At 34.4% G+C, this 64,834-nt stretch overlaps 1 protein-coding gene across 1 annotated transcript; it reads right to left on the bottom strand.

Annotated features, from left to right (window-relative positions):
* Positions 1-46,214: 46,214 nt before the first annotated feature.
* LOC123654328 (coiled-coil domain-containing protein 6) lies at positions 46,215-60,496 on the bottom strand. Its single transcript, XM_045590240.1, has 10 exons — positions 60,206-60,496; positions 60,007-60,136; positions 59,504-59,594; positions 58,001-58,150; positions 57,031-57,174; positions 48,652-48,791; positions 48,001-48,078; positions 47,815-47,929; positions 47,465-47,557; positions 46,215-46,769 (listed from the first exon to the last, which is right to left on the bottom strand). The coding sequence occupies exons 1-10, from the start codon at positions 60,228-60,230 to the stop codon at positions 46,605-46,607; spliced, it is 1,131 nt and encodes a 376-aa protein (XP_045446196.1). The 5' UTR covers positions 60,231-60,496; the 3' UTR covers positions 46,215-46,604.
* Between the last annotated feature and the right edge of the window lie 4,338 nt (positions 60,497-64,834).

Below are 64,834 nucleotides of genomic sequence, written 5' to 3'. Positions count from 1 at the left end.
AGATGATGGCCGATTCTCAGACCTACCCGATATGCCCACAAAATTTTATTAAAATCGGTCGAGCTGTTTCGGAGGAGTTCAATGTTTAACACCATGACACGAGAATTTTATATATTAGAGATACAATAAACATTATATGATTTAATATTTATCATGGATTTTTTCCATTGATTATTTTCTCTGTTGATTATCGCCTCTTTTCCCACGTAAGAGAAGGATCAGAGCTTAATCCACCATGCTCCAATGCGAGTTGGCGAATATATTCCCTACTATTTGTAACGACTGCCATCAGGTGTACCTACATGATAACAACCGGGACTGACGGCTTAACGTGCTCTTTGAGGCACGGTAAGAAGACTCACAAGGACTGTACAAGCACCCAGACCACTCCAAATATCTTTGTGGCCAAGGCAAACGTTTGTCATATGCACGGATCGAACCCGCAACCGCCAGCGTAACAGCCACAAACCGTGTGACCGTTGCGCCAACGTGTTGTCAATTAATATACAACCAGATTATTCTGAAGCTAAGATTAAAGGATATCTATGGTATCTGGAAAAAACATTTTAATGAAATATCTATTATTTAGAATTTAGTAATTGAGGCTTTTTTGTTCATTTTTTTTTTTTGTAGTTGCGATTATGTTGTATTAGCTCTTTTCTCTATTATTAGCACTTATTGTCTGACGTTGTGCTGTGTGGCTACGGCACTAAAGAATTTAGCCACCCCTTCTCTTCCCGTGGGTGTCGTAAGAGGCGACTAAGGGATAACAAGTAGTGTTGCCCAAATTCAGTCTTGGTCTTGCAGTCTTGGTCTTGTTCTTGCGTTTTTGCAAGACCAAGACCAAGAACAAGACCGCGTATTTTTAGCAAGACCAAGACCAAGACTGACCGTGCAAGACTTGAGCAAGAACAAGACATAGCCTGCAAGACTCTTGCGTCTTGCAGCTAGGACTTAGCGCTATTTCACTGAGTAGTTAGGTGTAACAGTTCGGTGTATAGGTAGGTACGCTTAGGAATTCTATGAGACGCAAAAAACTGTATCAAAGAATATGAAAAACTGGACCTATGCGCATTACGACTAATACCATAAACAGCGAATAAAAAAATATCTATTAAAATCAAACTGAGTGCATGCATAGTTATGTTTTAACCATCGGCACTTTGATAATGCGGCATCAAAGGTTTTGTACTTACTTATCAAAGAAATTTGCCGCTTTTCGGAAGTACATGGTTATGATACACGCGCCGGCGGCTTCTTTTGAAATCTAAAACAATCGTTGCCGCCACGCCGAAATCATAACATTTGACACTATTTGATTGCCGCCATAGGGCGTAGGTATACTCATGCAAAATAATTTCGAATTTTAAGAGTACCTACAGGTGTTCCAAAGAATAAATAAGTTTCAGAGTGCTTAGAATGAAAATGAATACATTATACTGATCACGCAAGTAGTATTATGATTAGGATAAAATGGTAAGGATAGGTAGTAGATGTCATATTAATTCATTCTAGTAAGTATATATTATAATATTGATTACTTATATGGTTTTAAACTAATTACTTAGGTACTATTATTGTACATTTAGTCATTATATTTCTTAAGTTTTTACAAGAAAAAATAGCAAAAAGTGTTCAAATATCACCCGTTTAATAAATATTGTAGCCACTTTAAAATATACTTGAAACGTGTAAAAAAATTCTACAAAACTAATAAAATAATATAAAAAGCGTAGGTACTTACCTACTAATAAAATAAAAAGCCTGCGATAAGAGTTTTGTATTACTTACCAGCCCGAATATCTCTGAGAGAGATGATGAGAGTAAGTATTTACTAGCTGTGCCCGCGACTTCGTCCACGAGGAATAGTAACTTTGGAGGTATAGTGACGTTCAGGACTTATTTATTTATTTTAAAGCTTCTGTCATCAAACATACAAACGAACTCTTCAGCTTTATAATATTAGTATAGATGTAAAGAATAGTGATTGGCACTAATTCTTTACATATATTTTATTCACGCGTCGCGTCTGTACAAGTAGGTAATATTTAGTGTGTGTTTGTACGCCGCACGCGGCATTGTTTGATTTGCGGCGGCATCCTTTTCATAGAGCCGGCACGTGGCGAGGCGGCGCGGTAGAAAGCAAGGAAACGTACTATAAATAAAGGAATTATTTTAATTCCAGTCATTTCCAATTGAGCTGTGCCTCGAGTCTAACTTAATAATTGTTTTTACTAATTCTCGTTGTTTTCTAAAAACGTATCACGTGTACAATTTAATATGAGTGACGAAGTTTCAAATTATTCTAGTCCGAGTAACGAGAGTTTGAGTCACAGATCTAAAAGACCCAAAAGCAAATTTGAGGAGTTTTTCGAAATAATTCATGCATCCCAAACTGCCTTCTGTAAATTGTGCCAACATAAAAAGATTGAAATAAAAATGAAAAACAGAAACACTTCAGGCTTAAGGAAACATCTAATATCTTTCCAAAAAAGGAATCAGAAATATTTCTTCCTGTTAAACCAAAATTAAGTGGAGATATCACAAGCTTTTTAGTAACCGCTGGAAGAAGTGGACAGGTAAGAATATTTTTTTAACAGTTAAAAGAATTTTAACTCTGCGTAGCTATTCATGCGATACTTTCAAAAACGCCATTAACTTACGTAAGTATTTTTGAGTTAGTGGTGTTTTCATCTAGGGGTGCGACATATTAAGTATGTAATTATCGTCTTAAATATTTTTTATAAACACCCATATTTTCATTTAATCGGCCAGTAACAACTAAGTACTTTATTTTGGTAAATTACAGTACAGTGCAACCTTAATATAACAAATATCAATTTAACGATTTTCTCGATTTAACAACAACAAACCTCCTCCTCTTATACGCTCAAACCTAGTATGTTTTAAATAATAACACAAGATTTATTGTTTTGTTTCAGTCGGAAAACAGCAGTGACAACATCACGACAGCTACAGTTGATTGGGTGGTGAAAAAATATCTTCCCTTCTCATTTTTCGATGACGAAGCTACACAAGTATATTTTCGATGTATTTGCCCTAATATGGTGTTTCCTAAAAGGTCTACACTTAGCAGGAAAGTCAAAGAGCGATTTGAAGAGCTCCAATTGAATCTCAAGGAACGACTTCAACAATTATCATCTAAAATATCTTTTACCATTGATGGGTGGACGTCAATTGCTGGTAGGAGTTACTACGGGGTTACTATTCATTATATAGACAACGAATGGAAGTATCAATCTGTAGTTCTTGATTTTATACCATCACGCGGTCGACATACTGGGGAAGATATTGCAACGATTTTCCATGAATGTTTATTGGAATATGGCATAATTGATAAAATACAAGGTATCACGGTCGACAACGCAACTGCAAATACCAAATTTATGTATGAACTGGGCAAACAGCTGCCGCCACACTTTGATTCAGACAATCAACATTTCCGGTGCTTTGCTCACATTTTAAACCTTGGTGTACAAGATTTATTAAAGACCTTAGCATTACACTGTGAGTCTGACACTAACGCGCAAGATCAGCAGTACGAAGACTATGCAGACGAAACTGAGGATGAGGAAGATGAAGAATCTGCACCAAATATTGCTGACTCGCGTACATCTGTAACAAAGTTACGCAGTATTTCCAGTAAAATAAAAAGAAGTGAGATAGTGAAGAAGAAGTTTCAGTCTGCTTGTGAAGCAGCTGGCGTGCCATCAAATCTAAATGCCATTCTTGACTGTCCAACGAGATGGAATTCCACACATGATATGATTGGATTTGGTTTAAAAGTGAGAGCGGGCATTGACATATTGTGCAGTTCTGTCACCGAATCAAATGATTTTCAAATCACAGCTAATGAATGGCAGGTACTCGAAAAATTACATAAATTTCTAATAAACTTTAAACTTTTAAGTACAAAACTTGGTGGAGACAAATATGTTACATTACCGCTAGTCATTGTATCATTCAATCTCTTGCTAGATAAAATTGAATCCATGGTAAAACAGTTAGATGAGAAACCTAATCGATCTGAAGTGGATGAAAGGCTCATTCTAGCTTTCCAAGCAGCTCGAGACAAAATGCTTAAACATTACAAGAAGAGCAACTGGATTTATTGTACTTCTTTAATTTTAGACCCAAGGCATAAGGCTCAGACTTTTGACCTGACAATGTGGGGGAAGCAACTTAAAACAGAAAGTCTGCGCAAGTTCAATGAACTTTATGAAGAATATAAAAGTCTACACTCACTGAACAAATCTCTGGAATTACCAGAAAAAGAAAATAAAGTATGTGATGAAGATGAAGACGTAATAGACTTTGATAAGCTCTATGAATGTCCCTCGACGTCATCTGGATCTTGTCTTCAAGGCTTAGTGATAGACGAGTTGGAGGAGTACCTGAGAAAACCAAGAACTGCCAGCTCGGAAGACATTTTAGATTGGTGGAGGACGCATGAGACAGAGTATCCGATTTTATCGAAAATGGCCCGTGATTTTCTCTCAATACCTGCAACTTCAGTACCTGCTGAGAGGTTATTTTCTAAAGCATCATTAGTAATTAGAAAACATAGAAATAGGTTAAGTGATGAGTCAGCCAGATGGTTACTTTGTATTAATTCTTGGTCAAAAAAATTGATATAAAGTATCATAACCTAATGATAAAGCTGTTGATTTGTGTTGTATTTTATTTTTTATTCAAATAAATGATAAATCGTAAAACTCTTTTATTAAATTTCTTATAAGTTGAGGGTTCAATCTCTTTCTAGACAGATAAGTATTGTTCTTTAAAATACAGTCAAGTTATTGTAATTAATTTGTTTTTTTACATGTTTTAGCAAATGTAAGCTTATAAATCATAAATGTTTATCAAGAAACAGTTACTTCCATGGAAAACGACATATAGGTCAGTTGATTTTTCGAATTTCTTATCAAATCTTCAGTTATTTATTAATCTGCTTGATCTTTACTATGGCTATGTTAATTCAAGCTCACAATGTTCCAATTCTAATACGTTTTTCTAAGATTTAAAGTAAACTTTAATAAATAGTAATAGACTAATAGGTAATTGCAAGACTTGCAAGACTCTTGCTGCAAGACCAAGACCAAGACCAAGACTGGGAGCGCAAGACCAAGACCAAGACCAAGACCAGGTGTATTGGCGCAAGACCAAGACCAAGATTGGCTAAGTCTCGTCTTGTTCTTGCATTTGGGCAACACTAATAACAAGGTTCCACAACCACCTTGGAACTTAAGAAGCCGACCGATGGCGGGATAACCATCCAACTGCTGGCTTTGAAATACACAGGCCAAAGACGGGCAGCAGCGTCTTCGGTGCGACAAAGCCAGTACTGCGGTCACCAACCCGCCTGCCTAGCGTGGTGACTATGGGCAAAACACATGAGTTCACGTTATTTTTGGCGTAAACTTGTGGAGGCCTATGTCCAGCAGTGGACTGTATAGGCTGTAATGATGATTGTCTGACGAGGGTAGGGAATTCAGCAGAACGGGAGCGAGAACAAGATTCAAGATCTCGCTCCCGATTCGTCGCGGAAGGCGCGGTCGACAACGCAAGGCCTACCTGGCGAATCTGCCGCCGTAACGCCGGACCATCGGGCGATAGATCAGGGGATGTATCGTCCTCATTGCACGGTCTTGAGAAGGGACCTTTGTGTTTGAGGAAGCCTCTCAGGAGTTACTAATCGCGTCGAATTTTTAAGGCAACCGCTAGCGGTATCGCATAAGTGCAACCGCGTCCCCGTGATTCCGCCTAGGCGTGTCGAAGTAACACCCCAGAGGTTTTAGTCCGTGCGAATCGGACATACCCTCCAGCTGCCCCGGGCTGGAGACATCCGTTACGGATTTCCTTTGGGTAAAAAAAGGGTAGGGAATTCGACCACGGCCCCTTTCAGGATTTCGGAATTGACGAAAAGCAATCCCGGGATCCCAAAATGATCCTAATATTTTAGAATTTCATGAAAAAGAGCTAAAATACATTAAAATCTGTTTTCATTCAGACTTTTCTAATTGTAATCAAATTTTTGAACTTAATAGACACTATAATGTCATTAAATACTAATAATTACTAATTATTTGACATAGTATTTTGACATATTATTTTATCATTATCATTATATATAATAAAACTAAGTTGATAAAATGTGCGTGCCAATAAAACTTAAAAAGGAGTCCCGACACGATAAAGGGACTTATATAGTGTGATAGCCCTTTATCCCCTCGAACAAGAAAGTCCCCGTTTTAACCTAAAATATGTTTCTAAAGATATAAGGGCTTTTGCAACCCTACAACTTGGAAATTAAGTGTAGTGACTCCATCTGTTGTCGAGTATTTGAACTTCATTCAGAACAACGATTATTTGGGTTGCATTTCGAAAGGAGCTGCGAGCGATTGCAATATGTGTAGTAATGGCGCGAAATTTAAAATTCCAATTTCAATAGAGTCAATTCAATATAATAATAAATTTCCATTATCAAAATTCTCCCTCCTACCTTCGGCCCCGTTTTAATCTTCTTCCTACCCCAACACGTTTAGGAGGTCTTGCATCGCATCGATGCTTGAAGTCTCTAGACATAACACCAACTTCTTACTCAATTCCTTCACTATACGTGCTGCAACGCTTTAGAATCGTTTACCAAAAGTGATCCAAGAAAGCACTTCAATTTATGCTTTTAAGGACACGCTAAGAAATCATCTTTTCTCCGAATTCAGGAACCTCTCATAAAGGATACTCTTAATGTATGTATTTATTTATGGATGTATGTTTTTATTTATGTATGTATGTATTTTATGTATGTATCTATTATATATATATATGTATATGTACATGTTCATGTAAGTGTGTATGTAGTTAAGTATACATGTATTTTATATTATTAACTCTGAATAAGTTTATAATGTGTGGGTAACACAAAAATAAAATCGTACATATTAAAAATAGCATGGTGTTGTCTCCTGTCAAAGATTTTCATTGTAATATGAAACTTTGAATAGTTACGGGTCTCTGTAAAGAACTCACTATAGACGGCGCCACGGTTCGCTTAAACCGAAAATAAAAATCATCATATCAAAAATTTCGCTCTAGCGGGTACATCGTTCCATAGCTTAATTGGCTAGAGCGCCGACAAGGTCAGTCGGAGACGCGGGTTCGAACCCCGCTGGAGCGGTCAATTTTTGATATGATATTCAAAAAAGTTTATAGATTTATAATCATTATTATTAATTAGTCTTGCACTTCTGTACCCCGCGATAACAGCAATTCTCACCACTATGGATAGACTGGTAGAGATCTATTCTAGAGATAAGTTCACCATTGTCAACTTTCTTTGTAAATATGATTTTTACTTGTTTCATTTTTTAAGTGCAATAATGAATATATATAAAGTCTTAAATTACATTTGTTACTATAATAAAGTTATTAAATTTTATGTATTTATACAGCAGTAGCTAACTTATATTTTGGAGTTAAAGCGAAATAATTTTAATCATTCAAATTAGTTCTGAAAACATTTTAAAATTTAAGTATTTAAATTTCGCGCCTTTACTACGTATGCTACAGCTGCAGAACCTATTGTTACGGCGGACGATAATGTCGAGAACATTCTAGAAGGTGTGAGAAAGAAAATATTCTCAAACTTTCTCGTATATCCTAGAGCCTAGCTCTCTGAATATATAAGAGCCCGGTGTCGCCCCCCAGAGTTAGTTCGATTTGAACAGCGAAACAAGCGATTTCGAAACGAAAAGGAAAGAAGTTATCTGTGAGCCTTTATTTTGAAGTATCACGTGTGAGTGTTTTTAATAGTGTGTTTAATTAATTCTAATGTTTTTTTTTTTTTCTTCCTTTTCTTTTAATTGTAATCTCCTTAACACTTAAGTAGTAGCGCGACGTTGAATCGATGCCTTCTATATACTTTTGGCCGTAAACAAAATATCGCGCGACCGCTTGAAGGTTAAATAATTTTTTTTCTTTGTCTTAACGTACCCCACGTTTACGTAACAATATGTTTGTCTATAAAATGTTTATTTAATTTATATTTTACAGAATACAATGCCTAGACATAAAAGAGAAGAAGATAACAAAGGACACAGTATTTATACCTAGAATACCACTGATCTCTCCTGAATTGCCATTTCAATTTAAAATATTGCAGTTTTCAATTAAATTAACCTTTAGTTTTACAATTAACAAAGCGCAAGGTCAAACTTTAAAATATTGTGGCATCAACCTCAAAGAATCCTGCTTCTCTCACGGTCAGCTGTCTCATATGTAGCTTGCTCAAGAGTAGGAAATTCGAAAAATTTACACACATTTATATATATATATATATATATATATATATATATATATATATATATATATGTGTGTGTGTGTGTGTGTATATATACCCCGGACAATAAAATGAAAAATGTTATTTATAAACAAGTAGTGTAAATAATGAGAAAATGTTTTCAATGATTTTTTTTATTTTTTACGTCATAGTTTATTTTTTTATTTCAACTACCCGAGTAGAAATTTTTTCGCCTTTAGAAGGACTGGACCAGGCATGCCTGATCAGGACTAGATAAGGCATGTAACGCAGATGATTGGTCTGATCAGGATGAGATGAGATTTCCTGGTCGTCGTAGTGGAACTGTGTTATCTCTTAGTCGCCTCTTACGACACCCACGGGAAAAGAGGGGGTGGCTATATTCTTTGCTGCCGTAACCACTTAGGAATATAAATTGACATTTTCCGACACAAAAAAGCCGACAAGAAACAATAAGTACCTAACTAAAACAGAAATGTATCGCGGGTACAACTACTGCGTAAGTCCAGGTATTTACGACAAAGCTTAAAGAGTGTAAAAAAAATTAAGTTAATTTTTTTTTTATTAGGCATGTCTTGAAGTCGAAAATTTTAGTTAAATTTTTCACATGCTGAGCAATGACTGATTAGGAAAAAAGTACGTATTTTATATAAAAACTCAAGGTAAGATTTTACAAAATTTATTTGCATCAATTGTAATATATATATACTAGCTGTGCCCGCGGCTTCGCCCGCGTTGAAATTAGTGTGTCACAAAGTTTTCCCAGCAAACTTCCAGTGAAACTCTCATCAAAAGTGGCTTTTCTTGGCGTTCCATAAACCTTCCTCTTGCCAATGGTGAAGCCCTCTCTGCAATGGTGAAACCGCATGAAAATCTGTTCAGTAAATTTTGAGCGAATCGATCACATACACTTTTGGAGACTTTGTTTATATACACTTACTGTTGCCCGCGACTACGTCCTCGTGGTTATGAAGATATGCATTACTATTAAGAAGTTTAACGCAAATTATTTTTTTATTTCAGTCACTTGAAATGCTTATCACACTGAGTAACTTTTTAAAAGGCACAATTTAGTATAATTTAATAGTTATTTTTATAAAATCTCTCTATACACCACATTTTTGGTTTTATTTTCAGGCTGTATATGTTTCATAAAAAATACCAACCCCAATTAAACCCCCTTAGCGATGGAATATCGTAAAATCCGTTCTTAGCGGACGTCTGCTAACTATAATCTACCTCCCTGCCAAACTTTATCTTTGTCCAACCTGGATGGATAGACCATCCAGCGGTTTTTGAATGCTCGTGATGAGTGAGTCAGTGACCTTTCTCTTTTATAGATTACGATGCATTATTTGGACACCTCCTCATCATCTATAGAGCATACATTTTAAATTTCAAGTCTCTTACTTCAAAAACATAGGTCTTTCATACAAACTTCCAACCCCCGTTTTACCCCCTTAGGGGTCGAATTTCGTAAAATCCGTTCTAAGTGGATATCTACGCTCTATAAGGAGCCTTCCTGCCAAATTTTAAGTTTGTAGGTGTTATAGTTTCGGAGATTTCGTGATGAGTGAGTCAACCTACCATCCCCCGTTTTAACCCCAAAAGGGAGTTGGTTTCTAAAGACACATTATTTAGACACCTTCTCATCATCTAAAAATCATACATTTTAAATTTCAAGTCTCTTAATTCAAAAACATAGGAATTTCATACAAACTTCCAACCCCCGTTTTACCCCCTTAGGGGTCGAATTTCGTAAAATCCGTTCTAAGCGGATATGTACGCTCTATAAGGAGCCTTCCTGCCAAATTTTAAGTTTGTAGGTGTTATAGTTTCGGAGATTTCGTGATGAGTGAGTCAACCTACCATCCCCCGTTTTAACCCCAAAAGGGAGTTGGTTTCTAAAGAAACATTATTTTGACACCTTCTCATCATCTATAAGTCATACATTTTAAATTTCAAGTCTCTTACTTCAAAAACATGGGACTTTCATACAAACTTTCAACCCCGTTTTACCCTCTTAGGGATCAAGTTTCGTAAATTTCATTCTTAGCGGATGTTGACGCCTTATAAGGAGCCTACCTGCCAAATTTCAAGCTTATAGATGTTATAGTTTCGGAAATTTCGTGATGAGTGAGTCAACCTACTATCCCCCGTTTTAATCCCAAAAGGGAGTTAATTTCTAAAGATACATCATTTGGACACCTTTGCACCATCTATAGAGCATACATTTTAAATTTCAAGTCTCTTACTTCAAAAACATAGGACTTTCATACAAAATTCCAACCCCCGTTTTACCCCCTTAGGGGTCGAATTTCGTAAAATCCGTTCTTAGCGGATGCCTACGTCTTATAAGGAGCCTACCTGCCAAATTTCAAGTTTGTAGGTGTTATAGTTTCGGAGATTTCGTGATGAGTGAGTGACCTTTCGCTTTTATATATATTATAGATATATATATATATATATATATATATATATATATCATCATCATCATCTTCCTGCCCTTATCCCACTTATGTAGGGTCGGCACAACATGGTTTCTCTTCCATTTCTCTCTATTATTCGTCACTTCAGCGCTTACTCCTTTCTTTCTCATATCCTCACTCACACCAATCCATCCATCGCTTTTTTGGTCTGCCGATAACTCTTCGTCCTTCGACATGTATATATCTATATATATACACCATTTTGTTCGATAACTAGCCACCATTTCGTAGGTAAGGACAGATTTCCTTTGCTGTGGAAATTTTGGGACTTCTCATTAAAAAACCGTGACATATAGTTTCGAGAGTCTCCTCTTGATCTACCCGAAGAATTCTCAAGAGACCGAAAAAGGTAAAAATCTGAATATGTAATATGGAGTGGATAGAGCTATATTGGGGATGCATTAAGACTTCCCAGCCGAACTCCCTCAATTTTTGTTGATTGGCTAAAGATGTATGCGGTCGGACGTTGACGTAATGAAAGACGATACCTTTTTTTTATCAACTCTGACCGCTTATTCAGTTTTGCGCGGCAGTAAAAGCTCATAATGAATGATGCCTTTCCAATCCCACAATACACTCAACATCACCTTATGCGCATCAACCCGGGTTTCGCGATAGTCTGTGCAGCTTGACTAACCACTGACCACGATGTCTTTCGTACATCCTTATCATTGGTGATTCACTTTTCGTCACTAGTGATCAATCATCAAAATATTTTATTGCAACTTTTTACTAGGAATAACGAAAATACTTTTTCTCTTTCTGTGAAATGTCTTGAATGAATGTATTTCATTTCATTTAATCATTACACTATTTTTATTATTCGTAAAGTTATGCTAAAGTAAAACAGTTAAGTGATAATTTCCATAGCTGTCTTCCTTTAAGTATGTACGTATTCAACATTTTGGCTAAGAGACTCGTAGTGTTAGGAAATTAAATAGAAGATAACTATTACATACTAGCTGTGCCTGCAACATCGTCCGCATCTTGGGTATTTACACGTTCTACGTGATTCTTTAAATTGGCATAACCTTTTTACTTGTGAACTGATTGACATGAAACAAACACTAAATTCTAAGTGAAACTTACCCCAATATAGTAAAAACAAAATCTAAATCGGATAAACCCTTTTTGAGATTAGGGTACACAAACGCACAAAAACAGACAAAAATTCTAACATTCATTGTTTTTGGTGCTATTTGCGTTGATAAGGATTCCAATACTATTTTTTCTTATATATCTTCAATGTATAGACAACGACCCGTTAAATTTTTATTATATGTATTGATTTACAAAGATAGCGCAAAAAGAGTGTTCTTTAATAATATAATGATAAAAAAATATTTACCTCAATCATAAGTACAGAGAAAATTTCTCTTCTCGTGTAACTGTATTAATTGTGATTAGACAGTCATTGGAAATTAATGCCAGTATAAAAAAACGAATGTGCTTTAGCCCACACGACTGAAGTAAGACTTCTTTAGCTCCATCTAACTTATATCTCCCTCTCAACTTCCGTTTTCCTCATCCGATCACACTTTTCGTAACACTCTCGTCACGCATTGACCAGCTTACGAACCCAATTTAAGCGTGCGCAAAGAAGTTTTACTTCAAAAAACAAATACAAAGATCTAACTTCATATTTAAAATGATATGTTTGGGGTTCAATTCTTCTGATCCTGCGGCCGATAGATAAACAGCGTAATAAAGTTATTGTTTCTGTACAAATTAATACTCCACAACACTTATGTACGTAAAGAAGATGAAAAGTAAACAATCACAGCTGAGAAAACTCCTTAAGTTAACTACAATGAAAATTTCACACGTCTTTTAAGTTTTATAAAATAATCATGTGACAGAATGAGTGCTAAAGCAGATTTATTTTTGTCACTTACATTGTTGAATTTTACTTATTTTCAAGAGGAATATTCTTATTCCTGTGTAAATTTATATTTAAGTGTTTAAATAATTGTATCTACATAATGTTACTTGTCGCACCAATTTAATTAGGTATATGATTTCAGTATTTACTGCTTATATGCATCAAATTCTAATTTCAATACTAAAAACATGACAATAAGTGGTGCTAGTCCGAAAAATACCCTTTTTGGATTGCTAAAACTATTGAAATGAGTATCTACATAATTTTAATAAATATCCTTATAATTTATTGATATTAAACTTTTATTAAACTAACACGTGGTTCAATAAGTCCCGAGACTAAGTACTAAAAAAAGGTCTTTTTTATAAAATTAATTTTTATTCATCAACATAGACTCCTCCAAGAGCGATACAGTCCCTCCAACGCTTTTCTAACTTTTCTATCCCATGTGTGTAGAACGATTTGTCTTTGACTTCAAAATAAGCCTCCGTTGCTGCGATAACTTCACTAACACCCTGAAGCATTTTTTTGAGGTCTGCAAACAGCCAGTAATCGCTGGGGGCCAAGTCTGGCGAATAAGGGAGATGAGGAAGCAATTCGAAGCCCAATTCGTTAATTTTGGCCATCGTTCTCACGGAATTGTGACAAGGCGCGTTGTCCTGGTGAAACACCACTTTCTTTTTGTTCATGTGAGGCCGTTTATCCGCAATTTCGTACTTCAATCGCTCCAATAAGCACATGTAATAGTCACTATTTATATTTTGCCCCTTTTCAAGGTAATCGATGAAAAGTATTCCATGCGCATCCCAAAATATAGACGCCATAACCTTACCGGCCGATTTCTGAGTCTTTGGACGCTTCGGGCGGCTTTCACCAGCTGCTCTCCACTCCTCTGCCTGCCGATTGGATTCCGGAGTGAAATGGTATATCCAGGTTTCATCCATTGTTACATACCGACGTAAAAAATCCTTTTTATTATGATTCATCAGCGCCAAACATCGCTCTGAATCATTGATACGTTGTTCCTTTTGATTAGTTGTAAGCAAACGCAGCACCCACTTAGAAAAAAGCTTTTTCATGGCCAAATTTTTATGTAAAATAGTGAAAACACTACCAGCTGAAAATTCACTATCTCGGCTATCTCTCGCACTTTTACCTTCCGATCTTCCAATACGATTTTGAGGACTTGGTAATATTTTGTTGAGTCACTGCTTCATTTGGACGACCTGAGCGTTCCCCATCATTGGTGTCCATGCGACCGCGTTTGAAGTCGGCATACCACCGACAAATGGTTGCTTTAGAGGGAGTTGATCCTGCATAACATTTTATAAGCCATTGCTGTGCTTCAACGGTATTTTTTCCCATTAAAAAACAATGTTTTATCAACACGCGAAACTCGTTTTTTTCCATTGTATCGAAATTACAACCGTAGCGTCACTTAAATGTTTCAAAATCAATAATTTTATTGTTCCATTTTTAAAAATTTGACACATATTCTTGTATTGATAGCCAGTACTTTTTAAAAATCAAAAGAGTTTTTAATATATGCGCCATTTCCAGGTTAGTCTCGGGACTTATTGAACGATCTAGTATATCGTTGTAATAGATTTACCATTTGTTTTCTAGTTGTCATTATTGCATCAGCAATCTGATAGTGAAAGTCCCATAAAAATCGGTCCAGCCGTTTCAGAGATTAGCCGGAACCGACAGACAGACAGACAGACAGACTAAAATTGTAAAAAAATGTTAATTTATTTGTATAGGTTAAAGATATAGATACAGATATGTAACCTTTATACTTACCTACGTATACATATATCTTACGTATATATACCCGTACCTATACGTAAATAACCATTTGTAATAAGACAAAATATGTATATACTAGTCATCGTAAAAATCTTTCATAGTTGAATAAACACTAGGAAGGAATCGAATGTTATGTATTTAAAATTTTATATGTTTCTATAACAGTAAAATTTGGAAAGTGTAGTAATTAATTATCTACAAACTACCATAGAAAGTTAACATACTGTGTATACTAATTATAAAATTTTATTAGCAAAATGAGCTTTCAGCTTTAGTAACGCATACTAATGTAATAGTCTATTTATTCTATTTATTATTTTTAAATTGGCTATTCGTTGTTTGAATTTAAAATTCAATGAATAACACTTAAAATCTAACCGCGATAAACCAAAAGATCTGCAAATAAAATTAGAATAGGGGACAAAAACAATGAGTAGTAAGTCCTAGACTGAAAAATCTGTACAAATTCCATTATTTTATGTACAATTTGTACGTTAGATCTTTCTTTTCAGTAACTTCAACTAAGATTAACCGCAGTAATTTAACGTTATAATATTGTAATATTATACCTTTGCGAATGGGCCTCAGATGATTAATAGTTTGAAAGTTACTCAGGCCTCCAGGATGATTAATAGTTTGAAAGTACCTCAGGCCCGGTATCTTTGGATACGCGGATGACAGCACTGTTACGGAGAGATACGTGTCCGGTCCCCGAGCTGGTGGGGCTGAAACTCATGAGCTCTGGTTGAACGCATGAATTTGGCTTTGAAAGAGGTATCCGATTGGGGTGACGCCAACCTAGTCAAATTTAATGCTTCCAAAACGCAAGCGTGTCTTTTCACCGCTAAACGGAGTCCATTCCCATTGGCTCCGACTTTCCGGGGTGTATCTGTACCGATCACCGATAGTATTGATCTTCTAGGCATAAATATTTCGTCTAATATGAACTTCGGACAATGCATAGAATCCAAGGCAAAAATTGCTGGTAAGAAACTTGGTATCCTCAATAAAGTCAGGCAGTACTTCACACCGGAACAGCTTCTTACTCTCTACCAAGCACAAGTTCGATCGTGTATGGAGTACTGCAGCCACTTATGGGATGGCTCTGCCAAGTACCAGCTCGCTGCTTTGGATTCTGTGGATCGACGCGCCAGAAGACTCATCGGTGACAAATCGCTGGTTCGCTCTAGACTTCAAAGTCTCGAACATCGGCGCAAGGTTGCCTGTTTGTCGGTTTTTTACAGGTTATATTTCGGAGAGTGTGCTCTAGAACTATACAATTTGGTTCCACCATCACCTTTCTACCACCGAACCGCAAGCATCGCATGAATCTGCACCGCTATGTGGTTGAAATCCCACGATCTCGCACTAAACGATTTGCTTCCTCGTTCCTAATACGCACCGCAAAAATTTGGAATGCCCTTCCGGCTTCCGTTTTTCCAACGAACTATAACTTGGGTATCTTTAAATCAAGAGTGAATAGGCATCTTCTAGGCAAGCGCGCACCACCTTAGGCTGCATCTTCACTTGACTTCAGGTGAGATCGCAGTCAAGCGCTAGTCTATATATTTAAAAAAAAAAAAAAAAAAAGTTACTCGTAAAATAACTACTCAACGAATAGCTACGATGGCAGTTCATCTATTTGATATATAATGTCCCATTCCGCGAAGAATCAGAGCTTAATCCACCACGCTGGTCCACTACGGTACGATACGGTACAGTAGGGAACGGTAGGTAATAACCGGGACCAACATCTTAACGTGCTCTTTGAAGCACAGTAAGAAGACACAAAGGAGATACATCCTAACTGGAAACAAATATTTGTAAAAATACATAACTATCCATCTCGAGTGGAAATCGAACCCGCAAACCGGTGTTTAGGCGCCTACACGGCACTAGCGCCACTACACCAGAGCGGTAGTTCCGATGGCAATCACGATGGCAGTATTATAAACTAAACCCATATGAAAAAGGAGTAAACTGAGTAAGTGCATACATTTAAGTGTGGTTTTTACTGTCCAATATTAAAAACTAGAAACTGGTGCTGGGTCTGCCCAGCCGAAGTGATTATTTGTCAGAGAATGCTTCATTATACTTATAACTATAAATAGAATTATGTGATCATCATCATCATCATCATCATCATTTCAGCCTATTGCAGTCCACTGCTGGACTCTCTGCCTCCACAAATTCGCACCAAAACTGGCGCGAACTCATGTGTGTTACCCATAGTCACCACGCTTAGTAGGGGCATTGGTGACCAGGGCGGTGGTGAGCAGGGCTGGCTTTGTCGCGCCGAAGACGCTGCTGCCCGCCTTCGGTCTATGTATTTCAAAACCAGCAGTTGGATGGTTATCCCGCCATCGGTCGGCTTTTTAAGTTCCAAAATGGTAGTGGAACTGTGTTAGGAAAAGAGGTGGTGGCTATATTCGTTAATGCCGTAGCCACACGGCAGAATTATGTGACAAAAAACAATAATATTGATGTCATGAGACTTTATAACTTTAAAATTCCTACATTTTTTATGAAAAGACCGTAACAAACCTAAAAAAAACACTACGACGGCCACAATTGACTCCTTCAGTTCAACACAGTCTTTATCGGACTATTTATTAAATATTACTATATTATTAATTAGAAGTGACAAAACAAGGTTTTTTTCTTGTTTATATCTTATTCTTGTTTGTACTACAAAGACATAAATAAATTAGCTATATATAAGTTTAATACCTACCTTTTAATTCCTCTCATATGTAGTTATTAATTTACATTGTTAACAAATCTTAAATAACATTTTGTAGTGAACCAAAATAGACAGCATGTGGTGTATATTAAATTTATTAGTAAATAAAATTATAACTGTGTCTAAGTAACACCACACGGCGTAAACCCGGAAGATGTGTTACGAAGGTAGTATAAACGATACAAAAGAGTTCCTTATATCAACGTAGGTAAACATTTATTTATCAGATCATTGTTTTTTGGTACTGAACAAGGTTTGTACAGAGAATCATTTTTTTTTTAATTTTTCTTAATAATTTATCGGAAATCGCATTTAGCAAACTTTCTTGCCCAAATTATTATTCATCATTAAAATTATCATTTTAATGTGTTCTTAAAATTATAAAGCAAAAAGATGAATATAGGGAGACTTTTTATTTACGTCTTTTGTTTTACAGTTATATTCAGAATTCTATAAAGCTGCATATCGTAACTTAACAATGTTTAAATTTTGCACAACAAGAGAGGCAACGCTCGGTACTTATGTATAAAAGCAAAGTAATTACAGCACTAGCCAACTTAACTCCAGCGTCATTATTCATCGTTTTACGACTCCATGAGGTATAAATATTAAAGTTGAGTCGTATAGATGAATTGCGAACATTTACTTTTTAATGGTAAGGTTAAATATGCTGTTCGACTAGCTGTTAGTCCCGACTGCGTATCTAGCGCTCTGTGATGGCCGCTACAAAATATCCATAGCGCACCGTACGTAAATATTTATCGTTTTTTTAATTAGGTACATGTAATTACATCGATTCGTTACCGGTGCCGACATGGCCCTAACTCCTACCCTAATATAAGCTCGTCTCGATGACCACGAGTGGAATGTCGCTTAATCGCTTTGCAGTGCCGTCGTTTTACTGATCCCTATAAAATATTAAAGATAACAACGAGTGGCTCTGAATGGTGCTTTGAAAGGTACGCGGAGCCTGTGATTGAAAGTTTATGGTGGCCACTTCGATAAATATGAGCGTTTTGTGTGGTGCTGACTGTCAAAGAGCAATTGTCAACGAACTTTAGGGATGTAGCTTAGGTTGCGTGGAATAAATTAGATATGCGTAGGTACCCATACCTATAAATGAATGTATGGACACTATTGAAACAATTGCAACACTAATGAATTATAAATCACAAACAATAAGGCGATATAATATTTATCTACGTGGCGGTATACTTTACTATCTTATCTGCGTTAGACCAGAGGTAGGATAGGTATATGTTACGTGGCGCGTTGAGAACTGAGAGGTGCTAATTATCAAATGCAAGACCGAACAGACCAAAAATTGAAACCATTGAAACAATATAGCTCGTGTTTTCTTTTCCAATTTCAAAGTTTGCAGAACGGCTGCGTAATGAAGGCCGTGAAGTCTATGCAAATGGAATGATGCCGAAAATTCAAGTATTTTAATGGTCTTGCGTCATCGACGTTTCAAACTTGAATTTTTATTATCACTTGGCATGTATACGAGCGTCAGCCTTGATATGTTAATCAAACAATAGGCTAAAATCAAATAACGCAATACATGATCAATAAATTTTGTTACAACAAATAAATTGAATTTCTCATTGTTGACACAATAAGGTAATTGGTAGGTATGTCTTAAATTTACTAAAAATCCTTCATTTTTCCTAGTAGCTTACTATAAAAACTTGCAAAATTATCATTTTCAAACAATAATTAACATTTAAGAAGTAAGTTTTAGTACCCATAATGGAATACATTAAACTTTATAAAACCTTTTAGGCTTGAACCCTAATTAGTTTTTGCAATTGATCAATTAAAACGCGTTGAACTCGTTTGTACTGAATTTTGGTAGCGCATTATTAACATATAAAATTTTCTTATTCCTCATTATAATTCTAAAAAAGAAAAATATTTTGAAGTAGGTACATACGTGCGTATTATTATTATTTACATGAAAGCACAAAAAAGAAACTACTATTTACTTATATTACAAACAATTCATACAAATTAATTTAATTTATAACTTCAACAGATTCTGAGGTATTTAAGTTTGTACACTATCTCACTTTTTATTTGATGCATTTATCAAAGTCACCGACTACCTAACCGTGTAATCCTACCGACACGACAGCTTTAAAGCAAACGATGCTCGCCTATTATGCTGACTGATCAACTTTATACCCCAAGAAATATTCAATGTAAATATTCAAATTCGGAAGCTGATAACTGCAATCAAACTTTTTTCGGGGATACATTTCAATTAAATTTTATTTCACAATTCTGAGGTTGTCATAAAACTTTAGAGTTCGACGAGTGAAGCCCATTGAGGAACTCCGAATTGATATTAATTCAAATAAGTCGGGTTAAAAAGTCAGGGTTTTATGTGTGTTATAAAAGTTTATTGGGGGGCTTTGTGGTAAGGCGGACGCGCCGATAGGCCTTCGTGCCCGATGACGGAACTTGCCGCCGCAGTGCGCGTCTTTGTGCTGATCCTGCCGCTTTGCGCCCATACTGCGCCCGTGCACTCTCTACTTTGTCATGCCTACCATAGTGTTTTATGTGAACAATTTAACCACTATAATTTTATATTGCTTTTTCATATGGACCTGTATTTCCTTTGATTAATTTACTAAAAATTTTAAATACTTTATATTATTTACTTTTATATTTATTATTATACTCGTAGGTAGGTACCTGTTACAATAAGTCTGATTTGCGATATAAGTATTTTTATGGGTTTAATAACGCCTATTGAGGATTTATACGAAACATTTTTTTTTTTCATTAGTAATTTAACAAAATAATGGCAAATGATTTAATCGGTAAAATGTGACTTTATAAGACGATAGGAATCAAATAATTTGAATACCTGTGAGTATGTAACTATTTGCAACAATGTGTCTCATACGTATGTTGCGTAAAACATAGGTTTTATGCACTTTTACCGAGGAAACGTTATATGTTAAGAAAACAGAGTGCATATTAAATAATGCAAATAGCTAAGTCAAAATCAAGCTAAAAATTACAAATAACAAACACCTACATCTTTATACCTACTGTTATTTTCATTTTTAAATATTTTGATTATGTAATTTAAAAATAACAAAATACTATCTCAGTGACTTTTTACACCGCTATGGCGTCCAAGAAACCTACGGTCCGACTGATGGTATGCGATTACTTGCTGTTGTCTAAAGACGCATGCAACACCAGGAGCGTCGGAACTCGGAAGTGCGTTACCGACCTTAAGATTTTGAATATCAAAAAAAATATTAATTATTCACCAAATAATAATTATACAAAACATTCGCTTTTATTCATTATAGGTACATAGATATGAAGTAACAAAAAAGGTTAAAAGATTAGTAATAATTTGGATAACTTGCTGTTAAATTTTCACATGAAAATTAAATGATTACCTACTTCAGTTGTTATATTACTTCCTGAGATAAGACAGATATTAATGGTCGTGTTTAAATTGCCTTTCTTAAGCAATGTTACATAGGTATGCGCAATTCATGACAAAGTAGGTAAGTACAATATTAAACCACCAATTAATAAAATTACTTCTTAGCCAAAACTTTAAATACCTACCCATTTCAGACACGGAATCAAATATTAATAAAATATAAAATAATGATTTTTATTTTCATTCAAAGGTTAATTACCTACCTAAAATATTGTTATTCGCCACTTGCTCAAATGTTTAAAATTTAAACTATTTATTTAGGTATTTACTTTAAAATTGGATAAAGTCGTCTATGCTTGCAATTGATATAATTTGTCGTTAGTTAGCACCTACTACTTAGAATTGTTTGCTTTATTTTTAACTCTTAAACGAAATTAATTTTATAAGTGCCTTTCAACTGACTAGTCGTAGTAAAGTCATTTTGCCGATTCCCTTACAAAAATTTAAATTGTGAACTAAAAAGAATTGAATAGGGGGAAGATATTCGTGTTAACTATAATAAGGTTACTAAAATAAAATGTTTCGTAATAACAAAATAAATCATAAACGTAAGGTAATATTGTGTAGCTGTATTAGGTACCTACGTAAGAAAAAAAAATTAAGTCTTTTTGTTCTTTTGAAAGCTCATTCATTTTGTGATAGTCTTTATAAAAGTAACATGTAACTTATATAATAATAATGTACTTTAACGATACTTATTTTTTTACATTTTTAGTCTAAAAAAATTAATATAACATACTAGATAGGACAGTATTTATATCTAGGTAGGTTACCTAATCAAGCCGCAAATCGACATCCTAAAGTTTGAAGATACTCTTAAAGAAAATTTTAATTGCGTCTGTAGAATAGATGCATTTTTAACGATTAATATGCGTACCTAAGTATATGTGTTTGTTATTAGTATCTACATAAAATCAAATATCAAGTTTACAAAACTAAATCATGAATATTCCCGAATATCTTGAGAACATAAAAGTTACCCAACATTAAAACGGCGTTTGTAGAGTTCCATTTATATAGACTGTGAGAATAGTAGGTTTTATCAACCTAGAGATTATTACCAAATTAATATTGTAACTAAAATTCTATATCTACTGGCTATTTCTGACATATACGTAGATAGGACGTCCTATAAACATAGGTAGATACTTAGGTGTTCATGTGTTCTAGCTTACCTACTGTCCTTATATCGAAAAGAGTGCGTAATTATGTATTGACGTAAGTAGATACCTACTGTGGTATCCTGATGTATGAGATTCGTTAATTTTGATACAAAAAAGTCTCTTTTAATTTTTCCGTTCAAAATAGAAACTTTTAGATAGATCAAATTGAATAAAATTAGCATTGCAATGAATTTTAGAAAGTATTTAATTTATCTTATATAAAAATTAAATTATGTTTAGAAGTGTCTGAGTGTTGAGATCTTTAATAATAAAGAACAAACAGTGCATGCGTAATTAAAATATTTTAATTTAAAATAAATAATACCTAAGTCATAAAAGGCAATTGTAACTTACTTTTATCAAGGAAAATTATATCCTTAATCTCCACACTTAAATAAACTTTGTAGGCATCTCAGTTCACTTCACTGTGAGCTCACTAAATTTTTATTGATATGAAAAAATTATGCTGTTCTTATTCCTCACAATTATTTATCAATTGACAGCAGTATTAAAACAAAGTAACTTGTCTATTTATCACAACACAAATCTGTGCTGACGTGCCAACTGCATGACCAACTACCACAAACTCGAACGCACTACACCTCATTAGCATGTATACAAAATAATATACCCACTGACTTTTCGAATTTATCACTCAACATTCGTCCATGTGTCATAAGCATAAATCATAAATTCCGTTAACAATACTTTAGGTTTCGCTTGAAGAAGCATACAGAATTAAATCTTATCTACTTAAGAATAAGACATGAATTTCGTAAGGGCCTTATAGGCAGTTAGGACCGATAAAAAGTTACTTTAACTCCGCCCCCAGCGCATTGACATAGAAAGTGATTGGTGGCGATCTACAACCGCTTTTGTGACAATCCTGCGCAACATCAATGTGTTTAGTCAGCTTGATAGACGTTCAATAGTTGTATAAAGTTTGACTCCGAATTGAATTCATATACTGTACCAGAAAAATGAGTAGCAGCTATATCTTAATTTTGAATCTATATTGTACCAACATATTTAATATCCCTTGAGAATTATTTACTATGTGAAAAACATAAATTACTACATTACACAAAATACTTATAATAATGATACAGTATATAAAATATAGATGCTTATTTTACAAAATAACTGTATGAATATACAACTAAAAATAAAAACAGACGTAAAAGAATAAGTCTTTACTAAGAAAATCATCAGAGACGTTTCTTAATTTAAGTTGTTGTTAATACGTGTTTTAGCGAGTGACTGGCTCTGCTCATGCTTATTGGCTTCAGCATAGTACAGCATAATCGTACAGATATGACGGGTTGCAGATCAAAAACTGTTAATAGTGACTCAATTCTTACCTATTCAAGCCACAATTAAGGCACTACAATATTGTGCTTCAGTGAATAAGCAAATGGACGTCATTTAAAGTCAAACCGTAATAAAATTGGTTATAGGTACTTATAACTATTAATATAAATTATATAATAATATGTATTTTATATTTTGTAAAGAAAAATTGTAAAAATTGATGTCATAAGCGTCACAATCTGTCCCGAGTAAATATCACTTTTAGCCAAAACCAAAACTAATATTTTAAAGTTGAGTAGGTTCCTACCTAGTAGATATAGGTAAACGCTTTAATTTAACTTTAGGTATTTAGGTATTATTTTACATTATTAATCATTGCAAAAGGAAGCATTAGGGCATAAAAATGACACCAGATCATTCCATGATTAGATAAATCTGGAAAACAGGTTGAAGACAACTATTACTAAAAATCGAAAATTTTACTTAGTGATTTTATTGGCGATACGTTGGTTCCCCGTTCACAAAAACGGCGCTTGGCCACTGGCTCTTGTACCATATGTGCTGTATAGGTAAGTAGATACAGTAGCTACCTAAAACTGCTTTTGATTATTAGTGGAAGATCAGGGAACACAATGTTTGTTTTATTTTGTATTTAAACACCCCCTTAGAGTGTCTCCCTACTTTACTGGAGATGAGTGAATCAATAAAGAAAATTTAAAGGAAGATAGATGTTATACTTCTATAATTCTAGTCGTTGTGATGCAAACCATCTGTAGCGTGTTGACTTCGGTAGAATGAAACCAGGATAGAATATAAGAAAGTAAGTAAACTGAATTGTAAGGTATGAAGAAATGAAATTGAGATAAAAAAAGGGTATAATTGAAGAGAGGAGTTAAAAGTAACTTAGGTTGAGCACGAAAAAAAAAGATGTTATTAGATATAGTATGCTCACGTAAAACATAAAATGCCTTGCCGCACATATCAACATAGTCGAGGAAGTCTAATATTATACGTACATCTATATATACCTAACGTAATATGGAAGCTATACAAATAAATTATAAGCTTACATAATATATGCACATGTAAGTACATAGTTGTATTATTAATATTTTAGCATAGCTCTGATAACACTTTGGGTGTAGTGGCCCGTGTAGTTAATGCCGGTGATCGTGAGTTCGATTCACCCATTCTAGGTAGAGAAATTATTCTGCAATTCTTAGTCGAGCAGAGTGGTGGATTAAACTCCAACCCTTCTCTTTAATGGAGAAAGAGGCATTTTACATTACAGTGAGATGTTAGAGAATGAATTTATTAATAATCAATCTGAGTCTCATTTCAGTTTATCTAGTGTGTTTTTAACGGAATTGTAAGCTAGTTTGGAATCCACCCTTAAGTACATACTTATGTTTGCCATCACATATGTGCGAGTTCATCCTCACATCTAAGATCCCTGGTGAATTGTCACATACAATACGATTTTAGAGTAACTACCACCGGCGATTACTTCAGTTGTGGCATGAGCCATTGTTGTGACTTCAATGGAGAAAACGTACATAACAGATAGGTATATAACTATATGTATGTACCCAACAATCGCTCTAGTGTAGTGGTGCGAATATCGTCATCCCGGTCAACCCGCAGTTGAGAAGCGTGATGCATTAAGCTTTAATCCTTCTCCTATATGAAGAAAAAGGCCTATGCCCAGCAGTGGGATATTATAGGTTGAATGCGTACCTAATTCCTCACTTAACAAGCTATAGCCATACTTACTAACAATACCTAATCAAAAACCTTCGAATAAAATACCAAGCTCAGTCTCTTTCGAGCTATACCTAGGTACACATTAAGTTGTTTTGATTAATAAAATTATAAATTGTTTGATTTGCTATGACTTTTTATTACACGGAATGTAGAATACTTATTCAATGACCTTAAAGATTAATAAAACGTGACATATAATAAACATTTCAATTATTTTAATATTAATTAGTATAGTTTTAGTAAGAAATAATATCACATATTAATAATGTTAAACCATTTCAATGATTAGTGGTTACGGCATTAAAGAATATAGCCACACCCTTTCTTCCCGTAGTAGTAGTAAGGGGCGACTAAAGGATAACACAGTTCCAATACCACCCTGGAACTTGAAAAGCCGACTGATTCCGGGATAACAATCCAATTGCTGGTTTTGACATACATAGACCGAAGATGGGCAGCAGCGTCTTCGATGCGACAAAGCCAGCCTGCGGTCACCAACCCGTCTGCCCAGCGCGAACTTACGGAGGCCTATGTTCAATAGTGGACTGCGATAGGCTGAAGTGATGAGTGATGAATTCAATGATAAATAATCTATTGTTAATAGTATTAAAAATATTATATAGAACCTCATTAATATTTAATATGTGCACATCATAAAGTAGAATATGTTTGGATTATACTAATGTTGACCTCGTACAACAACAATACCAAGTTCTTTCAAATAAACGATTATTATCATCTATATATTTATGTGTGAAGCAAAAACTTTGTCCCACTTTTTACGAAAATTGCGCGGACGGAGGAATATGAAATTTCGTACACTTATAGCTTATATAGAGGAGTGCAGAATGCTAATATATATTTAAAATTATAAAAAAAACAGACATTAAATCGCTAAAAAAACATTACACACACTACCATGTATTTGACGCACACAAGCATATATACATCTCTTTTTGCTTATTATTAGGTCTTTGGCAACATACCCTAATCATGTTCAAACTTATAGTTTAAATTACTCATGCTCGAATTTCGATCACTAGGCGACCACTAGTTATTATTATAAGGTATAATACTAAAGATATGTAAATATGGTAAGTGGTACCCACCTAGCTACGTATTATTTATTTGTATTTATTTTATTATTATATTATTGTATTTATTTGTATCTTATCAATAACTAAGTATAATTTTTTTTCAATAAACTGCGAACAAATCAAAGGATTTTTTCAAGTAAAAAAAATAGTTATCTTTCAAACCCTTTCTTATCGACATTTCTGTAATGAGCTTAAAAAGTAAGAAAAAATCTTATCACTTTTAACATAAATGTAGTTTTTATCAAAATAGTATATTTTCGTACAGATATTGAAAAATACACTTATAGTAAACTATAATTTTAATCATAATAACACTTTATTGTACACCGCGCCAAAAATAAAATAAATAAGCAACATTAACAATAATTAAGTAGGTAGTAGAAAACTGTACAAAAGGCGGCCTTGTTACTAAAAAGCAATCTCTCCCAGCCAACCTAAGGCCAAGGAAAGGATATATTGAAGGTGTACTAAACTATGATAAATAAACTTTTATAAAACTTACGCTGAAACTTTTAGGTATAAATAGATGCCTTTTTTACCTACTTACCTTAAATGAAGTGACTTACTACATTAACAATTTAAACAACAGCATTAATATAGGTACAAATAAACTTTCAAGATACTTACATAAAGATAAGACAAACGACGACGACGACAACGAGACGAAACAGAATTTTATAAACAAAAGAATTATACAAAGGAAGAATCCAAAAAAGATGTAAACGAAGAATATTTGTAAGAGCAATAGACTAATAAATATTTTTTGAATTTAAATGTGGCTGTCCGTATTTTTTGCCCGCATTACGAAAAACGAAAGGGTAGGTAGATGACGTTAAATAAACTCAAGCGGTTGTGCAATATCTATGCCAAACTTAAAACTACATATAAATATAATATTTATCTGTATAATAATATAACTCCTATATGCATGAATAGTGCGTTTATATGTATATATAGATATATATTCTGTACATACATTATTCTATTTTTAAACAATAAAATTGTTATTAAATTTTCTATTAGATATATATAGACCAGTGTTTTTAGCCTTTGAAAATGATAGAAAGTGAAAAAGTTATGGTAGAATTAAACCCATTGTAAAAGAAAGAGAATACACCGAAAATGAAAGGAAAAATAAATTACGGGTGATATGAGGTCGGGAAGTGGTAGGGAGGGTGGCCTAGGGGTAAAAAACGGCTTATCTCGATTTATAATAAGTACCTATTTATAAATATTCTCTCTGTCGCAAGTTTAAATTAACTGTAAGCGGACTCAACAATATGTACATATTCAGTTTTTTTCTACAACAAGGTCGGCAAATATGCGTACGGCTCAACTGATGGTAAGCGATTACCATACTTAAAAGACGCCTGCAACACCAGAAGCATCACAAGCAATCCCTCCCAAGAGCTATGGTCACCATACTTACCACAGGAACACAAGTTACTAAACAATGATGCTTGAAAGCAGTATTATTTAGATGTGATCTTCTGTAAGGTCTATTAAGGTTAAGAGAGATAAACCTGAGCAGGTTTATTATTTATTTATACAGACATGTAGTAGGTATAATTGTGGTTATCTGGAAGAGATAAGAAGCCTTTGTACACCGATCTTTATTTCTAATATTTAATTGTTTTAATTATTTTGTTTACAATAACGAGTATTAAACAAATATTACAAAAACAACACACAAGTGATATGTAGAGGTACACCATTACTAATTTTACATTTTGTTTGAGTAAAATTTTACCTCAAATATAAAATGGATCATCCAATACATTAGCCTTATGCTTATCACAGAGTAAGTAATATAGTAGTTTTGTTAATTCCATAAATGTACGACGTCTTAAAGCGTTTATCCGCATCAGCTTGAAGTAGGTACCTTAATTAAGCGCAAATATGTATGAAATTTTAAGTATTAAGAAGTTTATTATTTTTGTACACATTTTCCTTGGCCGTTTAAGCATAACTAATATCTGTAAATAAAAAGATAATAAAATTAAATATATTATATTTTTAAAAAGGTTGAAGAACTAGTATAAAACATGACTTTTCTTGGAACGTGTAATACCTCCCGAGGAGGGCCTAGCCAGCATTCCAACATACCAAACTCGCCTCACCCAGTTACGGTCTACCGGACGAGTGCTAATTGGAAAAGGAAACCTCAAACAACGAACGAGCTCAATGCTCTCCACAGAAACGTTTCATTTTTAAACACTCCGCCGTTATGGCCGATCGCACTAGTTAAACTACATATATAGATAATATCGACTTTGTACAACAGAGTTCGCCGATGATAGTTAAATTTCTCAACTAACAACTTTCACTTAATTATAATTACTAATTAAACAAAAATTTGCATATAATAATCCTTATTCACTATGCTTATAAAATAACTAAATAAAATATCTATCAGAATTAAAACGAGACTTACTACTATGTATATTAACATTACGTTACTGAATCTCTCAACTGAATCTTAATAAATAAGTATTACCTGTTGTTAAAAATATATAGGTGTTTATCTAAAAAAAAACCTATAAAAAGGTTACCTATAAACGAAACTGTGAAATACACGTACTTAGTTTAAATCTAAAATTTATCTATATTTATATCTAAAATTTATCTATATATATTTTATTTATATATAATATTTTTTTAAATATCTTAGTAAATATCTAATTTGTTAATTACCTCTCACTTTGGCTTCACATAGTGAGGGTACCTTGTAGTCTCATAAACAAATTACAATTATTTGGTTATTATTATAATTTAATCTGTATAATTATATGTACTTTGACTTCGACCTCTTGTTATATTGTTTTATTATGCTATGTCTGTTTTTATATGTTTCTTCGCTGACTATTTTGTATAATATTTTTTCATTGTACAATGAAAAATTTCTGGCCCTTGTCTGAAATAACCGTATTATTATTATAATTAAAAGATTACATATATAGTTAGTTAATTTTTAGACTATTTTAAAATTAACAATTTTTCAACAGTATCCCTTAAAACTCTTAAAATGTTAAAGTAATAAGTGTGATTACTTCGATACATGTAATATAACATTTATTCAATTTTTTATAATAGGTTTTAACATTACCGTTATAAACAATAAGACGCTAAAACTGTAGATCGGTATCATAAAAGAGATATTGGTGACAAAAAAACGACGTATATTATTTATCGATTTCGTAAAACGACGTTCTTAATTTTAACACCAGCTGTAAAGACGTATGTAAAGAAATACACGCGTACGATATCTTCACGTAGCTGTAGTCCAGCTCAACTTGTTTATTCGGAGCCCAGTGCTAACTCCGCCGTTTAAACACTACGTGCTAGCAGGCCATGAATTAACTTTTCATATAAATAAAATTCACGCTACTCTAACCTCCTGAAATTAACACCTTGGCGTAAATACTATTTAGTCTCGTTATCTAATTCCACGTCGAACTGTGGATTTCATGATTGTGTTGAGCTTGGGAGTCTATAGATTACTTAAGCAATCAGTAACTGTTGTATCGACGAATTTAAGCAAGGAGAAACTTAAATGAGAAAATATGTAGGTATCCACTTACGTCATAGCATTAAAGTCAAGATTGTCATGATGACATATTTCGTTTACTTAAGATTGCTCAATCAGAATTAACACAAAATCGTGTTCGAATTTCTTTCATCATAACTCAAACATTATTTAAGTTACGATCCATCACTTTTTAGATCTTCTGTTCAACGGTATTAATACCAAAAATACCATATGTTAGAAAAATTTATTGTTATTAGCTTTAGCATTAACAGTACGCTAAAGATAAGAGTTCGAAAATTTACGTGATGGAAAGTAAATATTTACAACTATTAATTTTAAAATTTCGACTCTCAATTTACAAGAAAAGTTATAAACTCGTACATTTTCACTTAACAAGTAAATGACCCATACTTTTAACATTGTAATATAGGAACGGGTATAAGTATAGTCTAATGACAATAAGATATAAATACATAAATAACACAAAAAAATTGTCTATTAAAATGTCGTTAGCTAAATGAAAAAAAACTCTAAATTCAAAATATTTCGTAGGAGATTAAATATTTTAAAATCTAAAATTATAAATTTAAAAATAAAACGAAACAGGCCTAATAATAATTGATACCTCATAATATTAAGACCATATATATTAGTACAAACTGACTTTTTTATATTTAGCAGCAAGCGAACATTTCTCTCACCGTGGCGGGTTTTCTGTTAGCTCTACCGACTGCCTACCTCTACGATTCCGTGCGTAAACTTATAAACAACGTCTCGCTGCGTCTTTACCATGCTCGTTCACTTTTATTTACCTAAACATGTACTTAAACATAGTGACATGAAACGTGTTCGATAATTATTGGAAGGATCAATAACGCTACGCCAAGTATTCGTGGTTGGCAAACAATCATCTTTTACGATTGTCGTCTCTCGGACTGGACTTAAAAGTTTCTATTTGAATCTTAATTTTAAACTTAGTTTACTTTAAATATACTTTCAAGTTTCGTGTTTACTCACCGTATTTATGTGTCTACGTAAGTATATTTTGAAGTGAATATTCGTAACGTACAGTCAATTTTACAAAATAAAAAAAATTACCACTTAACAATACTAGGTGAACTCAATTACTTAAAACTTAGGTATGTTTCTAGACCGTTTTTGACATAATTTAAGAATTAGGACTTCTCGATTCGGCTTAATATTTTCAATATTATTTTAACAAAAATAAGGTAATTTAGTTATTTTTCTTGAGTATTTTTTACTTACGCTATTCGAGGTTGCTTGTTGTTAGATTTTTTTTTCAATTAAACTTCCAAGCAAATTCCTAAAACAATAACTATTTATTATACGGGTACACTTACTTCAATATTATCCAAATGATTGTTTGTTGAATTTTCGATCTGAGCGGTGTATTATACAATCGTTTCTTCCCCAGTTTGCCCGTCATAAAATATTGTTTTGCTAAAAATTCTTCGTGGGAGGCATTATGCAAATTATTCTACCTGTATCCCTAGCAGCGACCAAGACAAACACACCTTGTCCTGTCTGTCTTTGGTTTGCTTAGGTTTACGACGCGTGTGTAAAATGATTATTTCTGTGCTTTATAAAGAGGCCGAGTTAGTCATTCGAACAGAGTAGGTAGTGACACGAATAGACGAAACAAATACGAGATTAATAACTGATTATGTATTTCGATTTATCAAGCCTACCGCTTCAGCCTGTAATATCCCACTAATGGACATAGGCCTCTTTCCCCGTGTAAGAGAAGGATCAGAGCTTAATCCACCACGCTGCTCCAATGCGGGTTAGCGGATATATTCCCTACTATGAGTAACGATCGCTATCAGGTGTACATGATAACAACCAGGACCGACGGCTTAACGTGCTCTCCGAGGCACGGTGGGGAGACCCATAAGGACTGAACAAACACCCAGACCACGGCAAATACCTGTATGGCCAATACAAATGTTTGTCATGTGCGGGGATCGAACCCGCAACCGCCAGCGCAACAGATACAATCCATGGCTGTAATCGTTGCACCAACGCGGCGTCTCAAGCCTAAATTTAAAAAAAAACTTATACATGTTTATCAGTTTATTTAGCAAATAGTATTATTTAAAAATAGTGAAAATAATTTACGGAAGTAGGTAGATAGGTATTGTAGCTACAATTATGAAATAAAGATTTACTTAACAGGCTTGAGCGACTACAAAATTTATGCTTACGTTTCATTTTCGGCTTAAAAAAATATGATCATGTAAGTCACTTTCGTAAGCAGCTTCAATGACTGCCTATCCGCCATCGTAGAAATTTTAGAATACTTTGTTTCCTTTTTAAGACTCTTTTTAATCCTCGTTCTCCTTCGTATCTACGGGACCGCTTTTCTTTCTCTCACGATGATGATTCTCCGTGCAGATCTCTTAAACGTTCTTTTCTTCAGATACCCACCCACCGTACCGATTTTTATTCTTACTCCTTTACTGTACATTCCGTTAGACTTTGGAATTCCCTACCATATGAAATTCGCGATTGCAAAACACTATCGCTATTTAAGATAATTGTGTTTGCTCGCAAACGAAAAAAAACTGACTTCAATTACATCGACGAGTAATACAACGTAGATCGGCGTAAAAATAGTCAAGTAACTACGCGTTATCAAAGATTACTCAAAAAGTAGTTATCAGATCTCGATAAAATTTATATGTGACCACATGACAAACATCAGCTTTCGATTAAATTAAAAATTATTAAAATCGATACACCCAGTAAAAAGTTATTGCGAATTTTCAAGAGTTTCCCTCGATTTCTCTGGGATCCCATCATCAGATCCTGGTTTCCTTATCATGGTACTAAACTAGGGATATTTTCTTTCCAACAAAAAAAGAATTATCAAAATCGGTATACCCAGTAAAAAGTTATTGCGGATTTTCAAGAGTTAGTAAAAACGCATTATTAGATATAACTCGAAAAGTAGTTGTTAGATCTCAAATAAATTTAAATGGGACAAATTGACACACACCACCTTTCGATTAAAAAATTTTTTGTCGAAATCGGTCCACACGGTCAAAAGTTCTGATGTAACATACATAAAAAAATATATATATAGTCGAATTGAGAACCTCCTCCTTTTTTGGAAGTCGGTTAAAAAGAGTGAGTAAAATTCTACCTTAATCAATCCTAGTCTAAAATCAATTTAATTAAGTGTCCTTATGCGTATCGGAATATATTATCGTATGTATTATATTATGTATCGTATATGTGTATGCGTGTATGTATAAGTATAAGTATCGTATTATTTGTATCTATGTACGTGTGTATACATTATTATGTATGTGTTCATTTATATATTGTATAATTATGTATTTATTATATATTATATTTTTATTATCTATATGTTTAGATTGTACACGCTAATTTTGCGACTGTTTTATAAATTTCCTGTGGCAGGACTACTGGAAGAGATTCCATCATGGGATAAGTAGTGCCTTTGTACCAGCATTGTTTATAAGAGCTATTTCCTTTTGCTATCCTAGTGTACAAAAATTGTTAAATAAATAGATAAATAAATAAAATCTATTCATTAGACTAAATAAAGTCTACACTATAGTGTATAAAAACGTGTGGATATGGATGTGACTGTGTAGATTATTCATACGTGCTAGCAAGTTTCTCTATTACAGCCCTTTTAAAGGAACTTCTAGATGTGGAAAAAAGCTCAATCTCAGAAAACAACTTGTTATACTGTCGTGGTAGTCGACATCTTATTGAATTCCTGCTATAGTTTGAGCCACAAAGGGGAACATTAAAGAGTTTCGTGTGCCTGGTACGTCTGCTAGGAGTATAAAACTGTAACATATCTGATGTTAACTAAATGCAATTAATAGAATTAGAACAAATGTCGTGTAATAACATCATATCCGCTACGTTACGGCGATCTTCTAAGGTGCTAATTTTATAATGAGCACACGAGGTTACATATTTCGAATCCCTATGTCCAGTGCGAAAATTTAAATATTGAACTTTACGTTGAATTTTTTCCAAAACCTGAACATATGTTACATACTAGGGATTCCATACGGAAGAACAATAATCCAAGAGACTTCGAACATAGCAAAAATAAAGCAATTTTATTGTATTTATGTTATTGAATTCTCTCGAGACCCGCATCACAAATCCCAGGGCTTTATAGCTTTTATCTCGGATGCGGTCTATGTGTGCAGAGAAAGTCATTTTTGATCCAACGTGATGCCCAGGTCAACAACAGAAGAAACCTTCTTTATTGCAGCAGCTTCAAATTTTTAGGTACCACAATAGTCGGTTCTGTTGCGTGAAAAAGTAATGTGAGTATATTTACTTACATTTATAGTTATACAGTTTTCCCTACAATATTTGCTTAATCTATATAAATCATCTTGAAGTAATAAGCAGTCTTCGATTGACTGTATTCTCTTGTAAAATTTGGCATCATCGGCATATAAAATGAATTTAGAGTTCTGGATACAATTGCCTACATCATATATGTACATAGAGTACAACAAAGGCCCAAGCAACGATCCCTGAGGAACCCCGGAATCAATCGTAATACAATTAGATTTGCTACTGCCAATGACAACTGCTTGAAATCGATTGGTAATATAAGATTTGAACCACCGATGCAAGTCTCCACAAATACCCAAAGAAAATAGCTTCTGAAGAAGTATGACATGATCCACGCTATCGAAGGCCTTTTCAAAGTCTGTATAAATTACATCAACCTGAAAGCGATCACTCATACTTTGTAATATTTCATTTGTGAAGACCAATAGATTGGTGAGAGTAGAACGACCATTAGTGAACCCGTGCTGCTCCTGCGGAATATCTGTTAAAACAATAGGATACAAAACCCTGTAACAATTTTTTCTTGAACTTTACTAAACGTATTTAGGATCGAAATCGGTCTATAGTTTTCAATTTTTGTTTTAAACCCTTATTTGTGCATTGGTACAATGTAAGCTTGTTTCCAAACAGACGGAACTTTCCTTAAAAGATTTGTTATAAAGTATACTTAATGGGTAGGCAAGAATATCTGCACAATTCACAATAAAAGATAGTGGAATTTTAACAGAACATGCCCCTTTTGTTACATCTAAGGCCGATAAATATTTGTATAGCATATATGTATGGAGCGGTCAATTTTTGATATGATATTCAAAAATGTTTAGAATTCCTAATGTGGGTAACACAAAAATAAAAATCTTAGATATTAAAAATAGCACGGTGTCGTCTCCTGTCAAAGATTTTCATTGTAATATGAAACTTTGAATAGTTACGGGTTTCTGTAAAGAGCTCACTATAGACGGCGCCACGGTTCGCTTAAACCGAAAATTAAAAATTATCATATCGAAAATTTCGCTCGAGCGGGTGCATCGTTCCATAGCTTAATTGGCTAGAGCGCCGACACGGCAAGTCGGAGACGCGGGTTCGAACCCCGCTGGAGCGGTCAATTTTTGATATGATATTCAAAAATGTTTAGAATTCCTAATGTGGGTAACACAAAAATAAAAATCTTAGATATTTGTATACCGTTTGCCTGGCAACAGTAATGTCAGTTAACATATTTATTGATTTTGAATAAGTATAGGAAGGAAACTCGTACTTTTGTAACGGTTTTTGAAACATTTTTTCGATAAAATTGCTAAAAGCCAGACTAATATCGGCCTCGTTTAGAAAGTTTTTATTCTCGTAAAACATGATTTTCGGATAGTTACTTTTAATTTTTAATTTAATTTTTACATACTTAAAAACATATTTGGGGTTCTGTCTAATTAAGTTTTCAGTTTTGAATATATTTTATAAAAAGGTCATTTTCAACATCTTTACATCTCTTTCGCAGAAGGGAAAACTGTCATAGTCTACAGGGTTACCAAATTTCTTCCATTGACTATGTAATTTGTTCTTTTCTATAATAATACGTATCAGTGCTTTGATATACTATTGCTTATCTGTTAGATGTTTATCTATAATAATCTATATATATTATCTATACTCTATAGGTATAATAATACGTGAAGCAAAAACTTTGTACCCCCTTTTTACGAAGATTTCGCGGACGGAGGAATATGAAATTTCGTACACACTTATAGTTTATATAAAGAAGGAATCCAAAATGCTATTATTTTTATTTAATTATGTATAAAAATATAGTAAATCAGTAATAATTGTGTTTGCTAGCAAACGAAAAAAAACGACTTCAATTATATCGACAAGTAAATACGCATTATCAAAGATTACTCCAAAAGTTGTAATCAGATCTCGATAAAATTTAAACGTGGCCACATGATAAATATCAGCTTTCGATTAACTTAAAAATCATTAAAATCGGTACACCCAGTAAAAGTTATGCGGATTTTCGAGAGTTTGCCGATTTCTCTGGGATCCCATCATCATATCCTGGTTTTCTTGTCATGGTACCCCACCAGGGATATCACCTTTCCAAAAAAAACAGAATTATCAAAAGCGGTTCATAATCGACGTAGTTATCCCCGAACATACACAAAATATATATATACATATACATATATATATATATATATATATATATATATATATATATATATATATATATATATATATATATATACGGTCGAATTGACGATACTCTTTTGTTTGCTGTAGAAAATTTAGAAAAAGGTTTAATGTTGTTACGTTTTAGTTATTAAAACATTTTGATACAATTATAGGTATTTATTGTAAAACAAGACTGAAAACTTATTTATCACTTCAAATCTATAGTTATTCATTCACAATACACACCTTTATTTACATTGAATAAGTTATCACACTAATCGCTTATACGCCACTTATCGAGTAGCAACGTTAGCCGCACAATAATTAAACAACAACTACTTCTTCACTTACAAATTATCATATTTACAGGACCCGCCAATACATGACAAAGATGGTAACTGACCAATCATAAAATTAGTTTTTAACCGACTTCCAAAAAAGGAGGAGGTTTTCAATTCGACTGTATTTTTTTTTTTTTTTTTTTTATGTATGTTACATCAGAACTTTTGACCGGGTAGACCGATTTCGACAAATTTTGTTTTAATCGAAAGGTGGTGTGTGCCAATTGGTCCCATTTAAATTTATTTGAGATCTAACAACTACTTTTCGAGTTATATCTAATAATGCGTTTTTACTTGACGCTTTTTTCGTCGACCTACGTTGTATTATACTGCATAACTTTCTACTGGATGTACCGATTTTGATAATTCTTTTTTTGTTGGAAAGAAGATATCCCTAGTTTAGTACCATGATAAGGAAACCAGGATCTGATGATGGGATTCCAGAGAAATCGAGGGAAACTTTCGAAAATCCGCAATAACTTTTTACTGGGTGTATCGATTTTGATAATTTTTAATTTAATCAAAAGCTGATATTTATCATTTGGTCACATATAAATTTTATCGAGATCTGATAACTACTTTTTGAGTAATCTTTGATAACGCGTAGTTGCTTGACTATTTTTTCGTCGATCTACGTTGTATTACTTGTCGATGTAATTGAAGTCGGTTTTTTTTTCGTTTGCGAGCAAACACAATTATAACTATTCGGAATATGATGACTATATCTTAAAGCTCTTTCGGTACTTCAACAAATAATAATCAGAATAAGAACAATACAATCTTACAAAATTATTAGAAGCATAAATTTAAATGATAACAGTATTTATTGTGTAACTACCCTTCAAAACATATCTACAACGATAGCGCCTGATTACTCGTAAACGAATATCAACCATTCGGAAGATGGTGTCACCATTTCTGTAGGTACTGTTCCGGAATTAAAGGAAAATACCAATATTTTAATTATTGTCAGAATTACCGGAAATCGAGATAAACCGTTTTTTTATCCTTAAGACCACTTCCCGACCTCGGATCGCCCGTAATTTATTCTTCCTTTCATTTTCGTTGGATTCTGTTCCTCTTCCAAATCTCCTTTCATCCTACTATATTTTTTTTTTGTTTTCATAAATTATCGGCACTTGTCTACTAGACTTATGTTTCATTCCGACGATTTTAACAGGCATTTTGTGAGATTGAAAAATCGACATCCATAGAATTTATAACAATATTGTTGAAGATTTTTCAGACCTTTCCAAGTCATTTTGCATACGAAACGGATCTAAACTGTAGGGATGACTCGAGATTAGGTAGATTTTTACGATAATCATTAGGTACAATTCTAATGAGATCTAGTAAATTTTCAAAGATAAAGAAAAATCAAAGTGCCTTAGACTTGTTACATCTGTAAAAGCATGACTTGCAAGTAACGTTTCCAAATGTCAGTATAGCTTTTAAGAATTTATTGCACATTACCAACAACAGCTGCAAGCTGGTAGCGAAGCTCCAGCAAACTGAAAATAAGTTAAACTTATATACCTTCAACAATGACTCAGGAGCGACTATCTGGCCTCGTGATCCTAGTCATTAAAAACAAAATAGCCTATGCAACAGACTTTGAGAAACTAATAGATTCCTTGTAGTCTTTCCTCGTTATTTCTTTTTTGTTCTGTTTTGTGTCCGAAATGAAAGTTAATAATAGATAATAAAAAGTTTAAATTTATCAAAGGATTATTATTTTCACAAATGGTCACAAAAAATGCTTACTCATTTGTAAGTTTTGACAGTTTTTCTCAAACGCTGAAGAGAGGGAGCGCCACTATCAAGTTTTTTCCCCGGTTCGAAAAAATCGTAGATCCGGGGCTGTGTCTTGCCAGTTTTAACTTCTGCCAAGACGTGGACGCCGACAAAGGGACTAGTCCACAATTTTAAAGTAGATCAAAGTGAAATGGAACGGACTAAATACACGTTTTGTTTTGGCTATGACGGTGGAGATAGTCTCAAAATTTGGAGCCACCCGACTGGGGAAGCACCGTGACCATTAACGACGTATTGGCGGCTGGCGCAGTGATCACACCACTGTCTGTTACGCTAGCGGTCGCGAGGACTCACGACAGACATTTGCATTGGCCATATAGATGTTTGTCGTGGTCTGGGCGTTTGTGTTTGTGTATTGTGTGTGTTTCCGGACCCCCGACACAGGAGAAAATTCTACTGGAGGCAGTTGAGTCTGCAGCGTTTATTTATTATTTTACAGAAGATTACAGCTTTTGTCTAGCCCGTTGATGCAATTTGTAGTGACCCTGTTTTCTGCTCCCGGGGTTTCGGGATATATATATATATATATATATATATATATATATATATATATATATATATATATATATATACACCTAGTCCAGCCATAAGTTCTGTTACTAATGAAAATGCTTTTTTTTTAATGAAGTGATGTAATATTATTAAAATTTATACCTACATATTTATTAACGTCTCAGCAAAAAACAAAAAATATTCTATTCGAAATGGCCACCTTTAGCTTTTATACATGCCTTTAATCTGTTTGGCCACGAATCCATGGATTTACACACTGTTTCCAAGGAAATTTCGCCACTGCTTACTCCCAATATTTTTTAACAGACTCAATGTCGCCGTATCGTTTAGAGCAGGCCATGTCCTCTAAAACTGACCATAATTTGAAGTCTAAAGGGTTGAGGTCTGGGCTAGATGAGGGCCAGTCTTCAACTCTTATAAAGTCCGGAACGTTGGTTTCAAGCCAGGCTTGGGTAGTTCGTGTCTTGTGACCAAGTGCAGAGTCCTGCTGGAAAGACCACGCTATATTTTTAAAAAGTGTATTGCTGAGAGGTTTCACAACATGATTCATGACTTGTATCTTGATACACTTTGGCTGAAGTTTTCACTCCTTTTTCACAAAAATGTACTTTTGTGACTCCTTGATAAGACACGCCCCACCAAACCATCACTGACGCAGGATGATGACCAAATTGTACCTTTCCGACAACTTGAGCAGCTTCTTTAGAACTGTGAGCGTACACTTTATCATTTTGCTTATTGTAGTGTTCTTGAATCGTGAAATTTTTTTCATCGGTAAAGAGGATATTTCTGTGCCTTTCACCTGCGTATCGCGACAGAAGGCGTTTTGATCGATCCACTCTCTTTAATTGTAAAGATCGATTTAGGGCATGTCCTGTATATCGGCGATAAGCACTGAGCTTCAGGTTTTGTTTTATAATACGCGACAGAGTCCTAGCGAGAATCTTCATTTCTCGCGATAAGATTTTTTTGCTTCCTAATGGGGTTTCGACGAATTCTGGCTTTAACAGCATTAACAGCCTTTGTAGTTCTAACAACACGCGGCCGCCCCGATCTTTTCTGGTCTTCGACAGACGAAGTGTTGCTGTATCTGTTGATAGTACGATATACGAACTAAACGATATACGAACGAAAAAAATTATTTAAAATAATATACGTGTTACAATTTCAAAATAATTAAAAAGATGAAAAAATGAAAGGTTTTTATGTAACAGTATTTATGGCCAGACTAGTTATATACTGGTCTATATATATATATACCAGTCGGCTGTTACCTTATAACACAAGCATTAAGTTTTACTTTAGGAAGAGACGACCGTGTGTGCATTGTGTATATATATAAAAAAGCTAAATAATACTGCTTTCAAGAAATATTATTCCTGTGGTGAATAAGGTGACCAGAGTTCTTCGGGGATTGAGGTTATGACCAACATCATGAATCAACATCAGTAAATGTTTTGCATATACGTTTAATATAGCCTAATTGTTTATAAGCTTTGTCAGTTATAATTTCTATATCTTCTGACATCAGTAATTTATGATCTAACTGAATTCCAAGATCTCTCACAGAATTTATCTTTTCAATAGGATTATTATCAATGTAGTAGACAAATTCAATATTTTTTGCTTTCCTTGAAAATGCTTTATTTACTGTTTTTTTAATGTTGACGAATATTTTATTTTCTTTATAGAAATTGGAAAAATTATTTAAGTCATGCTGCAATTCCACGCAGTCCGAAATTTTATTTATAGCCTTATAGATTTTCTTATCGTCTGCGAATAGTAAGAAACGAGAATATTTGAAACATCTATATATGTCGTATAAATAGGCGTTGTATAGTAATGAACCCAGAAGAGAACCCTGCGGGACACCTGAGGTTGCGTGTACAAAATCACTACGAGCACTGCCCATGACAACAGCTTGCTGTCTTTTTGATATATACGAACAAAACCATCTATGTAAATCACCCTTGATTCCGAGGGCTTGAAGCTTTTGTAATAGAATTACATGGTCTACCCGATCAAACGCCTTCTGAAAATCTGTGTAAATCACATCTACTTGTTGTTTTTTATTCATAGCCATATGGACAAAATTGGTAAAAACAGCTAGATTTGTTTGTGTTGATCGCTTAAGCATGAAGCCATGCTGCTCTAATGGGATGGATTTATGGATAGTTGGCGCAATCGCATTGTAAATCAGTCGTTCAAAAATCTTATTTTTTATATTATCTAATATAGATAGATATATACGGTTGAATTGAGAAACCTCCTCCTTTTTTGAAGTCGGTTAATAATATGTATATTTTAGATACAATTCTGAGAAAAAGTAAGCAACGGATTGCTCTGCTGCCTATGATGTAGATACAACGATGATGATGTATTTTAAATTGTTGATACCTTGTGCTAACTACTAGCTTCAAGAAACTAATTAAAAATTACTGTTTGAGTAAGGATACTATTATTAAGAATATGAAATAAAAAAGTCCATAAATATTAAGGCGTATAATTTCTTTTATTAACATTGAAAAAAAATAAACTGTTAAAAGTGAAAAATCGCATAATTGAATTCTGTTGTCATCTTTGTAACACTACTCCGTCATTTTCAACAGATATAACAACATACCTTTAAAAGAATAACACAACACAACATTTCAAACGCAACATACTATTTTCTTATAAAATAACGAAATAGTGTTACAAACGCCAATCATGACAATCAATAGATTATATATAATCTTTAATCGTCTACAACCCTTTATTCACATGTTAATTATACAGTCTAATAACATTAAACCCACTGTCTCACGCACTGAAGCCCGGATATAATTCCCAATGGTTAATCAGCAATAATTCTGAATATGATTACACTATGAACATATCGAAAACATTGAATCAAGTTGACTTTTATACGCTCCATAAATGCCGTGAGTGAGCCGTAAATGCGAGCTATTTCTTTATAATGAAGACCTACTTTCATTCGAGTATTACATATATAAATACAAAGATTCTAGCAGGAAAAGGTAGGGTGAGCTGCCCCAAAAAAATATTTTAAGAATAACTTTGGGGGACACCAGTTCACTTGTTTAGTCCATGGGGCCAGTTTTAAAGTCCTTATTTACAAAAATTTTATGATAAGTATTATTTTTATGATGTTTTTATTAATTTCTTAAAGATCTTACTTATTTTTCCTTACACTATATGACATATTTTTCTAAGACATATGTCCCACACGACACGACGAGGGTAGTAGTAATAGTAGGTATATATTTCTTATGTCGTATCTCGTACTATTACGGAGGACATTTATAAGCTTTAATATTTTTTTGGAAGTGCTGCACAAATTTTATACTTGACATGCATCATAAGCTACATTATATTTTTTCCTGTGATTGTGCCCTTTGCGTGAACTACGAATAAAATCATGAAATAAAAAAAAAGAATAAAAAAAAAATAGAAAAAAATTGTAATCATAAATACAATAGATATATTCTATAAAAAATATATATATACTTTATTGCACTAAAAATAATGTACAGAAAAATTATTTATAAAGTTGATGGCAAAGGTGGACTTATCTCTAGAAGAGATCTCTTCCAGTCAACCAATGGTCATGAGAGAGAGTGTCATATAGCGGGGAACACAGTGCAAGAATTAATAACGTAATAGCTAAAAAACTGTAATATATTACATACTTACAGGTATACACTTACATAGATACATATAGATATCATACATATACATATACACACACACACTACTTACATACATACATACATATATACACATACATACGTACACACATAAATACAAATATATGATATAATATTATAGGTAATTATATACTTACATATTCATTAAGTAGATGATTGTAAATTGAGTTGAGAAATAAAATGCTCCTTTAAATTACGTTTGAAAAATATATAGGTTAATATACATATAATGAGTAGATTTTATTTCCTTAGTATCGCTACAACAGTTTTTGAAAAACACCCGCTCTAGCGTCTATTTGATCAATTATCTTCAGAACGCAGCAGTTAAGATGCTGAAATAATGCCAATGGTAAGTTTGTATCTCCCCAATGTTGCCACATGTTATTACCAAAATATCTTTCTAGGGCCACTTACCCTGCTAGAACCCTTCATGTAAATAAATAAAATAAAACAAATAATTTTTATTATAGAACGGATAAGATTAATAGCTTTTAACTGAACTCAATATTGTGGAATAAACATTTCAGGAACGTGTCAAGTTTTAGAAGGCAGTGAAATATGTGCACAGAACATAGATACATTTTAGGACGCAAGAGCTTGTGAGCGACGCAACACATGCCTTAAGGCTACATGCGATCATAATAATTAATAAATTATAACTACATTTTTTAAGCCGTTGTGAACTGGCATCAAGTGGCCAGCAGCGAGGACTTATATATTAACAGCACTTTGATAATTTAATCACCAAAACATCCTGCATATCGATGACAATTTTATAATTATATTTGTTTTACATCCCAATTAAAGAAAATATTTTATTTCAATAATCTTTTATATGATAGATGCTCATTATTATCACGATGTTAATATATTACTTTTCGTAGAATCAAGAGGGTGACGACTTAATTCAGTATAATTTATGACATAATATTTAACATATAATTTGAATACGAATCAGTCAGGAAATATGTTAAATCATGATTATCTCAAATATTTTTGTTTCACTTGTAGCCTAATAACTTTGTTAATAATCGGTTATTAGACATTGAAATAAATATCAGTAAATAAATATATAATCAAATATTTCTAATATTAAATATAGCAAATATATCGACGAAAAAAACGAAAACTTTGACATAACGGTCGAACTAAACAATATTATTAAAGTGTACCGATTTAGATCAAATAAAACATCCGCCCCCCAATTGATAATCGACATCGACGAGACGTCCAATAAATACATCAAAATAAACGACAACCGCCGCAATCGAACGAATTCTTTTCATCCACACCCCCACATTTCAGTACAACTGTCCTCATAAATACTTCGGTAGCGGTGCTCGATTCCGAGACTCGTCGCCGGGAGCGCGCGGCGGCCGCTCACACCGCAGCATTCGACGACTGAACGAAACGTAATCCGAAGCTTAATAGGTCTTGATGATTAACGACAAACGAATCGAGAGGTTCAACGATGGGCGACGTCCGGCGGGCGCCTAGTCGCGCGACGACGTGTCCATGGGGCTGGCGGGCTGGCGCGGCGGCGAGGGCGGCGCGGCGGGCGGTTCCAGCGGCGCGCGCGGCGGAAGCAGCGCCGCGCCCCCCGCGCCCCCCGCGCCCGCCGCGCCGCCCGCCGGCGCCGCCGGCTTCACGAACCGCTCGCCCGCGCGCCGCGCCTGCCGGTGGACGGTGAGCTCGGTTGGTTTTGGTAAATTGTTCTCTTTTACATTTCGACACCAGCAATTTATACTAAGCTAACTCATAAAAGTGAAGTATAGTGTAGTATAAATTGTTGGTGTCGATTTCAGACAAAAATAATTACATTACCAGTACCTACACTATCTTAGGCGGATTGCGATTTTGCAACAGTAAATAGATTTTTTTATTTTAGCATTTATGTTAAATTTGGTGTTTTGCTCTTTTATTTTTAATTTTATTTTTAATATTAAATTGAAACTTGAAATGTACACTTTTTTCGAAACGTATAAAAACAAATCAACAAAAACAAAAATTTTGCGAAAAAAACAATAAAGTTGCGGGTTCGATTCCCGCCTGAGTCTGGGTGTAATATTTGTATTTATTTATTTATATATGTATGTAATATTTCTATGTATATTTATCAAAAAAAGTATGTAGAACTATATCAGCCGGCTGTTACCGATAACACAAGTTAGTATTAAGTTGCTTACAGCTGACCATGTGTGTATGTTATAAGATTTAAAAATAAAAAATAAAACATATTTATAAAGTATTGTACTCAGAAAAATTAATACAGATATCGACCACACCTATTATAGTAAATTAATTTTTAGTAATAAATACAAATATACACCGGCCACCACTGTAAATCACGTTAACGATACGGCCAAATTCATCTGGACTGTAATGGATATTCACGAACATCGGTAAGTATACGCGGCACATCACTTATTATTTGTAAAGTTACTTTTGCACAAGGCTAATCCTTTAAGTAACTGTACCAACAAACCATCTCCTCACACTGATCCCCAACCACGGTCTTCTACACAGATCTTACAACAGCAGTAGGTACATCGGCTTAATGGTTGCGCTTTTCTTTTCAATTTACAGCCGCCAAAGTCATGACGATAAATGGGTGTGCTGTGCAACGAAGACAGAATAGCATTCTGTCTCTTTTTCGATCAAACGTAAGGCATTTATGTTAAAGATAAAAGATAACCAATTACAATGACACGTCACTCAATAAAACCAATCACAATGAAACGTCACTCAACCGGCTTGCGCAGTGCTCACTGCGCACTGCACCACGTGACCGCACACATCGATAACAGTGACGTACAGCGACGTTGACGCGAACGAAAAGTTACGACACTATCATACTAATTCTCACCACTGAAATTGGGGTCTGTTTCAAGACCTGTATATAAGACCGTGTCCCCAACATTAGATAGCTAAATAATTTTTAGTTGATTGATTAATTTAGAGTGGGGCATCCCACTGATGCATAAGCCTCTTTCTCCATATATAGGAGGTTATATTCTGCTGTGCTCAGGCAAAAAAAAAAATAACTATTTTTCACTGTTTTTGTAAAATTTTAACGCCTTCACATATGACATTTATTAATCATTGTTAAAATTATATTTTAATAAACCTATATTAATATTGTAGTACCGTAAACTTTATTCATATAAGTGTAATAGTTTTACATTTATATGAATAAAGTTTACGGTCATATGAAAGGGACAGTTTTAGTTACATATCGTAGAAAATAAATTCGACCCTTTTTTAAATTAGTAGGACCTTATACTAAAACCTTCCCTGTATTAGTAGGTTTATGTTTTAAATTCACATGTAAAAGGTACTTTAGATAGTTATTTTGTCTTCCTGTTGTTTATTTTTTTTATCAAATTTTAGGGTAGTTATTTTTAAGTATAAGTATATTAGATATTTACATCTCATTAAAGGTTAATATGATGATCGAAATTTTGCTGACCTTTTGTTAAAGTTTGTGTATAAATGTAGTCGATCAGAAAAATTGCTAATTAAAAGGATGATAATTTACAACATTCGCAAGAACACTGTGAAGTGGTAATAATAAACTTACTTTGAAGAGCAAAAATAATCGCGAGCTCTGCTATCTTTGAATTGATAAAAGTGTGAAGTTAGGAGTTAAAGGATGTGCATCGGTGCAGCTACACAACAAACTAATAGGGTGTTGATTTGAAATTGTTTTTATTTTGCGGGTAGTTTAAATTTTCCATCTCAAAACGTATCCCTTTCATATGACCCATCCACAACTTCACTGCCTTTTACCTAAGCACGGCAGTATTAAGGCCATGGGGGTATTTACAATAGGGCCAAAAAGGCCATCATCATGAGTACTAGGGATGTGAAATAATGATGAATTTTATACGTAAAAAAACAGTCAGCCAAATGAATTCTAAATTAAATATAAATTTTATAAATCAGTTACATTAATAGATTTATTTTACAAAGAAAATAATCGATTAGTTCCAAAAAGTCACGTCCCCAATACGCACGCTGCTTTTGCCTTTTACCCTCAATTTATAGGGCGGCAAACTTTATCGGGCCGGGGCCTAAACCTAAAAGTACACACAGGCAAATACAGTAATAGCAAGCGCAAAGCCGGCGGCTACCTGCGAGTTGAAGTGCATGGCGGGGTGGCGGCCGGGCGCGGGCAGCAGCGGCGACGCGTACGGGGACAGCGGCCGCGAGCCGCCCGGCGACGACACGCTGCGGGACCGCGCCTGCGCCGCGAGCCTTCTCGTTATACACATTCTTACTGACGCGTGCCTCAACGCGCTTGTCGCTTTTGACTGAGGTAGGGCACACCACGAAATTTCCTCCTCAAAATATGGAGTAGCCCGACTGGGGAAGTACCTCGACCTCAAAGAAGATCACAGCTAAATAACACTGTTTTCAACTTTTCAAGCAGTGTTGTGTTCCTGTTGGTGAGTAAGGTGACCAGAGCTCCTCGGGGGGTTGAGTTATCACTAATAATTTGTATTTATTTGACTTCGACTACGTTGATGACGAACTCATTTTATTACATGTCGAACAAACAAAATTGTAAGATTCTATCGAGTAACCGAGTTTCTCGAGACCATACATATTATCCGCAACGTCACCGAAATATCGTAAATCGTGGCAAATCATTGTAATTAAAAGTATTGATAGTACAAATATTACTACTATACTGTAATCAATAGCTACCAGCACTATTATCACTATACCAACTACATATTATAATTAATAACTTTTCACCAACGCCAAACGGCACAGACAATTTTCCTAATGTCACTTGGAACGAAGAAGCCACGAAGATAGAAGAATAGAATACATAATTATGAGGTTATAACTGCAATAAAACTATTAATGTTAACTCAACTACTCGCGATAAGAAACTGCCATAGATCTAATCACTTCCTTCTACTTTACTCACACTCAAAGCCTCATTAAACTGCCTCTCCTCCTCCATCTCTAGAGAAGATTCACTTTCAGAAAGATGTCTGCATAAAGCTTCACGACGTTCCACCTGTGATATATATAATGAAATATTTAACTAACATTACACATTCTTATAATGCAAACACTAACATTTCAACAGGTTTTTTTTTATGTTGCTAATGTCAGATATTAATACCTACATAGATTTTTATTTATTCAACAACAAAAATTTTAGACAGCTACAATATATCTTTCTATGACTCACATTAACAAAGCAATAACTACAAATACAACTCATTTGACCAATCAATGAAGTAACAAGTATAAACGTAGCTGTTTGCTTACCTCCTGTTGCAACTTTCTGTGTAAGCGGAGGTTTTCTTCCCTGATATGTTTTTCCTCTAGCACAAATCGTTGCATTTTTTCTTTACTCTCATTTTGAGAAACAGCTAATTGATTCCTATATAAAAAAATATTTCATCAGGAAACATTCCATTTTTTTATATTATAAATGAGAATATAGCTTATTACCTTAATTTAACAACTTCTGACCTCAGTGTTTGGATGTGATTACTTAGATTAGATGCTGTATCGCCATTACTGATGTCCCTGACAACAAAATATAATTAAACATGATCTGTGAAATACAATTTAGTTTATGCAAACAATTAAAATATAAATTTTAAAAACAAAAGTAAAAAATTTCCAAGCAACTTTAATTCAATTAGTAATAGTGTTTCTCAAAGATGATTTTGTAAATTTTTCAAAAATGTTTCAACAAAGATTAAGCTAAATCCTTTCTTATGCATACTGCATTAGTCATTAAAAAAAATGAAATGATGATCCCATTAACCATAAAGCAAGTTCTTAAAGTCAGTTAATATAATCAGCACACACAACATTTCACACTATTTATGCGATGCGTTGACCCAGCGGTCACAGCACCTGCTGTTGCACTGGCAGTCGTGGGTACAACCCCCGCTCATTATAAACATTTGTGTTGTCCATATAGATGATTGTCGTAGTCTGGGCATTTATGCTTGTGTATTGTGTTTCCAGACCCACCAACACAAGAGAAAATCCTAGTGGGAGGCGTTAAGTATGGAGCGTTTATTATTTATTACTATTTACAAGATAAATTCGCAACAGAAAATTTATTAATACTAAGATCCATAAAGTCACCTAGGGCTAGCTGGATCAGAAACGGGTTGGTCCAATCTTATTTGTAGCGACCGTTTTTCAGCTTCCAATTTATCCATTCTCTTCCATAGTCTATTCACCAAAGCCTCTTGCTCCTGCTCCAATGTGTTTTCTAATTCAACCTACATTTAAAGCATTACGTTATGTGAGAATTCATTACAAGATAATTGTGTTTGCTCGCAAACGAAAAAAAAACCGACTTCAATTACATCGACAAGTAATACAACGTAGATCGACGAAAAAATAGTCAAGCAACTACGCGTTATCAAAGATTACTCAAAAAGTAGTTATCAGATCTCGATAAAATTTATATGTGACCACATGAGAAACATCAGCTTTCGATTGAATTAAAAATTATCAAAATCGGTACACCCAGTAAAAAATTATTGCGGATTTTCGAGTTTTCCTCGATTTCTCTGGGATCCCATCATCAGATCCTGGTTTCCTTATCATGGTACCAAACTAGGGATATCCCCTTTCCAACAAAAAAAGAATTATATAAAATCGGTACATCCAGTAGAAAGTTATGCGGTATAATACAACGTAGGTCGACGAAAAAAGCGTCAAATAAAAACGCATTATTAGATATAACTCAAAAAGTAGTTGTTAGATCTCAAATAAATTTACATGGGACCAATTGGCACACACCACCTTTCGATTAAACCAAAATTTGTCGAAATCGGTCTACCCGGTCAAAAGTTCTGATGTAACATACATAAAAAAAAAAACATACATTTGAATTGAGAACCTCTTCCTTTTTTGGAAGTCGGTTAATAAAACTTTTATACCACTACTACGTATACTTACTCCTACCCTTTTTTAGAAACAAATATTTATTTCAAAACGCATAATTACTTAGATTGTATAAAATTAACATTACAAAGTATTTATTTTTAAATATTTATCACGTAAGTACATCAAGGTTTAGGTAGTATGTGTGAGGAATCACGTCGGGCATCGAAACGGGAGGATCCTCCAACCAGACGTGATGTTGTGTCTGGCGGGCTAACGCCCCCAACGGTTGTTGTCGGGATCTTGTATATATAGTTATTCACTTTGAAAACTCTGATAGCGCGATGTAGCATACGTCAGTAATTACGTCTCTAATTACGTAGTTTGAAGTCGTTCGTATTTCGCGCGATAGATGTCGCCACATCACTCCCCTCCGAGACCGGAGGTCGATAGCAGGTTAAGTCGTCCATTCGTCTTGTGATGCTTGTCGGGCCAGTGGAATGTTCCAGTGAGTCGGAACCAGATGCCGCATAGTTCACGGTGAGTCGGAACTGTCTGCGGTGATGCTGCATATGCTCCAGTGAGTCGGAGTGGTGCAGTGCTGCGTAGTGGCTGGCTGCTGCGTCGACCAGCCGGCCTAGCATGCATACAACGAGATATCTCTTGACGAGAGAGAGAGATAACGTCTACATCGAGTATTTTCTCGATTACCCTAACATGCGCACTACGAGAGACAAAATTCTCTTCCGAAGACTTCGCCTTGTCGAGTAGAGAAACATTATCAACCATAATCACAACTGAATATCATTCTTATTTCTTATGTCGTAAAGTTGAATTTACAAGGTTATTGACCAATCGTGCCAAACCGGGATGAGCCAACGTTTGTATAATTTCAAACGAGTGTTTTCTAATTTAAAAAATCTAATATGGATAATAAAACGGCGTAAGTAAATGAATTTAATTATATATGTAAAACAATATGCTCGTGTTGTGCTTTATATCTTGTCGCACATTAGATAATTGTAATTCTATCACGCATTGTTTTATTTATTTATTTATTTTTTTAATTTTTAAAATTTTTTGATTTTTTTTTTTTTTTTTGATTATTGATTTTACTTTTATTCTATTTAATTTTATTTTTACTTATTGATTTTTTTAATATAATTTTGTTTTGTTTTTTATTCTGAATGTTGTCTTGTCTTGTTGTACTAACCCAATATGGACTTATACTTTGGTCTGAAATAAAGTATTATTATTATTATTATTTAGAATAAGAAGCAACAGGGCGCAAATACGTTTTTTGTGTCATTATATGGCACACTTCACTCGACTTTTCGCATTTCCCGCTCTTCGTATACCGAAATTATATAATTATAATAAGGAAACGCCATGGTATACAAAAAATAGGCACCCGGTTTTATTTATTTTTTATTTATCGTCTTTCTCGTCGATAATATTGAAAACGAGAAGTTTCTCTTCCTAAAACGACAAAATTCGACAAAATTACGATGTCATGTTAGCTTCCGTAGAGATAAATATCACAGATCACTAAAATTTAATGATTATCTCTCCTATTGACGTAACGAGAAGAGTATCGCGTGCACGCATGTTAGCGACTGTAGACATAGAGAGATAATACGAGAAAAGGGGTAGACAAAATTTTGTCGTGGCGCGCATGCTAGGCCTGCAGGAGAGAAGTGCGTCTCTGCTTGCTGACCGGCCGAAGTGCAGTGTGCTGTGCCAAAGTCGCTGAGAAGGCTGTGGGTGATGACCAGGAATGCGCGTCCGCTGCATGCTGGTGGTCAGGATACCCGTAGTAGCTGTAGATGCTGGCTGGCTGAAGTCGTAGATGGTGGATGCTACTAGCTGCTCGAAAGCTTGAGGAAGTGATGATTACGATGCGATTGCGCCGATGTTCATGCTCGGGGTCGTGATGATGACGTCATGATGACGTAGCTTGTGAAGGCTGCGCTGATGTTCATGCTCGGGGTCACCAGTTTGGCGATGCGCGTGTGAAACGTAGTGTGAAGAAAAGGGAGGATCCTCCAACCAGACGTGATGTTGTGTCTGGCGGGCTAACGCCCCCAACGATTGTTGTCGGGATCTTGTATATATAGTTATTCACTTTGAAAACTCTGATAGCGCGATGTAGCATACGTCAGTAATTACGTCTCTAATTACGTAGTTTGAAGTCGTTCGTATTTCGCGCGATAGATGTCGCCACAAAGGTTATTAGTTTCTATTTCTTTGGTTAACTTTAACTATAGTATTAAGTAATAAAAATATAAGATTGTCACTGTAGTAGGTAATTTGAGTTTTTTAATTATGTTCGCAATTTAAATTTTATTGTTAAAATTTGTGTTTTTTTTTTATTCTTTTTTTCAGTCATGTTTATATCTCTTTATTTTGTTTCGTTTTCTTCTTTTCATTGTAAATATTAAATGACATTCCTATCTTTGCAGGTGGTGGGTGAGTTAAATGGTTATTAGTAACTTTTTTAATATTAATTTTTATTCATTTGTTTATTTTTATTTTAATTTTGTTTTTCTTTTTATATTATATTACATTTTACATATTTATATTTATATATTTTTTGTTTTGTTTATTATATATTTTATAAATATTTATTTTCTTTTCTTTTTGCAATTTTTCAAGTCAATGTCATTTTCAAGTGAATGTAATGAATTTATGTCCTTATCATCATCTACAGAGGAAAATTGTAGTGACGACAGTTTTCAAAATATTCCTTGTTTAAGCGAAAGTCTGAATTCTCATTTCTCTAGTTGCTTAAAGAATTTCAATGCAGTTCACATTAACGCGCAGAGTATTCCTACACATTATCCTGATTTCTTGTCTACCTTTAGTAGTGTTAGCCATATCCCTTGCTATATTAGTTTCCGAATCTTGGCTTAGACCTTGTTTACCTTCCACTTCTTTCTCTTTACCGGGATTTCGCCTGATCCGCAATGATCGCGTTGGCCGGTTGGGTGGAGAGTTGCGATTTATCTTCGTTCTCAAATTCCGTAGAATATTATTGACACTTCGCAACGTCAGACCGGTGGTGGTACCGAACATCTTTTTATCGAAGTGATTTTTTCACATGCCAAACTACTTCTCGGTGTTTTTTAAAGTCCATGTCTCACTGTTGACTATTTTAGTACTTTTGAAACATTACTTCCTAATTTTACTTCCTTATATAGTCACACGGTTATCATGGGCGATTTTAACACCTGCTTGCTTAAAAACAACCACCGGTCTACCCGTCTTAATACTGTTGTTAACGCTGCTAATTTGCATATTTTACCCTTGTCTGCTTTGTGTGCTTAACATTGTTTCTAACTGCTCTACTTCACTTCTAGATTTAATTATTGTTTCCTCAATGGACCATGTTACTAAGCACGGTCAATGTACTGCTAACGCTTTCTCTTATCATGACCTCTTATTTTTATCTTATAAACTTAGGCCTCCTAAAATAAAATCTAGAGTTCTTCTGCAGCGAAATTTTTGTGGAATAAATCTAGAACGAATACGGGAGGATGCGACTAAAATTAACTGGTCTGGGGTTTATAATGCGAGTACAGTTGATGAGCAAGCAATAGTTTGTAACGAATTATTAACCCAGCTATATGATGTTCATGCGCCTATTCGTCCTATGAAAATAAAACATCTTCTGGCACCATGAACAGAACAAAAAGAATCGTGCTAAGGCGAAGTACAAGATGGATCCCAGTGAGGTTAATAGGGAAAAATATTTAAGAGCTCGAAATCGCTGCAATAGACTGTGTAGAGATGAAAAGCGTCGCTATATCTATAAATCTCTCTCATTGGAAGATTCCGGTAAATTCAGGAATTTTCTAAATCACTTGGAGTTGGTAAATCTCGACAAATTAGTTCTCAACATTTAGAGATCTCAATTCTTTGAACCTCCACTTTTCTTCTTCTGTTGTCATAGATGACGCAACTAAGTTACGTACAAAAAAACCAGCTTTCTACGACGATAACTCCTGATGTTCCTACTTTCTTGTTCAGCCAGTTTTCCGAATGTGATGTTAAGAGTAGCATTCTCGCAATTAAATCTAATTCGGTTGGATCGGACAGCATTAGTCGTAACATGATTATCCCTCTAATTGATATTCTATGTCCAGTTATCACATTTATTTTTAATTTTTCCATCTCCACTAACTCTTTTCCGTCAGTGTGGAAATATGTTATTCCTCTACCTGAAAAATGTTCTTTATCTGAATATCGTCCCGTTTCCATCCTTCCTTCCTCTTTCCAATCCTCTTGAGCGTCTTGTATATCAGCAGCTTAGCCGTTTCCTTCTAAATCATAATCTCCTTAATCTCTTTCAATCCGGCTTTCGTCCTGTACATAGTACGATTGCTGCGTTAATTAAAATCACTGATGATATCAGATCGAAAATAGACAACCAAAGAGTCACGGTGTTGACGCTGTTAGATTTTACTAATGCATTTAATACCGTGGACTTTGACTTACTGTCCGATACTTTGTATACTCTTAACATATCTCCTGAGGTGACTGAGTGGTTTCAAAATTACTTGCGAGGTCGCCGGCAACGAGTCAGGGTTAACGACTCCTTTTCTAATTGGAGTGCGGTCAGTGCTGGCGTACCGCAAGGTGGCGTGCTTTCTCTTATTTTTTATCTTCATCAATTCCATCAGCAAAGTTATATCTACTACTCTACCATCTTTATGCTGACGATCTCCAAATCTACACTCACTGTACTATTAAAGAATTACCACGAACTGTCTCTATTATCAATGGTGATTTACTACGAGTTGCTAATTGGAGTAAACCCCTTGGTTTAACGGTCAATCCAGGGAAGCAAGCGATTATAATAGGAAGCATTAAATTTATTTCTCGCATTAATAAATCACAACTGCCTCCTATAATTTTTGATGGCGTTGAAATTCCATACAGCGATAAAGTGACTGACTTGTGTATTATATTGGATTAAAATCTCTCTTGGTGTCCGCAGATGTGTGAATTAAGTCGAAAAGTTTTTTCAGCTGTAGGATCACTCCGCAGGCTGCAGAATTTTCTTCCTACTTCCATCAAAATTGCGCTTGCACGTAGCATTCATTAGCACTTTGAATCTTACCTTTGCTTGATTATGCTAACACTGCTTATCTTGACATTACTGAGGAGCAACTTCATAAACTTGAGCGCATTCAGAATTTATGTATCCGTTTCATATTTGGCCTTCGCCTTGGAAGAATATAATCAACCGCTGTGTATGGCATTTGTGGACTACGAGAAAGCCTTCGACTCTGTCGAGACCTGGGCTGTCCTGGACTCTCTGCAGAGATGTCATATCGACTGGCGATATATCGAGGTACTAAAATCTATGTACGACGCGGCGACGATGACCGTTCATGTCAATGACCAAAAAACAAGACCTATTTCCCTCCGGCGCGGGGTAAGACAGGGGGATGTAATATCACCGAAACTGTTTACCACTGCGCTAGAGGATGTTTTTCAGACCTTGGATTGGGGGGAACGGGGCATCACCGTCAACGGTGAATTCATCTCTCACCTTCGTTTCGCCGACGATATTGTCATCTTTGCGGAGACGCTGGATGAGTTAGGCCAAATGCTGGCCGGCCTAAACGAGTCCTCCCGACGTGTCGGTCTCTGCATGAACTTGGATAAGACGAAAGTTATGTTTAACAACCAAGTCTTGCCGATACCGGTATCGGTCGATGGTACCCTTCTCGAAGTTGTTCAGGATTATATTTACCTAGGCCATACTATCCAACTAGGCCGCAACAACTTCGAGAAGGAGGCCGATAGGAGGATTCGGTTGGGCTGGGCGGCGTTTGGCAGACTCCGTCGAGTCTTCACTTCGAAGATTCCGCAATGCTTGAAGACAAAAGTTTTCGAGCAATGCGTCCTGCCTGTGTTAACATACGGAGCCGAGACGTGGACACTGACCAAGGGACTGGTCCACAAGTTTAAAGTCGCTCAACGTGCAATGGAACGGGCTATGCTTGGGGTCTCTCTCAAAGACAGGATTAGAAATGAGACTATCCGCGAGAGAACGAAGGTAACCGACATAGCCCACAGAATTAGCAAGTTGAAGTGGCAGTGGGCTGGTCATCTGTGTCGCAGGACCGATGGCCGTTGGAGTAGACGGGTCCTAGAGTGGAGACCGCGTCTTGGCAAACGCAGTGTGGGACGTCCTCCAGCCCGTTGGACCGACGATCTACGTAAGATTGCCGGTGTAGGCTGGATGAGGATTGCGGAAGACCGGGATGTGTGGCGCGAACTTGGGGAGGCCTATGTCCAGCAGTGGACTGCGATAGGCTGAAGTGAGTGAAGTGAAATATGATCACCTCTCTGACTGTCGCAAAAAACTCAAGTGGCTCCCAATTCGCATTCGCAGGAATACTCACATACTTACTTAGTTATATTGCATACTATTTAATCCTGCTACTCCCTCTTACCTACGTGAACATTTTCAGTATCTCAGTGAGTCTCATGAGCGAAGCCTTCGCTCCGATGATAGTTTGCTTCTTAAAATTCCTCCCCACTTCACTACTTTCTATACTAAATCATTTACTGTCCAAGCTGCTAGGCTTTGGAACTCCCTACCTTTGCCCATCCGACGCATTGAATCCCTTCCAATTTTCAAGAAGTCTATAAAACACTATATCCTTCAATTTCAATCCTTCTATCTAGTCACATATTATCTCCTATCCTTACTTTGAATCTTATCATTATAATTCAGTAATTGTATATACGTCTATGTATGTCTATTACACCTTTTCATTTATATATGCCATGTACGTACATATACTTTATTTTAATTTTTATTGCATTGTCTAGTTGTCTAAATATATTGTATATGCTTAGGTAAAAGTGTACACCTAAACCATCTACATATTTCCTCTGCCCAAAGGTTGCCTGGAAGAGATCGCTTATTAGCAATAAGGCCACCTTTTCTACTTATCTCCTGTTTTTATTTTTTGTAATGTTGCTCACTCTTGGTGTACAATAAAGAGTTTTTATTATTATTATTATTATTATTAGCTATTTTTAATTATGGTCACTCAGGGTAACTGACTGACAAGGGTAAGTTTGGCAGTCAAATTGCAAAATGATTTTTATTTATTCATTTTCGAATGAAGATAATGTCAAAAACTTTGCTAAAAGTTCCGCGCGCAATTTTTATTTTTTTTCAGCGGTAAACTTTTTAGATACCTCGAAAATTTTGCTACTATCAAGGTGTGTAAAAACATAATACAACCTTTAATACATCTATCTTAAAATCTTATCTGTGTCAGAGTTACCCATAAAGGGGTTATAACTATGACACACAACAAAATTGCCAGTTTTTGATACATATTATGATTTGTATAGACGTTAAATAGCTTGAGAGTATGAAAACCAAACCTGTACATATTAAATTAACTCTTGTGTCTCATATTTAACATTGTCAAAGTTAGCTAAAAATATATAGTAATGATCTGTCAGTTACCCGTATTTAAAGTGAAATTTATGGAAATATCATTGCAAGGACAAAAATAACTAATACGAAAAAAATTAATTCTAATTCAATTAGCATAAATCGTTTATAAAATAAAAAGTTAAGTGCTCTAAACATACCTTCTCTCTACGAAGTCTTTCTAAATTAGTTTGCTTTGCAAGGGTTTCTGCTTCAAGTTTCTCTATTTTTCGCATTAATTTATTTACCAAGCATTCTTGTTCCTGTTCTAACGTTTGCTCCAGGCGACATTTCTCTTGGCGTAACTGAAAAAATATTAACACTAATCATGTTGTTTTAATTAATAAAATAAAAAACCAAAGTAAAGTTTAATTGGGCAAATACAGGTACATTCATTAACAGTGGTACATTCACCATGTTTACACCTATGTGAGCCATGTGACTACGGCAATAAAGAATATAGCCACCCCCTCTCTTCCCGTGGGTGTCAAAAGAGGAGACTAAGGGATAACACCGTTCCACTGCCACCTTGGAACTTATAAAGCCGGCCGATGGCGGGATAGCCATCCAACTGCTGGCTTTGAAATACACAGGCCGAAGACGGGCAGCAGCGTCTTCAGTGCGACAAAGCCAGCCCTGCGGTCACCAACCCACCTGCCCAGCGTGGTGACTACGGGAAATACACATGAGTTCACGCTGTTTTTGGGCCATGGTCCAACAGTGGACTGCGATAGGGTGAAGTGAGTGACACCTATGTATTTAATTTAACTATACAGACAACTGTTTTGAAACATTTTATACATACTGATAGTCACATATAATGAAAAAAGATTTCATCATATTTTGTGACATTAGACAAAACATTAAATTATAGATCTATGTCACATTTGATCAGTCATACAAATAAACCGGTCAACACACTTGTGATGAGTCTGGTGTTGCAGGCATTATCGCATACCATCAGGTGAGCCATACACTTGTTTACCAATGACCTAGCTGTACAAAAACAAAGGTGCACAGAAATAAAATTCGCAAGACAACATGTCAGCTACTTAGCTAGTTTCACTTAAAAATTGAATAAATAGAAAACATAGGCATACACCGGCTTAGGAATATTAACATAAAACTTACTTGATTCAATTTACGTGAGAGATCGTTGGTAAGACACTCCTCTTCTCTCTCATAATGATGTGCAAGAGTTTCTTTTTCCTTCTTTAGAGCTTGTATTTTTTTCAGCAGTGTGTTAGAAATGTATTCTTCCTCCTGTTCAGCCTTGGCTTGCTGTAAGATAATGTTTTTAATTAGTTCAAAAAATGTTGTAACTATTTAATTATTTGGAGTAACTATGCCATAAATAATTTTAAATTTAAAACATGTGAGTGTAGCAAGAATTAACCAGGTGCTGAAGCATGAACTTCCATGCATTAAATTCTAACCTCAACTAATAGATTTTTAAAATAATAATTACTACAGCACCATTACACATTTTAGTAAAAAAATATTTCTATGGGTAACAAGTTATTTTTTTTTTATTTCACTAGGTCAGCAAACAAGCGTACGGCTCACCTGATGGTAAGCGATTACCGTAGCTTATAGACACCTGCAACACCAGAAGCATCGCAAGCGCGTTGCCGACCCAATCCCTAATCCCCCCAGGAGCTCTGGTCACCTTACTCACCAACAGGAACACAATACTGAAAAAGTTATTGCTGAACCAGACTAAAAAATTGTATTAAAATAAATTTTACATAGAAGTCAGTTCAGAAAGAAGGACAAATTCAAGGTAGTGATATCTTACTCTCAACGTTACATTTATAAACTAAATATTTCAAAGAGAACCCACTTTTAGACCTCAACACTCTTTCATCTACAATAATTCACAATCTAAACAATCTACTCACTCTCCCTCTCAAACACACATAATCTTCTTGGTCTTCATAAATTTCGAATACTTTATATTTAAAGCAGTGAATAAAATTGACTACCAATATTGTAAATAACAGCAAATTTTTTTACAAAGTGGAATGTTATACAAAATAATTTAAAAAAAACTGGCTAACATTGTATGTGACCGACTCCAAGTGTTTCAAGGCTGTGATACTTAAGGAGTCCATAATATAAAAATAACTCATACAGAATTTTAACATTTTAGATCCTGTCTGCCAATCCCTAGATCATGCCAAGTCACACTTTCAGTGACCCCCCTAATAAAAAACTAAGGTAGGCCCTCCCCATAAATGATTTTGTGAAACAAAAATAGCATTCAAATGATCTGATTTTATTTTATTTCAAAGATATATAAATAAAAAAAACACCAACTTGTCACTTCTCATCATGATAAGCAAACACTTATTTGCAAATGTATATGTAATATAGACAACCTATCATCATACATTTAATTAAATAGATTTTTTTATAACAGCAGCCATACTGTGAAGATTTTTTTGTTTATCTAAACTATTACTATTGTAATAAAGTAACCTTGTGACAAACTCATATATGATGAATGACTAACAAATATAATTATCTTGATAACTGTAACTGTAGTAGTTAGATAAGGAACCTCTGTATTGTGAACAGATATAAAAAAGGAAAACTAATTAAAATTATTATATATATATCTAAAAATCTCACAATTGACACTGAAGCTTGGCGTAAGGCTCGATTTTCTTCCTGCAAAGCTTTGACTCGAAGTTTGTATGTGTCAAGTTCCACTTTTAATACTCTGCAAATTAAGTTTTATTAAAACATTTTTTTTTTTTTTTTAACCATAAATACACATCAAATTAAAGAAACCAACATTTAAGTAGTAGTAGCAGTAAAATTAAGTAGTGTGATGTATGGAGTAGTAAGTAGTAGTATTAGTTTTTCAATGAAGTTATGTTACAGCAATTTCCAATTCGTTTTGTGGTTAGCATTATGATAAAGTTATAAAATCAATAATTTCTTGTTTTTTTGTCAATAAATTTTAACACAAGCTATATTATTTTGTCAAATAAAATTGTTGTTTGAAAAATTTTCCTTGTTTAAACGCAATACTTACAATACATTTCTTTTAAAATTATATGTTGACACATTACAGAAATTGCTAAAATATGGCACGTTACTTTTTTTATAAATTTAAAAGAAAATAATACCTATTTTGTTGCTGAAGTGATTCGATTCTTTTCTGCAACTGATCTCGTGAGACAGTGCTGGGAGGCAGCATTGCGCCGCCATCGAGAGAACTTGAATCACTTTCTGATGCGGAATCGCCCATTTTGTTACCTAAAAATACATTTGTTTTAATATAATGCGATCAGTGGCGTTAAAATTTCATTAAGTTATGTAAAATACCTGGAGAAATCACAGAATCATCCATTTGCACAAATCGTAAGGATGAGGACAGCTACAAAATGTCATCAAGTAAAATGAAGAAAAGAAAAATTTAACGCCGTCTATATTTCATGGAATTTATAATTTAGGTAATATGCTAAAAAATGTCTTTCTGAAGCTTGCATAAACTATAAGAAACGTTACAGTAGTTAGTTAAATACAAAAAAAAAATCTTAAATTTTGTGTCTCCGGAAAGTTACTATCATTCTAAAATTCACGAATTCGACAATAAGAAATTAGGAAGCCACAGAATATTAAATATTAATAATCAATTTGACATTATTTTAAGTGTTACCAATTCGGCCAATACCAGTCTATCTGATACTGATAACTTGACAAACAAAAAAGGAAAAATCGCGCTGTTTAAAAATTCTCTTGTTTTTCCAGCTTTTCATAGATTTCATAGCTGCATGATAGCATGACCCAAATTGTTTATTACCGTAATGTAAAAGACAAATAAATAAGAAAATTATAATTGATTAATTTGTAAATACAGTCTTCACAATCATCGTATCATGTGGTTCAATGACCTTAATGATATTATATAATTAAATATTGCTATTTAAAAAGTTTTTAATAAGTATTAATACAGATTAAACTTTCGTACTTCTAGCTACAATCGCTACAAAATTTATAGCGTTTTTTTTTTTATTATTATATCACTCAAAATCAAAACAATTTTTAAAAAAAATTGATGGAAGATAAAAAAAGAGCAGAAGGTAATAGTGAATTTTTGAATGTTGTTTAATTTAATGTAAACAATTTGTAAAACAGTCAAATAAATATCAAACCTCAATGAGCACACCAACAGATTTGGTTTCTTTACATCTCTGTGATATTTTGTAAATATTGGCACGTAGAAAACTTGTTCTATGGATATTAAAAACATCTGTCTGTTTAGTTCGCAATAAACATAATACTGAATGCATCTGTGCTACTCGGCACTAGTGAAAGCCATTAATTCTAAATTCATTCATTCATAATACTGAATGGAATTTTGGGTGGTTTTCACCAAGATAGACAGTATTTTATGAGAAAGTTTTATGTTTGTAACTTCCTAGTGTTGAGTAAATTAATTGAAATATGAAGATCGTTGTTGATAAGGTCAACATAAATCAAGTCACCTGCGAGCTTTCATCAAAAACGCTGCCTGATATCATTGCGGTATAATAAAGCATTGTATGGTGGAATTATCCCCCTTTATGTGTATAATTATCCCTCTTTTATACTCGTCCTAACTTTTAATAAAGTGGTAATATACAGTGTATTAGTATAATAGAAAGCTTTTTGGATGGTCAGTCAGTCAATCAGTCGATTCAGCCAATTGCAGTCCACTGCTGGACTTAGGCCTCTCTAAGTTCACACCAGATATCCCGGTTTTCCCCAATTCTCATCCAGCCTACACCGGCCATCTCACACGTCAGCTCCAAGGACCATTGGTCCTGTGACTCAGGTGACCAGCACACGGGCACTTCAACTTGCTAATTCTGTGGGCTATGTTGTTTGCTTTCGTTATCTCGTGGATAGTATCAGTTCTAATCCTATATTTGAGAGAGGCCCCAAGCATAACCTGTTCCATTGCATGTTGAGTTATTTTAAACTTAAACCAATCCCTTCGTTAGTGTCAACGTCTCACCGTATGTTAACTGAGGCAGGACGCATTGCTTGAAGACTTTTATCTTCAAGCATTTCTGAATCTTCGAAGTGAAGATACAACAAAATTTGCCAAACGCTGCCCAGTCCAACGGGATCCTCCTATCGGCCTCCTTCTCGAAGTTGTTGCAGCCTAGTTGGATGGTATGGCCTAAGTAAACATAATCTTGAATAACTTTTTTGATGGCTACAGTATTAAATATTTTTGTCTATTCATTTAGGTGAAACAGACCTTAACGGTCTAGTGTAAGTTCTGCCGTTCAAAAGTCTATTCGAGATTTACATGGAGGATGAACTTTATCATCAACCGGTGAAACCAAAGAGCTTCACGGAGGGGAGTAGCCATGTACAGGCGTTCCCCTCTGTCAAGGTATAAGGCCAAATGGCCATATGCAAACACTAAAACTAGTTGCAGCCGCACTGATCACTAGACTAAATCTAGTTGCGCGATTGAATCAATGTCCTACAAAAAATGCCAAATTGTTCTGTTTTTTGCTGCAAAAAAAAATCTGCCACGTCAATTTACTAAAACATGACGTTACCTTTCATACTTAAGTATTTTTTAATCAAATTATTATTTGTATACTTCTTTTAAATCTTTTTTAAACTTAAAAATTACAAATATTATCGGTCGTGTTGACTCGATTTGTTTACCAACACAGGCCGCTCGCCCTCATACAATATGCAGATCGGTCGAGCGAGTCACTGTTGCCGAGCGATAGTGTTGTTACCGGTTTGTTTGTAGATGGTTATCGATAAAAACGGCAAAGGCAAAAGAGGAGACACATTTTTGAGATTTTGATTTATTTAAAATATTATATTGCTAGGTTTTTTAATAAACATAGTTATATAATAAAATTGCATTAAATTAAATATAATACACGTATTATGAGTATCAATACATTTTACTAGAATTACTTAATGTGAACTTCGACCATAATGTTTTATATAAAAATATGGCAGGTTTTCTAAAAATCCAAATTTAAGGGATACATGGAAAAAAATTGTAATAACAGATTAACCTGGACGCCCACAAAAAATAGTGTAATTTGTTCAGATCATATCAATACCACTAACTTTCAAGTGTTGGCGAACAATAGAAGGATTAGTCGAGGGCACCAAACCAACACTAACGCCACACTGTTTTTGTCCCGTAAGTTTTTTTTTTTTTTTTTGTCGCATGTACAAGGTAATCAAGATATGGTTCACCTTAGTCATAGTAGTAAAATTAAACTTAGATTTATCAACTTTGAAAATTAACAATGTCCATCCTTTCAGAGTCATCAACAAATCATTCAATGTAGCAGATGACAAGCTATCATCTTATGATGCCATTAGTGCTACGCTCCCTATTCCCGATTCGTTGACATCACCGTGTACATCATCACCTCCTCAAAATGTATGTTAACTTTAAATCGTTTATTGTAGACTGGCATTGTTTGGCACAACAACGTTGCACCAAACGTATTGTGACATAATTATAATAGTTAGACATATGCTGTCGCGACACTTTTTAACCGACTTCCAAAAAGGGAGGAGGTTCTCAATTCAACTGTATTTTTTTATGTATGTTACTTCAGAACTTTTGATTGGGTGGACCGATTTTGATGATTTTTAATTTAACAGAAAGCTGATGTTTATCATGTGGTTGCGTTTAAATTTCATCGACATCTGATGACAACTTTTTGAGTAACCTTTGATAACGCGTATATATTACGTATATTGTATGTCGATGTAATTGAAGTCAGTTTTGTTTTCGTTTGCGAGCAAATACAATTATTGTAGATAATGATGTGTTGTACAAAGTCTTAATACATTATATATTTCTATTATCATTAGTTTTTGCAGCGTACGCAATGTAAGGAATTGTTTAGGTTATTTTTTTAGCTTTTGGGTTACAGTATTGGAGTTTTAGTAAGGATCCCTAATATTTTTGAAAATATAGTATAACCTATGTCGCTCAAGGATAGTGTAGCTTCTCAACGGTGAAATAATTTTTTGAATCGGTCCAGTAGTTTCGGAGCCTATTCAATGCTAACAAACAAACAATCAAATCTTTACTCTTTATAATCGTTTATTTTACATGAAGATGTTTGATTTGTAGTATATGATAAATTAAGTCTATTTTTATAATAACATCTTACCTTTGTATCACTTTAAAAACCTTATTTCCCTAACCGAGTACTTGAATTTATCGATAATGGATATCGACAGTTGTTACAACCACCGCTGTAAGCAACTTGTCAGTGTAGTTGCGGCGTGTCATTATACTGTAATGACACAGAATGTATCTATGTGTGTGTGAAAAATAGTATGTGTAAGTTTCGTAGTGACAGATGATTATTTTTGTGTGGGAATTAGATAAAGTGTGCATGTGTGTAATTTCCCCCCGCAAAAAATGACAGACAGTTTTGTATCGGTAACAAACGCAATGGCTACTCCCCTCCGTGTTGCTCTATGGGTGAAACAGACCCTAAGTCAATTTTATGTTACAACTTTTCAGAAAATTTTATTTTATTAAACAAATGAAATATAAAATCCTGTTGAAGTGAGAGGTATGTTTTTGAGTAAATACTAAACATACATTCTTAAAGTTAAACAAAAAAACCTTTTCTATAATAAAATTTATAGATAAACTAATTTATATATGTACGTCATATTTTAAGATTAAACTATTTTATAATTTTTTTATACGGCAACACGTAACTCACTTTAAAAAAAATATATTTTGTAAAAAAGTGACACACACGCCATAATGTAAATTGCTTCTAGATTTGGCGTTTGAGTTAAAAATTTTGCATTTTGATGCTAAAAATTACGCCTTTCTGTATACATATGGCATTTAAAATGTCCTTAGTTAATATTGGTAAGGAATAATTCCAAAATTTCGATTTGCTAGCTGCAATATATCGTACTAGAGGGAAATTAGTTCAACTG

The sequence above is a fragment of the Melitaea cinxia genome, chromosome 6, assembly GCF_905220565.1.
Source record: "Melitaea cinxia chromosome 6, ilMelCinx1.1, whole genome shotgun sequence".
Taxonomy (NCBI): Eukaryota; Metazoa; Arthropoda; class Insecta; order Lepidoptera; family Nymphalidae; genus Melitaea; species Melitaea cinxia.
This window is presented reverse-complemented; position numbering and strand designations above follow the sequence as displayed.

What these genes read in the sequence shown, in the direction of transcription:
- LOC123654328 (XM_045590240.1), bottom strand. Translation starts at nt 60,230, where the DNA reads ATGGATGATTCTGTGATTTCTCCAG. An exon ending in TGATTCTGTGATTTCTCCAG is followed by an intron (nt 60,137 to 60,205) that starts GTATTTTACATA and finishes ATGTATTTTTAG; the next exon opens with GTAACAAAATGGGCGATTCC. An exon ending in TCAGAAGTTGTTAAATTAAG is followed by an intron (nt 47,930 to 48,000) that starts GTAATAAGCTAT and finishes TTTTTTATATAG; the next exon opens with GAATCAATTAGCTGTTTCTC.